At 37.0% G+C, this 72,089-nt stretch overlaps 2 protein-coding genes and 1 long non-coding RNA gene across 8 annotated transcripts in view; all 3 read left to right on the forward strand.

Annotated features, from left to right (window-relative positions):
• The first annotated feature begins 21,389 nt into the window (after positions 1-21,389).
• avpr1aa (arginine vasopressin receptor 1Aa) lies at positions 21,390-29,764 on the forward strand. The gene is given in 2 exon segments (NM_001301114.1): positions 21,390-22,262; positions 29,462-29,764. Coding segments are annotated over 2 exon segments (1,140 nt in total). The 5' UTR covers positions 21,390-21,415; the 3' UTR covers positions 29,755-29,764.
• A 13,927-nt stretch (positions 29,765-43,691) lies between these two features.
• Positions 43,692-45,708, forward strand: LOC147837627 (uncharacterized). The gene is made up of 3 exons (XR_015526876.1): positions 43,692-44,998; positions 45,290-45,488; positions 45,557-45,708. It is a non-coding gene; the product is annotated as an uncharacterized LOC147837627 (long non-coding RNA).
• Positions 45,709-58,183: 12,475 nt separating this feature from the next.
• The window catches only part of ppm1h (protein phosphatase, Mg2+/Mn2+ dependent, 1H), a 36,775-nt gene continuing 22,869 nt past the window's right edge, over positions 58,184-72,089 (forward strand). For 4 of the 6 annotated variants that reach the window (XR_015525848.1, XR_015525849.1, XR_015525852.1 and 1 more), the window contains exon 1: positions 63,578-63,893. Coding sequence is in view for 1 of the 6 variants with exons in the window: in NM_001077455.1 (NP_001070923.1) it covers positions 63,667-63,893 (227 nt within the window). In the remaining 5 variants the exon portion in view is untranslated. 6 annotated transcript variants of the gene reach the window in all.

The raw sequence follows: 72,089 nt of genomic DNA on the forward strand, positions 1-72,089 counted from the left end.
TCCATCATGGCCTCCCAACCATCCCCATATTCCAATTGGCTTCATCTCTGTCTCATCTCCACCAATCAGCTGATGTGTGGTGTGTGGTCTTGCGCAAAAATGGCTGCCGTGGCGTCATCCAGGTGGATGCTGCACACTGGTGGTGGACGAGGAGATCCCCCCCCCCCCCCCCCCCCATTGTGTAAAGCGCTTTGAGTGCCAAGAAAAGCGCTGTATAAATGTAAGGAATTATTATTATTATTATTATTATGATTATTATTAATTAAATAAACTTCACTTATCAAAAATATTCAGCCCCAGAATGCATGCAAAATATATGTAAAAGTTTAAACATGTTTCACTTTTTGATGCTGACAAACGTTTATAGAATATTTTGGAAGTTTTTTACCTAAAGATGCTCCAAAATAGTCCAAAATAACACAAACGGTGTAAAAAATATATTATGAATTATGTGTAGGGTCTTCAACCATTTTGCTACCTTTTTTAAATGATTTTTGTTTTCTTTTGAAACATCATCTATAAAATAACTAAAAACTAACTAAACTGAACTGAACTACATTATTATTTAGTTCATTAATAATAATAATAATGTCATTAGAGTGTATTATTGCTGTTCATCGTTCTGTTGCGATCTTGCTGAATTGGGATCTAGATTTCCATGCAAGTTTCCAAGTTGGACGTCCAATGTCAACTGGCATAGTGTTGAGTGTTTCCAACTAAGACACTGGAAAAATGGAACCTAATGAGTTGAAGGGAATGAAACATGACTTCATGCAACCGCTTAAATCACCTCTACTGAATACAAAATGCATTTACCAGATGCTTTTATCCTTACAAAAACAAAAAACAACAGTATCCATATCAGACAATGCCAGATTTATTCAACATTATATCTGATAAGACGTGTGAGCGTGACTAATTAAACTATAATTTTTTTTTTTTTGGAAATCCACATCTATTCTCTTTTTATCTGTAAAAGATACTGTTAAGAGTTTAGATGTAGTTTAAGATTAAAGCAGACCTATTATGCCATTTTTGACAAGATGTAAAATAAATCTCTGATATCTCTACAGTGTGTAGAGTGAAGTTCCAGCTCAAAATACCACACAGATAATGTTTGAGGCTTTAATTCAAAATGTGCCGTTTAGATGACCGTCGCTTTGAATGCAAATGAGATTTGGGCTTTTTAGAAGAGGGCGGAGCTATGAATGCCTGTGTGTCAGCATAGTGGCGGATTTAAAACAGGACTAATGTTATCTGTGCGAAATACTGAAAAGTGTCTACGAAGAAGGCAGTCTATGGAGACTACATTTATAATCCATGTAAGGTCATACACACTGAATACAACAATTTTCAACCATAATTTTCAAACGTTAAAAAATTGATTTGACCGCACTTTGAGTCTGGTTGGGAAATCAGGGATTTTTTTTTTGTTCTTCGCATTCCAAAAGGCATTTTGATTATATTATATTATTTATTATGCATCAGACTCTGTGTGCATGGTTTGTGAAATAAAAAAATGCATACAAAATTTTTAGATTACAGTGTGCAAAATCCTTCAGTCGCTAACAACGCAATCTCATGGCAATTCGTAACTTTTTGCTTTAGTGGCTAATTCTTATGAATTCGTACAATCTAATTCGTACAATTTAGTATGATTTGTTCATCACCCAATGACGGTTGGGGTTAGGGGTGGGGTTGGGTGCCACGCCTCCTTTTTAAAATCATACTTTTTCGTACAACTGAACTTGAATTTGTACGAATTAGCCACTAAACTGACAAAGTGTAAAATACTTACGTTTCCTTGTGAGATCAGGCTGAACATTACCTTCATCAGGTACGGTGTGAAAACTCTAATGGTGCGTTCACACCAGACGCGGATGAAGCACCAAGCGCAAATTATTTACATGTTAAGTCAATGCAAAAACGCGGATAACAGCGCATGAATAAGGTGGCAAAAATGATGCAGTGCAAATTGAGTGTTTGACCTGCGAATTGCTTGAGTTGGAACATCTGAACTTTAGTCGACATTCGCACCACGTTAGCCAATCAAGAGCTGGCTCTAGTTTAGGTGTGATTATGATGTAGCGCCTGGTGTTGGTGTCCTGAGGGGAAATCCTCTGCCAACACCAGACAACAGTTGCGGATTTAGGCATGGGCAACGTGGGCGATCGCCCAGCGCGGCATCTCGCTAGAGGCAGCATGGAGACACTTCCCCTTCCACCCGCTCTTCTCTTTTGTCCACGAAAGGACGGCACGAACACCATGAATAGGTAAATTGTCGTTTACCTAGAGCTCCAGTTAAGTTTGCGCGGCTACTACTAGACAACAGTTCATCAAACTGGGCTGGGATTAGTCAGAAACACTGCTGAAATCCTCCATCATCCAGGTATAGTTTCTGGAGGAGTTTATGAACTCACAGGGCTGGGTGCACCTCTGACAAGATCTAGTGGATTCAGACACGGCGACAAGTGAAGTTTATTCATAAACAAATTTCGAGAGGATCACGTGCTTATGATTGTTCACAGCTGTTCCAACTTTAGCTAATGACTGATTATCCTATCAGACGATCCTTAACTCACTATAAATAACCAGACCTTTCTCATCTCAATATCTTCGTCTTGAAGAAACCCCCCCACCCAACCCTACTTTCCCTCCTTTCAAATGGGCATCACGGTGGCCAGCGATTAGCGCTGTTGCCTCACAGCAAGAATGCCCCTGGTTTAATTCCCTTCCAAACCAGACGGCATTTCTGTGTGGAGTTTGCTCGTTCTCCCCGTGGTCGCGTGGGTTTTCCCCGGTCCCTCCGGTTTCCTCCCACAGTTCAAAAACAAGCACTCTAAACAATTAATCCAAATACTTTAGCTAAACTCTGAGTACACCTTTCAGCACCCATATCTGACACTTAGCTACAACAAGCAAGAGGGGGAGTCATCGAGATCTACCTGAGCTCAAACTCCCCTCTCGCCTTGCAACAGGAGGGAGCCCAGGGCTCGAGGATCTTATAAGCTCAGGGCTCTCTCCCGGGAAAGCACGCCAAACTAGCTTTATTATCAATCATCAGCTAAGTGTGAACTCTTGAAATGAATATACACTGTTTTCAGCCTTCCTACAGCACATAAAGCACAATGGTCGATGGTAGCATCACGTTTTTGTAGCTATTGCATGTTGAAAAACCCAGTCACTTTTTAGCTAGCCGTCCAATCACAGTGGAGGAGGGGCGGGACAATACGCAACTGTCAAGCTAAAAATCTGACTTTCAGCTTGTAACGGTACAGCAGGGATACTCTGTTATGGAGGACGCCTGCTTCTCACTAAGGGCTGCTGTATATGCTAATGAGGGAGAGATGGTGACTAGTGGGCGGGGCTTTCCTCCTCTGATGACACGTACAAAGGAAGAATGTCAATCAAAGTGTTTCTGCAGACTGTTTTGATCAATTAATTCATTCTTACCATTAGAATCTGGCTGTATTCACACACTTCTCTGTTCAAATCTCTTATGAAAGTGATTTTTGCATAATAGCTCCGCTTTAAAGCAATTCTCTACATAATTTAATGCAGATTTATGCATGATTTTTCAGTAATGGCTCTACCTGCCATCATGCTTGAACCAATCCATCCATCAGCAAAATATGCCTTGAACTTTTCCCCCGTAATATTGTACTTATGCATGCACGTCTGGATTATTTCCACATGTCGTCTGACATATCAGGTGTCAGAGTTACATAAGTGTCCATACGCATACATACACGTACAGTACATGTTATATAAGATCCATATCCGCTAGAGCTCAATAAAGTCAGCGTGTCTTTGTTTGCGTCTGTATATATTTACAAAAGAAGCACACATTTAATAGACATTTAAATCTTATATAACTGACCCGTTTCTCCAAATATCCTTTTATGGGTCAATATGTGAATCTCATAAAAGTGCATATTAGATTTCAGAGTTTAATATGAAACTCATCAAACTCGTGTCTGTGATAAAGTACCACAGATGGAGAAGCTTACTTTAATTTTTACCAGTGGCAAATTAATTATTAGTTAATAAATCTTTCAGCGCATGATAGATTCTTCATTTATTAATCTTCCTTCAGCTTAGTCTCTTTATTCATCAAGGGTCGCCACAGCGGAATGAACCGCCAACTATTCTAGCATATGCTTTACACAGCGAATGGCCTTCCAGCTGCAACCCAGTACTGGGAAACACCCATACACACTCATTCTCACACACACACTCATACACTACAGCCAATTTAGTTAAAAAATGTACCGAATGTATGTGTTTGAACTGTGGGGGAAACCGAAGCACCCGGAGGAAACCCACGCCAACACGGAGAGAACATGCAAACTTCACACAGAAATGCCAACTGACCCAGCCGAGGCTCGACCCAGTGACCTTTTTTCTGTGAGGCGACAGTGCTAACCACTGAGTTCCCCCATGCAATGTTCAGTTAAGTAAAATTGTTATTTATGGACATTTACTCTAAGAAATCGTTCAAAAAGGGTCTGGTCTTTGTGTATTTATTTATTATATTTAAATTAATTATAATATAAAGTAATAATAATTAAATAATTCATACATTTTTTATTAATGCAGTTTGTTTATTTATTCACTTTATTTTAAGGTGTATTTATTTATTCACCAGACCTTGACTCATAAAATGTCAAAGGTAATAAATAATAACTATGTAATAATAATAAAAATTATTGTTGCAGGAATGGATGCAAATAATGGCATAATGTTTGAGGGGAAAAAATCCTTTTAGGCGACAAATAAAAAAAATATCCTCGCAAAATCCTGGAGAGACTTACTTCCTCTTTTCCTTCTTTCCTGTAACTGGGAGTGACAGAGACAACTGTGTTTGGATCCACATGCAGGTTTATTCGGCAGTCAGGCAAGCAATGGTCAACACGGGTGAAAACAGATGTATATAGACAATCCAGAATCGAAGTATCAGGCGAGAGGTCGAAAGGCAGGCGGCAGACAGGGATTACTAGGTAACCAGACAACCACATGGAAAAACAAGACTAAGGAAACGCGTTGAATTGTCAATTACAGTAAACAAGACTCGGCAATGGGAGTGAGTGTGTGTGCTGCTTAAATAGTGTGTGTAATCAGTCTTTGACAATCCTCAGGTGGTGCGAGTGTAATCAGTCTGAATGAAGAAGCAGGTGTGTGTGTGTGTGAGCAGAGTGCATGTAGGAAAATGTAGTCCGTAAATGGTGGATTTGTAGTCCATAGTGTTTGTGAGTGTTTACCAGCCACCTCTGGTGGTTAGATCGTTGATGATCGTGACTCTTCCATCCTTCCTTACTTAATTACTTCCTTCCTTATCTAATTACTTACCTCCTTCTTTCCTTAATTACTTCCTTTCTTCCTTCCTTACTTAATTACTTCTTTCCTTTCTTCCTACCTTCCTTTCTTCCTTAATTACTTCCTTCCTTCTTTCCTTAATTACTTCCTTCCTTCCTTCTTACCTTCCTTTCTTCCTTCCTTACTTCCTTCCTACCTTCCTTACTTCCTTCCTTCCTTCCTTACTTCCTTCCTACCTTCCTTACTTCCTTCCTTCCTTCCTTACTCACTTACTCACTTCTTTACGTCCTTCCTTACTTACTTATTTACTTCCTTTCTTACTTGCGTACTTCCTTCCTTCCTTCCTTCCTTACTTAAGTACTTCACTCTTTCTTTCATTCCTTACTTCCTTCCTTCCTTCCTTACTTATTTATTTACCTACTTACATACTTCCTTCCTTCCTTCCTTACTTACTTACATACTTTACTATTTCCTTCCTAACTTCCTTCCTTTCTTCCTTCTTACTTTCTTTACTTACTTCTGTCCTGACTTACTTACCTAATTATTTCCTTCCTTGCTTCCTTCCTTCCTTCCTTATTTATTCATTCATTCCTTCATTTGTTCGTTTATATATATTACATATATTTAAATTAAACATTTAAAATTTAATCTATAATTTATTATATATAATTAAATCTCACTCTAGCTGGAAATGTTTTTGATTATTTTTTAAAATAATATAAAAATAAATTATATTAGATAAATTAAATTAAATTATTTAGTTTTGTACATTTACTTAATCCTCATTTATGCCAATAATTGTAAAATGAGTCCCATCAGGATGTCTTTAAAAGTTGCATTAAAACTCGCCATTAGTTCTGGCATTACATGTGGACAATATTGAGGCGTTTATAGATCGGCAGTGTTTGTTGTAACCCATCTGAAAACATACCATTATTTTTTATTTATTTTTTATTTTTTGCAGCTTTTGTTCACGAAAATCTACCAGAGGCTGCTGTGTACGCTTTTAAGATCTTAAATTTCCCATTCGCGCTATTCGCACCTGCTGTTGAATCCACCAGAGGCCGCCTTCAACTGACTGACTCACTAACTGACTGACTGATCCCAAACACCCACTCCCTTCCCTAACCCAACCGACAGTGTTTTCAAAAGCAATCCAGAAAAGAAAAAGCCTTCACGGGCGCCTGATTTTTACCACATTTTCACCCTGTTTTTTACTTCTTTATTTTAGTTTTTCAGTGTGGTCAACTCGTCTCTGCGTCTCAAGTCTACCGATGTACGCAGTGAGCCACTGGGCAAACTGGTAAAAGTGGTAAAGCGGTCCCACCGTGCCATAGTATTTATTTCAAAGACGAAAACCAGCCAAAAACAGAAATGTGTGTAGAGCTACACTTTCAGAATGAGCCTGTGTTGTTTTTTTAACTCGCATTCTCACACCTCTTCATTAAAGCAGCGTACACGAGTTAGTTTTCACCGTGACATGATAATTGAGTTCCACACATTTCCTGAACTCGTCCGAGGTAAACATTAGAGCGTCTGGATTTCTGTGATTAATCTTTTATTAGACTGTCTGGATCTTGACAGCAAAAAAACAAGTTTGTTTTTTTCTTGAGCTCATCAGAAACAGAAGTTGTGTTTACCGCGCTTTACTCTTATTACTGCCAAAATATAAATCATCATTAATCTCACATTTCTATAAATTTGCACAAGTCACAAGGGATCAATTATATTCATGCCACAGACATAAGAGTGCATGTAGCACAGCAGCTCTCTCTGATAATGTAAGTGGTTTGTGACAAATCGGCGTGTCGAATTGTGGAACATTGTGTTGCACAAACAATATTTTTCCCTCTGCTTTTCATTGTGCAAGTATAACACCACAGGGAATTCTCTGGAGGATAATTCAACAGGCTTAAATACACGCGTGTCAATGCTGGCACATAAAGGCCAGACAAACACATCACCCTCCACAATCACATTACCAGAGTATATTAAATGCATTTATTTATTTTAGAAATATAGAAAGGCTTGGCATCTGGATGTGCTTTAGTAGTGATTTTGTACAGCACAGTTGGGTTTATTTAGCACTGAAGCCAATTCGAGCGGTTATCATAATAAATCTTGTTGTGTCTAAGGATAATTGAGAAAATTAAGCAAGGGAATAAGACAAATATACAAAAATATACATGATGAAATGTTGTGAAAACAAGCAATTCCAATGTCGGTTTCCCAACTTCTATACAGGAGCACACTGCTGTTATTTCAGAAGCGTATATTGCAACACAATCTCACTGCAATTCGTAACTTTTTGATTTAATGTCTAATTTGTAATAATTTGTACGATCTCATGACAATTCGTATGTTTCTTATTTAATGTCTAATTCGTAGAAAATTGTACGATCTTATAATAATTCATAACTTTTTGATTTAGTGTCTATGTTGTATAATTTGTATTATCTCATTGCTATTCGTAACTTTCTAATTTAGTGTCTAATTTGTATAAATATGTTTGATCTCATGACAATTTGTTACTTTTTGCTTTTAGTGTCTAATTCTATCAATTTGTACAATCTCATAGCAATTCGAACCTTTCTAATTTACTGTCTAATTACTAATTTGTACGATCTCATTGTAATTTGTAACATTCTTGATTTAGTGTCTATTTTGTGTTCATTTGTATGATCTCATTGCAATTCGTAGCTTTCTGATTTAATGTCTAATTCGTAATAATTGTACGAGAACGACAATTGGTAACATTCTTGATTTAGTGTCTAATTTGTATTCATTTGTACGCTCTCATGACAATTTGTAACTTACTGATTTAGAGTCTAATTCGTATAAATATGTTTGATCTCATGACAATTTGTTACTTTTTGCTTTTAGTGTCTAATTCTATCAATTTGTACAATCTCATAGCAATTCGAAACTTTCTAATTTACTGTCTAATTACTAATTTGTACGATCTCATTGTAATTTGTAACTTTTTGATTAGTGTATATTTTCTGTTCATTTGTATGATCTCATTGCAATTCGTAGCTTTCTGATTTAATGTCTAATTCGTAATAATTGTACGAGAACGACAATTGGTAACATTCTTGATTTAGTGTCTAATTCGTATTAATTTGTACGATCATGATAATTCGTAATGTTCTGATTTAATGTCTAATTCGTAATAATTGTACGAGAATGACAATTCATAACTTTATGATTTAGTGTCTAATTCGTATTAATTTGTACGATCTCATGACTATTCGTTACGTTCTGGTTTAGTGTCTAATTCGTATAAATTTGTACGATCTCATGAAAATTCGTAACTTACTGATTTAGAGTCTAATTCTTATAAATTTGTACGATCTTATAGCAATTTGTAACTATCTGGTTTAGCGTTTAATTTGTATTAATTTGTACGATCTCATGATAATTCATAACTTTCTAATTTAGTGTCTAATTTGTATTAATTTGTATGATCTTATAACAATTCGTAACTTTCTTATTTAATGTGTAATTCATATAAATATGTACGATCTTGTGGCAATTCGCAACTTTCTGATTTTTGGTATTAAAATTAGTGTGTCAGAGTGTTTTGTTATTTGATTGGTTGATATAGTTGTCTAAATGTTAACTGGGTCATTGCTATGCTGTTGCTAGGGTGTTGCCAGTTGGTTGCAGGGCTTTTCTGTCTGTTTTGTGGTTTTGCTTAGAAGTGTTTAGATGATTTCTAGGGCACTGCTAGGTCGTTTTCTGCAGCATTGCTATGCTGTTGCTAGGATGTTCTGATAGTTGCTAGGGTGTTACCAGGTGCTTGTTACAATGTTGTAGGTGTTTCCTTGGCTGTTGTCACATAGTTGCAAGATTTTAGATGGTAGCATTTTGCTGTTACTAGGGTGTTCTGGTAGTTGCCAAGTGGTTGCAAGAGCGTTTAAGATGTTTCTTGAGATGTTGCTCTGTGGTCGCCATGACTCCAGGGTGTTTCTATGCAGTTCCTTGGGTATTACAGGTCATTGCTAGAGTGTTACTAGGTGTAAGAAAAGCATGATAAACATGGTATTTGTACAGTAAAACACCCAGCCTGATCTCACGAGAAAACGTAAGTATTTTACGTTTTGGCAGTTTAATAGCTAATTCGTACGAATTCGTACGAGTTCAGTCGTAAGAAATTGTACGATTTTAAAAGGAGGCGTGGCACCTAACCCCACCCCTAAACCCAACCGTCATTGGGGGATGAGCAAATCGTACTAAAATGTACGAGTTAGATCATACGAATTTGTACAAATAAGCCACTAAATGAAAAAGTTACGAATTGCCGTGAGATTGTGTTGAAACACCACACTCTCCTCAACAACACACCTATGATATGAGACATTCATTTCTTCATCATAAATGCTGCAGGACGACACACACACACATACTGTATAGGGATTTGTTCATCGTTAGTCTTCAACATGAGTAATAATAAGTGATTGTCCAATATTAAATCATACCCTGCAATACTTGAACTAATATGAATTTGTCTTGAAGTCAAACATAAGGAACTAATATCTTTGGCTCCATCTTGAGAATAGGCTCACATCTGATTGTCCAGACTGCGACCGCAGGATCTTTCTGGGAATGGAGTGTCTGTGCTTCGTGTCTCTGTTCTGATGGGAAGTTTTGGACTGTTTTCATGGATGTGTGGGCTGTGATTTATCATGCCGGTCACAGAGATCAGCTTAAGTTCTCAGCAGCGCCGCAGGAACCACACAGATAATGAACGCGGTTTAATGTCAGGAGGACAGTCGCGATTCTCCGACATCACAGCTGCGACAAGTGACTGTAATGCAGACCTGTTAATGGGAATACACTGCTGTGATCTATAGGCCGATGGATGTTTATTGGGTCGTGAATCGTGATTTAATAATCGTAATTTTTATTTATTCAATTATTTTCCTTCAGCTTAGTCTCTTTATTCATCAGGGTCTCCACAGCGGAATGAACCGCCAACTTATCCAGCATATGTTTTACACTGCGGATGCCCTTCCAGCTGCAACCCAATACTGGGAAACACCCATACACACTCTCATTCACACACATACACTACTGACAATTTTAACATACCCAATTCCCCTATAGCGCATGTGTTTGGACTGTGGGGGAAACCTGAGCACCTGGAGGAAACCCACGCCAACACGAGGAGAACATGCAAACTCCACACAGAAATTCCAATTGACCCGAACCAGCGACCTTCTTGCTGTGAGGCGATCGTGCTACCCACTATAACACCCTAATCTTAATTTTTAAAATTAAGCCTCCTTGGTTGAGAAACCAAGTCCCATGCAGAAAGTCGCCGGATGGATCCCAGCTCAGAGTGGATTGGATGATGTTGGACCAGCGGGTTTACGTTGGTGCCGTGACCCGGATAGAAGTGAGGTTTAGGGAAGTGAGTGGAACAGAGGCCAGCTAGTGAAGGTAAACCTAATTCCTCTCAGCTCTAAAGGTGCTCTAGAGACAGATGCTAGAGGCCATGGTCTGCCATGCGGAAGATCGCCGCTTCGATCCCAGCTCAGAGCGGGATTGGGTGGTTACACTAGCAACACCTCAAGAATGATTTAAACCCTTGCAACACCCTAAGAAACACCCAGAAGACTCCTAGCAACACCCTAGTAACTATTATAACAGCATAGCAACACCCGAGAAGACTTCTAAACAATACAAATACAGAAACTGTGTATCAATCAACTGTTTGACTTTTGTAGGAAAAAATATACCACAAAAGGGTTACCAGTTTTTAACATTCTTCAAAATATCTTCTTTTGTGTTCAACAGAAAAAAGAAACAGAACACCCTAGCAACAGCAGAATGCCTTAGCAACCATATGGAAAACCTATCAACACCTCAAACAAAGCAATTTCTAATGCAACACCTTAAGAAACATCTAACAGACTCTAGCAAACACCTAGCAACACCGTATTAACTACTACAGCTCCCTAACAACAGTGTAGCAACACCCTAGAAAACTTCTTAACAACACCTCAAGACAAATACAGAAACTGTGTGTCAATCTACTGTGTGTTCACTTTCATAGCAGGAAGAATAAACAATGGAACATCTTCTGTTGTGTTCAACAGAAAAAAAAAAAGAAACGGAACACCCTAGCAACAGCAGAATATCACCTAGCGATGCCTTAGCAACCATTTGGAAAACCTAACAACATCTCAATAAAATATATATTTTACTTTTACACCATAGCAGCTCCCTAAGAAACCTCCAGACGACTCTAGCAAACACCTAGCAACACTCAAGCAACTACAGCTCCTAAGCACCTCAAGACAAATACAGGAACTGTGTGTCAATCAACTGTGTGTTGACTTCCGTAGTATGAAAAATATATACCATGGAAGTCAATGGTTACCGGTTTCCAACATTCTTCAAAATATCTTCTATGTGTTCATCAGAAAAAAAGAAACAGAACTTAGCAACAGAAGAATACCACCTAGAAATGCCTTAGCAACCATTTGGAAAATCTTAACAAAATCTAAAAAAAAATATAACTCTTACAACACCATAGCAACCCCCTAAGAAACATCCAGAAGACTTTGTAGTGGGAAGAAAAAAATAGCATGGAAGTCAATGGTTACTGGTTTCAAACATTGTACAGAATATCTTCTCGAGTGTTCAACAGAAAATAGAAACAAGAAAAGCAACAACTACCAGAATACCACCTAGCATTGCCTTAGAAAACATAAAAAAAAACCTAGCAACAGACCACAGAAGTCAATAGTTACCGGTTTCCAACATTCTTCAAAATATCTTCTTTTTATGTTCAACAATAGAAATAAAGTCATACAGGTTTAGATCAAAGGGAGGGAGAGAAAATGATGACAGGATGTTCATTTTTGGCCAAACTATGCCCTAAACACCTTTTCAAATCTATTTTAGAGAACACAACATTATGTTATTTATACATTGTTTAAACTCTAAATATTTTTAGATGTCAAGTTTTGGATATTTTTTGGGTTTTCCTGTTTTTTTTCTTTGTTTTTTTTTTCTTTTGTTTTTTGTCCTTCGTGATTTAACTGATGCATGCATTACAGAGTTAAACTGAGCTTTAGCTGGCAGAGAGGGAGAGAGAGAGAGAGAGAGAGAGAGAGAGGGAGAGAGAGAGAGAGGGTGGGTTTAATGTCGCCAAACCAAGAGGATAAAACAAAGTGAGGCAAATATTTGAAGAAGAACAGCACACAGGATGGGGCGAATATAAATAGGCTCTAAAAAAAGAGGAGTGAAGAGGTGGACTGGGATTCATGGGTGACTAACCTCGCCGTTATGGAAAAAATGAAAGAACAATGACATTAGAGATCCAAATTCATTAATATTATATTAATAATGGATTTATGAATGAAATATACTTACTTTAACAGCCAGGTGCTCATATTGGAGTAACATAACTGTTTAATGCATGTCTTTAAAGTAGTTAATGCACAGAAGGAAAAGCAATGCAATGATATAATGAAAAGTGCAGTATTATTAATCAAATATAGGGGGAAATGATTTCTACAATCTTATTTTGGGGGGGGGGGGGGTGGGGGTCATGCATGCAGTCATAATGTCATGCACTTTAAAAACCATGAAAAAAGCCGCACAAGGCAAAGAAATATGAACACATTTTGGGGTTTAAAGCGCTTTTTGGAAAAATCCGGTCCTGTGCTGGGTCATTTGTCCAAAGTAAAATCTGTTACGAAGCAAAAGCCCAGATCTGGAGAATTACTACTCATCCAGATGGCTACCAGTTTCCAACATTCTTCAAAATATCTTCTTTTGTGATCGACAGAAAAAAAGAAGCATCCAAAATAGCAACCACAGAACACCTTAGCAAAAGCAGAATACCACCTAGCAATGCCTTAGCAACCATTTGGAAAACCTAGCAACACCTCAAGAAAAAAATGACACCCTAGCAGCACCCTAGCAACAACATAGCATCTTTAAAAGTCTTTAAAAACCATGAAAACACTGAACAAGGCATAGAAACATGAACACAATTTGGGGTTTAAATGATGCAGAACTGCTGCTCATCCAGATGGCTTCCAGTTTCCAACATTCTTCAAAGTATCTTATTTTGTGTTTGACAGAAAAAAGAAACATCCAAAAAAGCAACCACAGAACACCCTAACAACAGCAGAATACCACCTAGCAATGCCTTAGCAACCACTTGGAAAACCTAGCAACACCTCAAGAAAAAAATGCATTCTAGCCACAACATAGCAACGTCCAGAAGACTCTAGCAGTCACCTGGACTAACAAAAGTTTTATTGCTTGTAGTTTAAAGTAGATGGTTACCAGTTTCCAACAATCTTTAAAGTATCTTCTTTTGTGTTTAACAGGGGAAAAAAGCAACCACAGAACACCCTAGCGACAGCAGAATACCACCTAGCAATGCCTTAGCAACCATTTGGAAAACCTAGCAACACCTCAAGAAAAAAATTACACCATAGCAATGCCCTAAAACATCCAGAAGACTCTAGCAGTCACCTAGACGACCAAAAAGGTTTAAATGATGGTAGTTTAGAGTAGATGGTTACCGGTTTCCAACATTCTTCAAAATATCTTCTTTTGTGTTTGACAGAAAAAAGAAACATCCAAAAAAGCAACTACAGAACACCCTAACAACAGCAGAATACCACCTAGCAATGCCTTAGCAACCACTTGGAAAACCTAGCAACACCTCAAGAAAAAAATGCATTCTAGCCACAACATAGCAACGTCCAGAAGACTCTAGCAGTCACCTGGACTAACAAAAGTTTTATTGCTTGTAGTTTGAAGTAGATGGTTACCGGTTTCCAACATTCTTCAAAGTATCTTCTTTTGTGTTTAACAGGGAAAAAAACATCCAAAAAAGCAACCACAGAACACCCTAGCAACAGCAGATTACAACCTAGCAATGCCTTAGCAACCACTTCGAAAACCTAGCAACACCTCAAGAAAAAATTACATCCTAGCAACACCCTAGCAATGCCCTAAGAAACATCCAGAAGACTCTAGCAGTCACCTAGACGACCAAAAAGGTTTAAATGATAGTTTAGAGTAGATGGTTACCGGTTTCCAACATTCTTCAAAGTATCTTCTTTTGTGTTTAACAGAAAAAAGAAACATCCAAAAAAGCAACCACAGAACACCCTAGCGACAGCAGAATACCACCTAGCAATGCCTTAGCAACCACTTGAAAAACATAGCAACTCCTCAAGAAAAAATTACACCCTAGCAACAGCATAGCATCTTTAAAATCTTTTAAAACCTTGAAAAACTGCAAAAGGCAAAGAAATATGAACAGACTCAAGAAACATGCAAAAATCAACTACAGAACACCCTAGCAACAGCCGAGTACTGCCTTAGCAGCCGTCTGGAAATCTAGCAACACCTCAAGAAAAAACTACACCCTAGTAACACCATAGCAACACCCTAAGAAACATCCAGAAGACTCTAGCAAACACCTAGCATAAATTATTTTAGTTTAAAGTAGTTTTGCACCAAAGGAAAAGCAATGCAATGATACTGCTGCTCATCTGATGGTTACCAGTTTCCAACATTCTTCAAAATATCTTCTTTTGTCTTTGACAGAAAAAAAGGAACATCCAAAACTATGCAATGACAATAACGATGTCATAAAACATTTTTAAAAAAAAAAAGCTGCACAAGGCAAATAAATATGAACAAATTTGAAGTTTAAAGCGCTTTTTGGAAAAATGCGGTCCTGTGCTGGGTCATTTGTCCAAAGTAAAATCTGTTACGAAGCAAAAGCCCAGATCTGCAGAACTGCTGCTCATCCAGAGGCATTAGCTGAATACAGTCAGACAGTGAGAGTCGGCAAATGATCCATGAACGAACGCAGCTCACAACAGTCAGATCCGATCAACCACAGATTCACAGAGCACGAATGACTGACTGTTGCTCAGATTTCTTCAGAACAGACATGCTATGATGTTCTCATAGTTGCTAGGGTGTTGCTAGGTGGCTATTCTGGGTGTTTTTTGGATTGTGTCACATTGCATTTGCCATATTATTAGTAAAGTGCTCTGTGTGTTGTTTTTATGGTGCATTCTGGTAGTTAGGGTATTTGCAGTGTTTCCTAAAGTGTTTCTAAGGTGTTCTGAGGTTGCATAGTGCTTTGAATACATTCCAGGGTGTTGTTATTTTGTTGCTAGGGTGTTGCTAGGTGGTCATTCTGGGTGTTTTCAGGCTTTTTTGTTATATTGTTGGCAAAGTGTTCTGTGTCTTTTATTTTATTTATTCTGGCTGCTAGAGTGTTTTGGAGTGCTTTCTAAGGTGTCAATAGGTTGCATAGTACTTTACAAAGATTCCAGGATGTTGTTATGCAGTTGCTAGGGTGTTGCTATGTGGTTATTCTGTGTGCTTTATGGCATTTATCACATTTAATTTGTTGTATTTTTATTAAATTCTAAGGTGTTGCTAAGGTGTTCTGAGGTTGCATAGTACTTTGAATATATTTTAGGATGTTGTTATGTAGTTGCTAGGGTGTTGCTAGGTGGTGTTCTGGGTGTTTTTGTGCATTTGTCACATTGCATTTGTTATATTGTTATTAAAGTGCTCTGTGTGTTGCTTTTATAGTGTTTTCAAGCTCCTAGACATTTCTAAGATGTTTTGAGGTTGCATAGTGTTTTGAATACACTTCAGGGTGTTGTTATACAGTTACTAGGTTGTTGCTAGGTGGCTTATTTTGGGTGTTTTTGAGTTTGTCACGTTGCATCTGTTCTATATTTTGTAAAGTGCTCTGTGTGTTGTTTTTATGGTGTATTCTGGTTTCTAGAATATTTTGGGGTGTTAATTGCTAGTGTTGTTATACAGTTGCTAGGGTGTTGCTAGGTGGTTATTTTGGGTGATTTAAGGCATTTGTCACATTGCATTTGTTATATTGTAAATAAAGTATTCTGTGTGTTGTTTTAAGGTGTTTTCTAGTTGCTAGAGTATTTTTGGGTGTTTTCTAAGGTGTTGCTGAGGTGTTTTGAGGTTGCATAGTATTTCGAATACATTTCTGGGTGTTGTTATGCAGTTGTTAAGGAGTTGCTAGGTGATTATTCTGGGTATTTTTCAGACATTTAACACATTTCATTTGTTTTTTTTAATTAAAATCTACTGTGTTGCTAATATGTTTTGAGGTTACATAGTACTATGATTAAATTTCAGGATGTTGTTATACAGTTGCTGTTGCTAGGTGGCTTATTTTGGGTGTTTTTGAGTTTGTCACGTTGCATCTGTTCTATATTTAGTAAAGTACTCTGTGTGTTGTTTTTATGGTGTATTCTGGTTTCTAGAAAATTTTGGGGTGTTTTCTAAAGTGTTGCTAAGGTTGCATAACATATTGAATACATTTCAGGGTGTTGTTTTGCAGTTGCTAGGGTGTTGCCTGGTCGTTATTTTGGGTGTTTTTAAGAATGTGTCACATTTCATTTTTTATGTTTTTATTAAAAGGTGTTGCTAATTCGTTCTGAGGTTGCATAGTATTTTAAATATATATTTCAGGGTGTTGTTATGCAGTTGCTAGGGTGTTGCTAGGGGATTATTCTGGGTGTTTTTCAGACATTTATCACATTTCCTTTGTTATTTTTTTATAAAATATCTACGGTGTTGCTAATATGTTTTGAGGTTACATAGTACTGTGAATACATTTCAGGGTGTTGTTATACAGTTGCTAAGGTGTTGCTATGTGGTTATTTTGGGTGATTTAAGGCATTTGTCACATTGCATTTGTTATATTGTAAATACAGTATTCTTTGTGTTGTTTTAAAGTGTTTTCTAGTTGCTAGAGTATTTTGGGTTGTTTTATAAGGTGTTGCTAAAATGTTTTGAGGTTGCATAGTATTTTGAATACATTTCTGGGTGTTGTTATGCAGTTGCTAGGGTGTTGCTAGGTGATTATTCTGGGTGTTTTTCAGACATTTATCACATTTCATTTGTTTTTGTTTTTTTATTAAAATTTACGGTGTTGCTAATATGTTTTGAGGTTGCATAGTACTGTGAATACATTTCAGGGTGTTGTTATACAGTTGCTAGGGTGTTGCTAGGTGGTGCATTTTGTGCATTTGTCACATTGCATTTGTTATATTGTTATTAAAGTGCTCTGTGTGTTGCTTTTATGGTGTTTTTTAGCTCCTAGAGTTTTCTAATGTATTTTGAGAATGCATAGTGTTTTGAATACACTTCAGGATGTTGTTGTACAGTTGCTAGGGTGTTGCTAGGTGGTGTTCTGCATGTGTTTTTTTAGAATTTGTCACATTGCATGTGTTACATTGTTAGCAGAGTGCTCTGTGTGTTGTTTTAGGGTGCATTCTGGTTCTTTCTAAGGTGTTGCTAATGTGTTCTGAGGTTGGACAGTATTATGAATACACTTCAGGGTGTTGTTATGCAGTTGCTAGGGTGTTGCTAGGTGTTTTTTTCTGGGCATTGTAAGGCATTTGTCACATTGCATTTGTTATATTGTTAGTAGAGTGCTCTGTGTGTTGCTTTATGGTGTATTACGGTTGCTAGAGTATGTTGGGTGTTTTCAAAGGTGTTGCTATGCTGTTGCTAAGGTGATAATGCATTGCTAGGTAGTTTGTTCTGTCTATTTCTCAGAGTGTTGCTGTATGAAACAGTTATCAGGATGTATATGAGATATTTGAGCAGGCGTACCACTCGATTATGTTTCTCTTTTAGATTTAGAAAATATACAGATCTGATTACTCTGTTTAATGATTTCACATCTCTGCACAACAAATCCAGTCCTGCCCAGCCTCTGATTTCACTTTGTCTTTTAATCAAACCCAAACTTGATCACGTGACCTCAGTAATCCCCACCCACAGGTCGCTGTAGGACAAACTGGAAGGAATGCTGAGTTTCAGGACACACACTAATAACAAATTGGCCTTCGTTTATAAGATCCTCTCCTTGGATCCTTTCGTCAGACGATCTACAATGTGTAACACGTGTGAGTGATTTACTAATCAGAAATCCTGTTTTCACTTTGCTAGAACAGTGTGTTTCGTCTTCGTCCGAGACCCTGACGACTCTGTCCAGCAATATTTAATGCAGGATTCCCACACTGTCAGATATTGAATTGGCTGGATGTTGCTCTTTTGTTCTGTGAAACATCCTCATGTGCTTTGAGTCGGTGCACTCTCTGAGCTGGTTATTTTAAATGATTCACAAATTGGTTCTTAATTAGTTCTTAAAGGCATTTGAAGTCCTAATCAAGTCTTTGCAAATGCCTGAGAGTGTCATAGACATTCAGAGGTGTGAAAACTAGTTTAAAAGCACTGTCAGCAAACAGCTCCAATTCATTCATTCATTTACTTTTCAGCTTAGTCCCTTTATTCACCACAGCAGAATGAACCGCCAACTTATCCAGCATATGTTTTACGCAGCAGATTCCCTTCCAGCTGCAACCCATCACTGGGAAACACCCAAACACTCTCATTCACACACATCTACTATTAACAATGTAGTTAATTCTCCTATAGCGCATGTGTTTGGACTGTGGGGGAAACCGGAGCACCCGGAGGAAACCCACTCGCACACAGGGAGAACATGCAAACACAGAAGCGCCAACTGAGGCTTGAACCAGCGACCTTCTTGCTCTGAGGCAATCGTGCTAACCACTGCGCCACCGTGACGCCACAGCAATATACAATTAAAGACAAAAGCATTCATGAAATGACAAAAATTCTTTTAGTTTAAGTGAGAATCTTGCAAAATATCTAGTAAAATATTATGTACTGTAATTATGGCAAGACAAAATGAATGAGTAATTATAAATGAGTTATTAAAGCTATTATTTTTTAGATGTGCTTAAAACTGCATTTGGGAAGAATTGAAATGTGTGTATTGAAAATTAAAAATATATACCCTCACCGGCCACTTTATTAGGTACACCTGTCCAACTGCTCATTGATGCAAATTTCTAATCAGCCAATCACATGGCAGCAGCTCAGTGCATTTAGGCATGTAGACATGGACAAGGCAATCTGCTGCAGTTCAAAGTGTGCAACAGAATGGGGGAGAAAGGGGATTTCAGTGACTTTGAACGTGGCATGGTTGTTGGTGCCAGACGGGCTGCTCTGAGTATTTCAGAAACTGCGGATCTACTGGTATTTTCACGCACAACCATCTCTAGGGTTTACAGAGAATGCTCCAGAGGAAGTATCCAGTGAGCGGCAGTTCTGTGGGCGCAAATGCCTTGTTGATTTCAGAGGTCAGAGGAGAATGGCCAGACTGGTTCCAGCTGATAGAAAGGCAACAGTGACTCAAATAAGCACTCGTTACAACCGAGCTCTGCAGAAGAGCATCTCTGAACACACAACACGGCCAACCTTGAGGCGGATGGGCTACAGCAGCAGAAGAGCACACCGGGTGCCGCTCCTGTAAGAACAGGAAACTGAGGCTACAACTCACACAGGCTCACCAAAACTGGACAATAGAAGATTGGAGAAACGTTGCTGCTCTGATGAGTCTCCATTTCTGCTGACACATTCAGATGCTGGAATTTGGCCTCAACAACATGAAAGCATGGATCATCCTGCCTTGTATCAGCGGTTCAGGCTGCTGGTGGTGGTGTAATGGTGTGCGACGCCACAGCCTACCTGAGTATTGTTGCTCCACTGAAAGAAATTATTCAAAGATGATTCCTTGAATTTACTCATTTTTTTATGTTAGGTAAAAGTATTTGGGCTGAATTTAAACAAACAAATTAAGTTGAACATTATTAAATTTTATTTGTTTGCTTAAATTCAACACAAATAAATTGTGTGCAACAGTTCTGCATGCAACACATGTCCATCCCTTTATGAGCACAGTGTCTCCATCTTCTGATGGCTACTTCCAGCAGGATAACGCAGCATGTCATAAAGCTCAATCATCTCAGACTCGTTTCGTGAACATGACGATGAGTTCACTGTACTCAAATGGCCTCCACAGTCACCAGAGCTCAATCCAATAGAGCAGCTTTGGGATGTGGTGGAACGGGAGATTGGCATCATGGATGTGCAGACAAATCTGCAGCAGCTGTGTGATGCTCTCATGTCAATATGGAGCAAAATCTCTGAGGAATATTTCCAGTATCTTGTTGAATCTCTGCCACGAAGGATTAAAGCAGTTCTGAAGGCGAAGGAGGGTCCAACCTGTTACTAGTAAGGTGTACCTAATAAAGTGGCCGGTGAGGGTATATATTGCAGCATTTATGGAATTCATATATATTTTAGTTTAACCTTTAGCATTTGTGCACTCTAAAAAGTGCTGGGGTTTCTTATCCCAACACTGGGTCAGAAATGAATGAGATATAGCATCTGAGTTGACTATATTACTTAATTCTCATTTTGATTTAATTAAATGTTTTTGTTGTTTTGTTGCTCAAACTGTGATGAAAAAGTAATAATTTCTTTTTAACCGATCGTGTGCTCTATATCTGACATTTATTCAATTATTCCTTCCTTTTATTTGATGTTATTTACAGCCAAAAGCATGACCCGGGCATGTCCTCCACAAGCAGGCATTAGTGCGCTAATATTTATGTTTCTATATGGGAATGTGTCACAGCTGATCTTCACACAAAGCAGACCGCCAGAGGGGTGCTTTCTCCAGGGTCCGGTGGGCGGAGGGCAGTGGCAGTGGGATTGGCTGAAATCTGAGGCGGGTTTAAAAGCTGTCGCGCTCAGGCACAGACACACACTTGGAGATCAGCGCCGCGCTCCACACGCAAATGCATCATTACTGTTTCTTTGAGGTTTTTAAGATAAAAACCATATCAAATATTCAGGAATAACATGTAGGCCTTCCTGCAAAAAAATGGATTTGATTTATGATTCAACGCTAGTGCGACTTACAGCTGTTTTGCCTTCGTAAACTTCTGAGCCGCGCAACAGGACTGCGGCGTTCCCACAGATTTTACGCACGCGTATTTTCAGTCATAACTGCTTTAACCATGCACGATTGATTTAGGATTCAACACTAGTGCGATTTAAAGCTTTTTTTTTGCTAGTGTATAACCTTTGGAGCCGCGCAACAGGACTCTGGCGTTCCCACCTTTACGCGCGCGTATTTCCATCAATCAAGCTGCTTTAATTCATTGCCAACCTCAAAATGGAGACGCACAGTAACACGTCGCACCCCCCTAACACCTCTGACCCCTTCGGACGCGATGAGGAAGTGGCTAAAATCGAGATCGCGGTGCTCAGCGTGACCTTCGCGGTGGCGGTGATCGGGAACTACAGCGTTCTGGTGGCGATCCACAACACGAAGAAGAAGACCTCGCGCATGCACCTGTTCATCAAACACCTGAGCCTCGCAGACCTGGTGGTGGCTTTCTTCCAGGTGCTCCCGCAGCTCTGCTGGGAGATCACCTTCCGCTTCTACGGGCCGGACTTTCTGTGCAGGATCGTCAAACACCTCCAGGTGATGGGCATGTTCGCGTCCACCTATATGATGGTGATGATGACTCTGGACCGCTACATCGCCATCTGCCACCCGCTGAAGACCCTCCAGCAGTCCACCCGCAGGTCGCAGGTGATGATCGGCGGCACTTGGGTGTGCAGTTTAGTCCTCAGCAGCCCGCAGTACTTCATCTTCTCGCTCAGCGAGATCCAGAACGGCTCGGAGGTGTTCGATTGCTGGGCGCACTTCATCCAGCCGTGGGGCGTGCGTGCGTACATCACCTGGATCACCGCGGGGATCTTCCTCGTGCCCGTGCTGATTCTGATGACCTGCTATGGCTTCATCTGCCACAGCATCAGGATGAGCATCAGGTATAAGAGCAAGCGGACGCAGGTGTTCGGGAAGCAGTCGGTGAGCTCGGTCTCCAGCATCTCCAGGGCGAAGCTGCGCACCGTCAAGATGACCTTCGTGATCGTGCTCGCCTATGTCATCTGCTGGGCGCCCTTCTTCACCGTGCAGATGTGGTCGGTGTGGGACCAGAGCTTCAACTGGGACGGTGAGACCTAAAGCTTTACTTTGCATATCGCTGTGCGGTTTCATAACTAAATGTGCGCGTGGGGATGTCTTGCGCACTTTTTGGTTAAGTTTTAATTAGCTTTACCCTTTCATTATTGTTTTTTAAATTAATTTTAAAGTACATTTAACATTTATTTGTCCCAACAGTTTTTGTATTATTACATAGATTTTACATTATATATATATATATATATATATATATATATATATATATATATATATATATATATATATATATATATATATATATATATGACTGTATATCATTATATATATGACCTAACGTTGTTGTTTTTAATTAATTTTTTTGCATTTTAATATGTGTTTTACCCAGTGTTGTATTTTGTTTTATTTAATTTAAATGACATTTTAAATATATATTTGGCCCAAAATAGTTGTTTTAAATTCAATTTGATTTACATTTAAATATATTTATTTGACCCAACATTGTTTATCAATCAATGTATTCTACATTTTAATATATATTATATATATTTGACTTAACGTTGTTTATTAATCAATGTATTCTACATTTTAATATATAAATTATATATATATTTGACTCAACGTTGTTTATTAATCAATTTATTTTACATTTTAAAATATATTATATATATTTGACTCAACGTTGTTGTTTTTTAATTAAGTTTAATTTAAATTTTAATATATATTTGACCCAACGTTGTTGTTTTTTAATAAATTTAATTTACATTGTATTATATATTTGATCCAGTGTTGTGGTATGTTTTAAAATTAAATTTTAATGACATTGTTTATATGTATTTGACCTAACGTTGCTGTTTCATTTTTTTATAATTTACATTTTAATATATATTTGAACCAGTGCTATGTTATTTTTTAAATCCAATTTTAATGAAATTTTTAATAAATATATTTGACCCAACTTTGTTGTTTTTTAATAAATTTTAATTTACATTTTATTATATATTTGACCCAGTGTTGTGGTATTTTTTAAAATAAAATTTTTATGACATTTGAATATATATTTGACCCAACTTTGTTGTTTAAAAAAAATAATTTACATTTTAATATAGATTTGACCCAACTTTGTTCCGTTAATATTTATTTATTATTGCTTTTTAATAAATTTATTTTACATTTTATCATATATTTGACCCAATGTTGTTTTTTGTAAGTAAATTTAATTTACATTTTAATATTTGACTCAGTGTTGTGTTATTTGTTTTTATTTAATTTTAATTACATTTTTAAAATAAATTTGACCCAATGTTGTTGTTTTTTTAATTCAATTTAATTAACATTTTTGTAGATTTTAACCCTGTACATTGGGTAATTTTTAAAGGAAATTCAAATGACATTTAAACATATATTTGACCAACATTGGGTTATTTTTTATTAAGTATAAATGACAATACAACTCAGCATTTTTGTGTAACATAATTATTTAACCAACATTATTAAATATAATTTAATAATGTAATAATTTAAGTATTCAATATGCATTATGACTCTCTATAATGTTTCATAATATGATCATTGCATAATTAAGAAAAAATAGCACAACTTATTACTTAACGGATATAATAACGTGGTTAATCAATTATTCTTATACTTTATTTATGCATACAGATGTGTTTTATTTGTTTATTCCACATCTATATTTTAAGTGTTAAATATTCACCATCATGACACTTTATTAATATAACTAAGTGTTAAACATGCACAATAAGGCCACTTCATATTTAAAAAAATTTAATTAATTAACAAATAAATATGTTGTTTAATGAGTGTTAAATGTGTTTTGTATTCTATAATAAATGTTTTTGAATAATATAATACATATATGTTTTGTATTGTACAATAAAATGTTTTGTGTTATATAATGCATATGTTTTGTATTATATACATTAACATGTTTTGTATAATACATAATTCTACATATGTTTTGTCTCATATAATGCATATATGTTTTGTATTATTTAATAAAATGGCTGCATATGCAGTAGCAGCGTATTTTAAAGTCACCGTAAATATGTTTCGTTTTAAATCGCTCAGATGGCAGCTAATGGAAAGAAGTGCTAATGTGTTAAATATAGTGTGTCTGATATGATTATGAAGATGATTTGAGGAATGAAGTCATGAGGCCAGAATAGTGTGTCGAAGCAGAACAGCTGCGTAGCGTTTATGATCTGTAAAGCTCACGTTCAGATTCCACATTTACATTCCCTTAAGCGTGTTTGTTTAACCCAATTACACCTCATTTCCAACCTAGAAATGACACAGATTTATTATTAGTTCAGGGTGTTTAGGGTTGTTGTTGTTGTTGTTTTTTCAATCAAACCTGGCAACACAGTAGGCAATTCCATATGCTTTAAAATGTCTAAAGACGAATCGAATAGAATAGAACAGAATAGAACAGAACAGAACAGAACAGAATAGAACTGAACAGAACAGAATAGAACAGAACAGAATAGAACTGAACAGAACAGAATAGAACTGAACAGAACAGAACAGAACAGAATAGAACTGAACAGAACAGAATAGAACAGAACAGAATAGAACTGAACAGAACAGAATAGAACTGAACAGAACAGAACAGAATAGAACTGAACAGAACAGAACAGAATAGAACTGAACAGAACAGAATAGAATAGAACTGAATAGAATAGAACTGAACTGAACTGAACAGAACTGAACTGAACAGAACAGAATAGAACTGAACAGAACAGAATATAATAGAACTGAATAGAATAGAACTGAACTGAACAGAACTGAACTGAACTGAACAGAACAGAACAGAACTGAACTGAACTGAACTGAACAGAACAGAACAGAACAGAACAGAACAGAACTGAACAGAACAGAACAGAACAGAACAGAACAGAACAGAACTGAACTGAACAGAACTGAACTGAACTGAACTGAACTGAACTGAACAGAACAGAATAGAAGATTATTTATTGCAAAAAAATTATTTAGGAATTTTAATGCTATAAATAAATCTAAAGACGTTTTGATCCAGTTGAATTCTTTGTATGCAATATATGGTCCCGGTCCTGGATGCTGATTGGCCAACACAGAGAATGTAGATGAGATTCTGATTGGATGATGCCGGTTCTAACCAACACCATCTTACGGCAATCCGCTTGTTAAGTGGTGACGTGTTGGTGACGTATGTAATACTGTTTCCGGGTCCAAGCCGCCATTCATTTGAGTGGAGAAATCATTCGTTTATGATCACGTTTTATTCCTATCACACATTAAAGTGAATTTTATATAAAGTCATAGTGTACACAACAATCTCTGGGCTTGCTGCATAACAAATACCAAAAATTTAACAATTTATAAAACAAGGAATCACTTTCTGGCCATCGGATATTAGGCATGGACATATATATACTGCGATCGTGACTTTCGAAAGTATTAAACCGCTTTGTAAACGTTTATTATTACCATTTCATGAATCTCCCCATTCAGTTGAATAGAGCGCTTGCACCCGGAAGCCACTTCGTGTGACGTCACACTTAATAAGCGGATTCGTAACTTTTTGCTTTAGCGGCTAATTCGTATGAATTCGTACAAACTAATTAGAACAATTTAGTACGATTTGCTCATCCCCCAATGACGTTTAGGGTTAGGGGTGGGGCTGGGTGCCACGCCTCCTTTTTAAAATCATGACTGAACTCGTTCGAATTCGTACAAGTTAGCCAGTAAACTGGCAAAACGTAAAATACTTACGTTTTCTCATGAGATCAGGCTGGTTCTTACTGATGAGATGACAAGCTGTATGTAACTGATTCTGTAGCAGTTGCCATTGAGATGCTCCTTAGCAAAGAATAAAAATAAATTTAAAGTCGGGTATTGTTTTTTTATTTAATTTTATTTACATATATATATATATATATATATATATATATATATATATATATATATATATATATATATATATATATATATATATATATATATATTTGACCCAATGTTTTTGTTTTCTTAAAAGAAATTCGAATGACATTTGAACATATATTCGACTAACATTGGGTTATTTTTTATTAAATATAAATGACAATACAACTCAGCATATTTGTGTTAACACAATAAAGAATAATATACACATATTAGACAAATAATATAGTAACTTACAGTAAATAATGTAGTGTTTTTGAACCATACTATAGTAAAATATTAAAGTAATTCTTAATATGCAATATATGGTTCCGGTCCTGGATGCTGATTGGCCAACACAGAGAATGTAGACTGAGATTCTGATTGGATGATGCCTTTTCTATCTGATGAGATGACAAGCTGTATGTAACTAATTCTGTATCAGCTGCCATTGAGATGCTCCTTAGCAAAGAATAAAGATAATTGCAAGGTCACGTTTTTTATTTAATTTAATTTAATTACATCTTTTATATATATTTGACCCAATGTTGTTGTTTTTTTTTTAATTGAACTTAAATGACACTTTTAATAGATACTTGACCCTGTACACTGGATAATTTTTAAAGGAAATTCGAATGACATTTAAACATATATTTGACTAACATTGGGCTATTTTTTGTTAAATATATATGACAGTACAACTCAGCATTTTTGTGTAACATAAAAAAGAATAATAGACACATATTAGACAAATAATATAGTAACTTACAGTAAATACTGTAGTGTTTTAACCATATTATAGTCATTCTTTATATGATATATATGATTCCAGTCCTGGATGCTGATTGGCCAGCACAGAGAATGTAGACTGAGATTCTGATTGGATGATGCGTGTTCTAACTGATGAGATGACAAGCTGTATGTAACTAATTCTGTATCAGCTGCCATTGAGATGCTCCTTAGCAAAGAATAAAGATAATTTTAAAGTCAGGTATTTTTATTTTGGCAAAAATAAGTAGGAATAAAAAGCAAAAATGGCTGAAAGCATGATTAAATATCAAAACATTTATTTTAGAGAAAATAAGTCACTAACAAAACTCCCTAAACCAAAAAAAAAAGAGACAGTTGAGTGTGTACATAAATGATAATAGACCACTGTTTCTCATGCATCATAAACAAGCTAATGAAATAAACTCAGATCAATCGTCCATGTTGATTTGACGAGTGATTTTGTGTTGCAGTGGAATAACACATTTATAACATTCAAGCTCATCCAGGCTCATTTTTGTACCTGCAGTTAAAGTGTAGAATAGGAGATCCAATGATAGAACAAAAAAACAAAAATTAAAGTACTAAAGGTGCATTTTAGAAACATTTGGCTTCATGGCTGGAACTGCGTAGGGCCCCAAAATCACTAAATCTGCCCCTGATAATATGCATAGCTGAGGACTTCTTATATTAAAAGTTTAAAATCGCCATTGAAACCAAAAGTCTAATATAATCAACTCTGGATATTTTGATGTTTTTCACAACATGAAAATGTCTGAAGTTGATTTTTTTATTTACCTGTTTCAATTTGGGATTTAACTCTGTTGAACGTGGAAAACTTTAAAGTGTGCAGGACTGACGCTGACAAAACTCAAGCGAAAAATCTACAGCATCTACCATTTACCACTGATGGATATATATATATATATATATATATATACAGTTAAAGTCAGAATTATTAAACCCCCTTTGAATTTTGTTTTCTTTTTTTAAATATTTCCCAAATGATTTTGAACAGATTCAGGAAATTTTCACAGTATGTCTGATAATATTTTTTCTTCTGGAGAAAGTCTTATTTGTTTTATTTCGGCTAGAATAAAAGCAGTTTTACATTTTTTAAACACCATTTTAAGGTCAATATTATTATCCCCTTTAAGCAAATTTGTTTTTCAACAGTGTACAGAACAAACCATCATTATACAATAACTTGCCTAATTACCCTAACCTGCCTAGTTACCCTAATTACCCTAGTGAAGCCTTTAAATGTCTCTTTAAGCTGTATAGAAGTGTCTTGAAGAATATCTAGTCTAATATTATTTACTGTCATCATGACAAAGAGAAAATAAATCAGTTATTAGAGATGAGTTATTAACACTATTATGATTAGAAATGTGTTGAAGAAATCTGCTCTCTGTTAATCAGAAATTGGGGAAAAATAAACAAGCGGTCTAATAATTCTGACTTCCACTGTATATATATATATATATATATATATATATATATATATTTGTGTGTTTGTGTGTGTGTATATATATGACCCAATGTTGTCGTTTTTTAATTAAATTAAATTTTAATATGTTTAACCCAATGTTGTGTTTTATTTTTATTTTAATGACATTTTTAATATATATTTGACCCAACATTGTTGTTTTAAATTCAATGTGATTTACATTTATATATTTATATTTAACCCAACGTTGGTTATTAATTAAATTTATTTAACATTTTAATATATATTATATATATTTGACCCAACGTTGTTATTTTTTATTCAATTTAAGTTACATTTTAATATATATTTAACTTCTGTAAATAAATATTAAATATGTAAATATATATAATATATTCTGTTAGTGAGGCCAGCAGGGGGCGCTCAACCTGTGGTCTGCATGAGTCCTAATGCCCCAGTAAAAGTGAAGGGGACACTATACTGTCAGTGGGCGCCGTCTTTCGGATGAGAGGTTAAACCGAGGTCCTGACTCTCTGTGGTCATTAAAAACCCCATGGCACTTCTCATGAAAGAGTAACCCCGGTGTCCTGGCTCCTACGATCATGGCTTCCTAATCATCCCCATCCACCGAATTGGCTCTATCACTGTCTCTCCACTCCACCAATAGCTGGTGTGTGGTGAGCGCACTGGCGCCGTTGTCCTGTGGCTGCCGTCGCATCATCCAAGTGGATGCTGCACACTGGTGGTGGTGTGGAGAGACCCCCTCATGATTGTGAAGCGCTTTGGGTGTTTGGCCATACACAATAACTGCGCTATATAAATACACATTACACTACATTACATGTACCACCGCTGGCTGATTTTGCTTCTTGGTGGTGTTTTATTTGAGGCACAAAAAGTACATTTCTCATCACTGCCACCACAGGACTGATAGCGCATTGCAGCCAAAATTGTTGGTGCGACCCAAAGCCAAATTCAAAGAGGGTTGAAGCTTGTTGACATGACGCACCAGCCCCTCACACTGAATGATTTAATATAATATAAGACCGTTTGATGGATTCATCATTGATATGATGGTGTGTGTGTGTTTGTAGACTCGAAGAACACGGCCGTCACTCTGTCTGCTCTGCTGGCCAGTCTGAACAGCTGCTGTAACCCGTGGATCTACATGGTGTTCAGCGGACACCTCCTGCAGGACTTCGCCCTCTGCTTCCCCTGCTGCCAGAAGATCCGGAAGAGTTTCCGCAAAGAGGACTCGGACAGCAGCATCCGCAGAACCACACTGCTGACCCGCATGGCCAACCGCAGCCCCACCTGCAGCTCCAGCACCTGGAGAGAGCTCCAGCACTCGCCCAAGACTGACCGCTCCACGCTGGGCAACACGTGACGCTGCGTTCACCAGCTGAAAGCACAGCGATTCACCCTCCTGTCAATGTTTTCAAATATTTCCCGAATGATGTTGAACAGATTCAGGAGTTTTCACAGTGTTTCCTATAATATTTGTTCTTCTGGAGAAAGTCTTATTTGGTTTATTTCGGCTAGAATAAAAGCAGTTTTTAATTGTTTTAAAGCCATTTTAAGCTCAATATTATTAGCCCCCTTACGCAATATTAGTTTTGGATTGTCTCCAGAACAAACCACTGTTATACAATGACTTGCCTAATTACCCTAACTTTACCCTAATTACCCTAGTGAAGCCTTTAAATGCCACTTTAAGCTGAACACTAGTGTCCTGAAGAATTTCTAGCCTAATATTATGTGCTGTTATCATGGCAAAAATAAATCCGTTATTAGAAATAAGTTATTAAACTATTGTTTAGAAATGTGTTGAAAAAAAGTAGTAAACAGTTATTGGGGAAAAAAACATACAGGAGGGCGAATAAATGAGAATTCATCTGTACACCAGGAGGATCACTTCTGCTGATTCAGGCTTCAGTTCTGTGTCAAATGAGGCTCTTACAACTGGAAACTGAGACCGATCAGTCACTTCAGTCACAGTGCAGAGCTGGACAGTAAAGACGGAGAACTGCTTGATAAAATATGCTTGAAGATCATCGTCATTTACGCTATGGAGACATTGGTTCAGAATGTGCTCTCAAAAGGATAATTAAGGCTGCTTTCACACCTGTGAGTCGATTCAGTTGTTCTGAAACAGAGATTACGATTGTTACATTGTTGCTCTTTGCTCTTGGAGCGGTTCGCTTTCACACTGCAAAGTTTCTAATCGGACCAAAAGAGCTAAAACAAGTCACGTGCGAGTAAACTCTCCTCACATTGGTTAGAGTGTCAGGTGGTTTGATGGTGATTGACAGGGTGCGCGCGACGTGTCTGAGGAGAGATGCGGTGGGGAGGGGTGAGAAGGGTGCGCGACGATGTCTATTTGAGGACCGGGAGGGAGACGCGAGATTACCGGGAGATCATCACTCGTTTGCGGGCATCCGGAGACTCGCGAAACTTCCCGCCCTACTCATAATTCTCTCTTCATATAGCCGTATGCCTATTACATATCCATAAAACACTGTGATATAACCGCGCTCGGATCAGATCGCTTTCTCACTGCAATCGAACCGAGACCGCCTCATTCAAGCGATCTCGGAGCGATTACTTTGGCGCGGAACAGAGCGCGATTGCCCTGTTCACATATGCCAATCGAACCGCGCTAACTGGGCAAACGAGACACGTTCCGAAACAAAAGTGTAGGTGTGAAAGCACCCTTAGAATGCTCTCAGAAATGATCTTTATTATAGAATGTTCTCTAAAAATGTACATTAGATTGAATGCTCCCTCAAAAGAATATTTTAGAATGTTCTAGAATGTTGTTTTAGAATGATTTCTAAAATCGAACAATATTGTAGAATGGGTTCTAAAAATGACCCTTATTTTATAATGTGTTCTAAAAGTAATGTTACTTTATTTTTCGAGAATGTTCTCTAAAATGAATGTTATTTTTAAAGGAAGTGTCTTCAGTTCGACAGGGCTGCATTTATCTGATCAAAAATACGGTCAAAATTTTAAATATCTAAACCCAAGGAGGACAGTCCAAATATCTAAACCTTCTGAAATCAAGAAACATTTTCTAGAAAATCTAAACACATTGTCTTGTTTTGAGAAATAATATTCTACAATTAAGTGAGTTTTTAGTTAAAACAAGCTAAATAATCTGCAGATGGGGTAAACTAAACAATCTATAGGTCAAAATTAAAAACATGATTAGTTTGCTTTTCCCATTGCAGATTATTTTGCTTTATTTTTATTTAAAACTCACTTAATTTTGGCATATTATTTCTGAAAACAAGACAGTAGGTTTAGCTTGTCTAGAACATGCCTCTTGATTTGAGAAGTTTTAGATATTTGGACTAGAAACGTGATAATGAATAAGTTATATGATTAATTAGACATGACAGCATATGTTTTTAGTTCATTGTAAGTCAAGTTAATAATGTTCTAACTTAATTTTATAAGTTACAGAGTTAAATTTACTTCTGCAATAAATGCATCTTGATTTAAAGATGTTTTAGATATTTGGACTAGAAGCAAGACTAAATCTAAGTAAGAAAAGCCTTTTTTCCATTGTGGATTAGCATATTTGACCCAATATTGAGTTATGAAGACAAACAAGTATTTCTTTTACAGTATATACACATTAAACCAAAGGCTCTGAAGGTTGTGTTTTATATATATATATATATATATATATATATATATATATATATATATATATATATATATGTATGTATGTATATATTTAGATATTTATATAGTGCTTATATCCATCCTGTCATGTTTCACGGCCTCTTAGAGCGTATCGCTCTTATAGACGGACTCATGGAAACAGTGGGAACATGGAAACGGCAGTAAATCTCTTCAGGGACTGCGGCACAATGAGTCCTGCGAGGAATTTCCTGCGATAAGCGTCTACTTAAGCCGTCACTGCGTTTATTTTGGCCCGGACCTCACTATTCTTGCGCCAATGTAAACCAGACACCTGCTGCCCGGGACAAAGCCGAGCGCCGCGTGTGGATTTCACAGCAAAACCGATCACTTTCAAGAACAACCGATGAATGTTGCACTAAATAAAACTTACGCTTTGTGAAATATCAGCTTGATCGGCATGAGAAGTGTTTGTCTTCTGTCAGGTTTGGAGTTTTTGTATTTTAAAGATGATTTATGTATACAGGCGAAGCCAGAATTATTTCCCTTTTTTTTTAATATTTCCCATTATTGAACAGATTCAGGAAATTTTCACAGTATTTCCTATAATGTTTTTTTCTTCTGGAGAAAGTCTTATTTGGTTTATTTCGGCTAGAATTAAAGCAGTTTTTAATTGTTTTAAAGCCATTTTAAGGTCAATATTATTAGCCCCCTTAAGCAATATTTGTTATTAATATTTATACAATGACTTGCCTAATTACCCTAACTTTACCCTAATTACCGTAGTGAAGCCTTTACATGTCACTTTAAGCTGAACACTAGTGTCCTGAAGAATATAGTCTAATATTATGTGCTCTCATCATGGCAAAGATAAAATAAATCAGTTATGAGACATTAATTATTAAAACTTATGTTCAGAAATGTGCTTAAACTGAATGAAATGAGAAATAATGTAAATAAGCTAATAATCTTGTAAATACTTGTAAAGGTTGTAAATAAGCGCACAGGGATGTCTTTATAAAGTGCGATGTATTTGTTTGTGCGAATGTTGAAATGCTGGAGATTGTTGTGCCAGCTTTGCCTGTGTCTCTGTGCCAAATCCAATAAATCAGAGCTTCGGGAAATATTAGTTCTGGATCTGTGTGGGACGAGTGTGTTTTTAGCAACAGAGCTGTTTCGAGCGCTCTTCATCACTCCTTGGCATGCAAAAGCAACTTAATACACAAGTTCAGCTTGTTTTTATGCGCTTATTAAAGGCTTTTTTTAATATTATGAAGGGAAACTGTAGAAGCAGCATGACTGAAGTGATTTGGGGAAGCAGATAAACGGCGGCCTGAATGACAGATTGTGTTCAGTTTGATGGGAGATCGAGTGTACTGGATTAAAAACAACCACAAACAAGAACCCAAACCAGTACCGCACTGTTGAAAATATCTGTAAATCTACTTTTTATTTATGCTTTTGAATTGCTTTTAAGAAAGTTTGATCTGTCATGCAGCAACTTTTAATGCTGAAAAGCTTTAAAACAGTGACTTTTATGAACATTTGCAATAGTTTGCAGTGCCGTATTGTCTGTGTTGATGTTGTACATTACGCTAAACAGCTTGTATTAAACTGCCAGTATATTTTCTGTTATTTTACACACTTATTACATCATCTCTTACACATTAGATTATCTCAAACTATTAAAATGTCAGTATATTTACATTTACATTAAGTCATTTAGCATCCAAAGCGACTTACAAATGAGGACAAGGAAGCAATTTACACAACTATAAGAGCAACAATGACGTGCTGTAGGCGAGTTTCAGGTGTGTAAAGTGTAAGAAGCAAAACATTAGTCTTTTATTTTTTTGTAATACAGTTAGTGGTGTAGCCAGAGAGGCAATTGCAGATTACGAAGTGAAGTGGAGACTAAATAGTTGAGTTTTTAGTCGTTTCTTGAAAGTAGCGCGTGACTCTGCTGTTCTGATGCAGTTAGGGAGTTCATTCCACCAACTGGGCAGATTGAGCGTGAGAGTTCGCGAAAGTAATTTCTTCCCTCTTTGGGATGGAACCACGAGGCGACGTTCATTCACAGAACGCAAGTTTCTGGAGGGCACATACATCTGCAGAAGTGAGAGCAGATAAGAAGGAGCAAAGCCAGAAGTCGCTTTGTAGGCAAACATCAGAGCTTTGAATTTGATGCGAGCAGCAACTGGCAGCCAGTGCAAACGGATGAGCAGTGGAGTGACATGTGCTCTTTTAGCTTCATTAAAGACCACTCGTGCTGCTGCGTTCTGAAGCAGCTGAAGAGGTTTGATAGAGTTAGCTGAAAGCCCGGCTAGTAGAGATAAAAGTCACTGTTGAACTGTACACTACCTGACAAAAGTTTTGTTGTTGATCCCAGTTGTGAGAGCAACAAACAATTACTTCTAGTGGATTTTTTTTCCTGATGAATCATCACAAACACCGCAGAAGACCTACTGGAACCAGCATGGACCAATAGAAATCACTCTCAGAAATAAGTCAAGTTTGGTGAAGGAGAAATCATGGTTTGGGGTCATTCAGTATGGTTGTGTGCGAGAGATCTGCAACATCAACAGCCTGAGGTATCAAGACATCTGTGCTGCCCATTACATTACAAACCACAGGAGAGGGACAATTCTCCAGCAGGATAGCGCTCCTGCTCATACTTCAGCCTCCACATCAAAGCTCCTGAAAGCAGAGAAGGTCAAGCTGCTCCAGGATTGGCCAGCCCAATCACCAGAGGTGAGCTTTATTGAGCATGTCAGGGGTAAGATGAAGGAGGAGGTGTTAAAGATGAACACAAAGACTCTTGATGAACTCTGGGAGTCCTGCAGGTTTATTAATCAGTGATTTGAGTCTGTCAGAGATGTATGGATGCAGTCCTCCAAGCTCATGATGGAGTCAGACACAATATTCATTCTGTCTCCACTGCAGCAGGACTTTATACTCTATACTGGACATTATTGAAGGTTCAGTGATGAGACTTTAGTCTGAGCAGAGTCAGAGCTTACTGTCCTAATCACATCATTATTAATCAAGACATGATCAGATTTTATTGTGCTCAAATAAGCAAAGTCTAGAGGCCTTTACCTTTCATAGAGACACTTCTGACACCAAATCATCAACTAGAAGTTATTACTTGCTGTTCCTGAAATCTGGAGAGGCAACAAGGCTTTTGTCAGGTAGTGTATGTTTTACTCAGTGCATTCCCTTCCAGCTGCAACCCAGTACAGGAAAACACCCATACACACTCATTCTCACATTCTACCCAATTCCCCTATAGCTCATGTGTTTGGACTGTGGGGGAAACCGGAGCACCCAGAGGAAACCCATGCCTACACAGGGAGAACATGCAAACTCCACACAGAAACACCAACTGGCCCAGCCGGGACTCAAACCAGCGACCTTCTTTCTGTGCGGCCGCAGTGCTAACCACTGTGTCGCCCTCAAACTTCTAATTTCTTTACTGTAAAAGAATTGGGCCCCTACCTAGGGCGCTAATAGTTTTGAGCGTGCCTTTCTGACTGTGTGTTATAGTGATCAGGCTTCTCTGGAGTTCATCTCGGCAAGTGTGTGTGAGAAAAAGCAGTTGCACAATACATGTTGCCTACTAGGATCCTCTCCAAACATCCCATAATAGCCTGAGAGCTTCCTGTTTCTGTCCTGATGCATGTTCTTTATCCTGAAGAACACACACTTCACTAATGGAGACGACACAGCTGTGTGTGTCTGTGTGTGTGTGTGTGTGTGTGAGTGCGTTTCTGTGTGTTTGTGTGTGTATGTGCTCAATTGGAAGTGTATGAGAGTGTCAGTATGTGTCCATGTGTGTGTGTGTTTGTGTGTGTGTGCATGTGTGTGTGTGTGTGTGCGTGTGTGTGTGTGAGTGTGTGTGCGTGCATGAGTAAAAATATATGAGAGTCTGTATGTGTCTGTGTTTGGGTTTTAGTGTGTGTTCATGTGTGTGTGCACAGGTAAGTGTATGAGAGAATCTTTATGCGTCCCTGAGTGTTTATGCGCATGTGTGTGTGTTTGTACACATGCATGTACTATAAATGTGTGTGTGTGTGTGTGTGTTTGTACACATGCATGTACTATAAATGTGTGTGTGTGTATATTTATATAAGTACAGTATGTGTGTGTGCAAGTGTGTGTATGTGTATGTGTTTGTGTCTGAGTAAGTGTATGTGTGTGTTAGTGTGTGTTTATGTGTGTGTGCACAAGATAAAGTGTATGGGAGAATCTTTATGCGTCCCTCTGTATGTACGTGCGTGTGTGTGTGTTTGTACACGTGCATGTACTATATATATATGTGTGTGTGTGTGCGAGTGTGTGTGTGCGAGTGTGTGTATGTGTTTGTGTCTGAGTAAGTGTATGTGTGTGTTAGTGTGTTTATGTGTGTGTGCACAAGATACAGTGTATGAGAGAATCTTTATGCGTCCCTCTGTATGTACGTGTGTGTGTGTGTGTGTTTGTACACGTGCATGTACTATATATATGTGTGTGTGTGTGTGTGTGCGAGTGTGTGTGTGCGAGTGTGTGTATGTGTTTGTGTCTGAGTAAGTGTATGTGTGTGTTAGTGTGTGTTTATGTGTTTGTGCACAAGTTAAAGTGTATGAGAGAGTTTTTATGTGTCTCTGTGTGTGCATGCGCATGTGTGTGTATGTGTAAGTGTCTATGTGTTTGTGAGTGTGTTTGTATATATGTGTGAGCTTGTGAGTGAATGTTTATTTAAATATGTGTGTGTTGTGCATGTTTCTCCTCATCTTTCTCCTCAGTGTGTGTGTGTGTGTGTGTGTGTGTGTGTGTGGGTGTGTGTGTGTGTGTGTGTGTGTGTGTTTAATGTCTTCCAGACGTGTTTGTGGATCAGGAAGTGCAGCTTCATGTATTTCCTGTTAGCTGTTTGTTGTGTGTGAAGGACGATGTTGAGGAGATGTGACGTGAAAACTAAGAGCACATTGTGTTTTTATAATCGCTTTAGTGAATCCGGCCTGCTGGAAAATAAAAGTGGCCGAAAACACGCAGGTTTGGTGCTGTAAACGGCTTCAGATGTGCTGCTCTGCCAGACCAGCAGCAACAACAAGATTTAATTTAATTTAATTTAATTTATTTTTATTTTATCTTATCTTATCTTATTTTATTTGTTTTATTTTATTTTATATTATTTTATTTTATTTGTTTTATTTTATTTTATTTATTTTCTTTTCTTTTCTTTTATTTTCTTTTATTTTATTTTATTTTTTTTATTTTATTTTATTTTATTGTATTTTATTTGTTTTGTTTTATTTGTTTTATTTTATTTTATTTTATTTTATTTTATTTTATTTGTTTTATTTTATTTTATTTTATTTTATTTTATTTGTTTTATTTTATTTTATTTGTTTTATTTTATTTCTTTTCTTTTCTTTTATTTATCTTATTTTCTTTTCTTTTCTTTTCTTTTTTTCTTTTCTTTTATTTATTCATTTTCCTTTGGATTAGTCCCATTTATCTGGGGTTGCCACAGTGGAATGAACTGACAACTATTCCAGCATATGTTTTATACAGCGGATGCCCTTCCCGCTGCAACCCAACATTGGGAAACACCCATACACACTTGTTTACACACACTCTCATACACTACGGCCAATTCGAATTTCCTCAATTCCCCTATAGCAAACCAGCGATTTTCATGCTGTGAGGTGATTATTTAATAGTAATTTAATTTTAATAACATTTTTATTTATTTTATTATTATTTTAGTGTTAATTTTTGTTTTATTTTTAATGTTAATTTTAATGTAATTTTAATTGAATTGAATGGAATTTTTAGCTCTATTTTTATTTCAGTTTTAGGTGATTGGGATTCCTTTTAGGTTAGGAAGTTTTAATATACAGTATTTATTTAAATGTTTTAATGTTTCGTTGGTTTGTTTATTGTTTTTTAGCGTTTGTTTAGATTTTTTTAAACCTGTATTTTGTATTATTATTATCAGTAGTAGTAGTAGCATTATTATTATTAATTTATTATAACTTGTTCATTTATTATTATTGTTATTATTATTATTATTATTATTTTACTTTTTTATTTATATTATTATTATTTGCATTTATTAGTAATATTATTATTATTGTTATTATTATTATTATTATTTACATTTATTATTAATATTAATATTAGTAATAGTTTCATTTATTATTATTGTTATTGAAATGTATTATTATTATTATTATTATTATTATTATTATTATTGATAATAATATTATTTAATTTTTTATTATTATTTATTATTATTATTATTTATTATTGTTATTAGTATTTATTATTATTTATTCATTCGTTCATTTTTTTGGGCTCAGTCCCTTTATTATCCGGGGTTGTTACAGCGGAATGAACCGCCAACTTATCCAGCATATGTTTTACGCAGCGGATGCCCTTCCAGCTGCAACCCATCTCTGGGAAACATCCACACACACTCATTTAGACTTATACACTATGGACAATTTAGCCTTTGCCAGTTCACCTGTACCGCATGTGCTTGGACTGTGGGGGAAACCGGAGCACCCGAAGGAAACCCACGCAAACACTGAGAGAACATGCAAACTCCACTTGACCTTCTTGCTGTGAGGCAACAGCACTACCTACTGCGCCACCGCGTCGCCCCTATAATTTATTAATGTAGTTTATTTATTTCAGCACACTCTAATCTAAAGGAACATTTGTGTTTTTATATTTTTTGTTTCAGCTTTACCTCAACACATTAGTTTTAAAATCCTTCTAAACAAACATCTAAAAAATGTACAATTTTAAAAGTGTAAATGCCATTTTTCAAGCAAATTCTCAGACTGTAAAAACAGACGATGCATCAAGAAAAAACATGACGTGATCTGCAGTTAATGTGATCATATCTGAAAGCAATTCAGCATCTAGTTCTGCTCCTGCTCTGACCCGATTCCGTAAACGTTGGTAAATCCATCAATGAGGTTTCTATTTAAACCTGTTTGTTATATCAGTCTCTGATCATCACAGAACCTGCCAGACGCTGAGCACACAGCCAATCAGATTACAGCTTGCCAGACCTAAAAAGTGTTTCTCAGCTGTGCTCTACTATGACTGAACTATAACAAGTCCCCATAATGCATCTGTGCGCATCAATCAGTGTAAACCAGCAGGGCCCGAGGCCGGTTTAATCAGTCAAACTCTCTCTCTTTCTCTCTCTCTCTCTCTCTCTCTCTCTCTCTCTCTCTCTTCAAAGCAAACTCAATGAATATTTCCTGTGTTTCCTGCAGTTTCTCATGTTCTCTAGTGCTGAATGATGGGATGTCATGAAACCTTTTCTCTCGCCTCTTTCTACTTCATTTATTCATTTTCCTTCAGCTTTGTCTCTATTTTAGAGATTGCTTCAGCGGAATGAACCACTAACCATTCCAGCATATGTTTTACGCAGCTCTTCCAGCTGCAATACAATACTGGGAAACACCCATACACTCTCATTCACACTCACATTCATACACTATGGCCAATTTAGTTAATCAATTCCCCTATAACACATGTGTTTGGACTGTGGTGGAAACCGGAGCACTCGGAGGAAACCCACGCCAACATGAGGAAAACATGCAAACTCCACACAGAAACACCAACTGACCCAGCTGGGACTCGAACCAGTGACCTTTTTGTTGTGAGGCAAAAGTGCTAACCACTTATTTAATTGTGTTGACCTCTGTCCCAAAAATGCCTTTCTTACAGAGAGTTTTTGTCTTGTTTCTTGATCCAATACACAAATTCTGAAATCAAGAAGCATTATAGACAGGGAAAACAATATTAGCTTGTTTTTAAAAAAAAAAAGTCTTACTAAGTTACTAATGAGATTTAAAAAAAAATCTAAATTATGACTTAAAATTAAAAACCTATGACTTATCAAAGTCAACATTTTAGATAAAATGTTAAAATAATGACTTAAAAAGTTACTTAAAACTTAAAAATGTTAAACTTATGACTTACCAAATCAAAATTGTGGTCAAATGGGTCAAAATGATAACTTTGTGATAAATTACGAATTTATGACTTAATGACAAGAAATTATTACTTAAATTTAAAATTTATGACTAAACAAATTGAAATTATGACTCAAAAAGTGTAAATTATGACTTAACTTCAAATTAACTTTTAAATTAAAATTAAAAATTATGAAATAAAAAGTCAAAATTATGACAAAAAAATATAATTATGACTTATGAAGTCAAAGTTACAAGATAAAAAAGTCAAATGTATGACTTAAAATGTTAAAATAATAACTTAAATCATCAAATTATGAGATCAAGTCAAAATTTTGACTTGGCAAAGTCAAAATTACGTCATAAAAAGACAAAATTGTATCTTAAGTAGTCTAAATTATGACTAAATAATTCAAAAATATGAGATAAAATGTCCAAATTATAACTAGAAATTATGACCTAAATCGAAATTACAACTTACAAATGTGAAATTATGATTTACCAAATTCGAAATTGACTTATAACAAAATTTGGGATAAAATGTCAAAATTATGAGATGAAATGTCAAAGTTTGAAATAAAATGTCACAATTTGAGATAAAATGTCAAAATTATGAGATGAAATGTCAAACTCTGAGATAAAATGTCCAAATTTGAACTAAAACGTTAAAACTATGAGATAAAATGTCAAAATTATCAGATAAAATGTCAAAATTATGAGATGAAATGTCAAAATTTTTGCTAAAATGTTACATTTATTAGATAAAATGTCAAAATTATTAGATAAAATGATTACTTAAAAAGTTGAAATTATGACTTTATATGTTAAAATTATGACTCACTAAATCAAAATTAAACAATAAAAAGTTAAAATAATAACTTACTATCAAATACAAAATTGTGGTTTAATAACTAGAAATTATAACTTCTTGTCGAAATTATGACAAAAAAATGTAAATTATAGAGAAAAAAGTCAAACATATAACCTAAAATGTCAAAATTATGAGATAAAAAGTCAAAAGTATTACTTGACAAAGTCAGAACTACATCATAAAAGGTCAAAAGGTCAAAGACCTAAATAGTCTAAATCAGTGGTTCTCAAACTTTTTTCATCAAGTACCACCTCAGAAAAGAATTGTCTCTCCAAGTACCACCAAAATGAGCAGTATTGAAATACAGTAGCGTAGTAGGCCCAGTAAAGCAGCTACAACTCTGCACAGTTAAAAAAAGTGTCAGATTACCTCAGAAATATAGGCTATATGTCATATATGGCATATTATATACATAATTTTTGATAAATTTTGAAATGTGTGTAGCATGTACATGACATATTTCATTTCTCCGCGTACCACTAGAAGGAAGCCTGCGTACCACTAATGGTACACATACCACAGTTTGAGAGCCACTGGTCTAAATTATGATTAAATAACTTGAAATTATGAGATAAATTTCAATAAATGTCGTCAATTTACATCATAAAAAGAATGGCTTCCTAATTCAAAATAATCACTTAAATAGTCCAAACTATGATTTCATAGTTTGAGATTTTAACTTTAAAAGTCTTTATTATGACCTTGCAAAGTCTAACTTAAAAGATAGAAAGTCAAAAGTATGACTTGAATAGTGACCTTACGTTGAATTACTTTAGTGTGCCAGTAGGTGGCGACAAACAACCAACGAAATCTGTGTAACTTCATGAATGTGCCCGTAATAAGTCTAGTGGTTGCGTTTTGGACTACTTACAATTCTCTCTAGATGAAGAAAGCCTGCAGTGCTTTCCTGTTGACCAGCCGTCCTTTATTCCCAAAGCTGAAGCGCTGTGTTGGAGAAATGAGCCTGAAGCAGAAGTTTGAGCAGGAAAGACCCTGATTTGTGGACGTGGAGAGTTTATCTTGTACACCAGTTCTGCTTCAGGTCTGCTTTTACACACAGAACATCAGCAGATTCTGCCACACACATCCTAATCAGCCGTTAATCACGCTGGTTTTATCGCTGGAGTGTTTGTGATTCATTCTCGAAGCATATGTGAGTGTGTAACTGCGTCAGCTCGTGTTTCCTTGATTTCCGTCCTGTTTTTATTCTGTCTTCCATAAATCCCGCTCACCAACAAAAGCCCACTGTTCTGTGTTAATTCATCAAACTGCACTTCATCAAGTTTCTGAATGTCTCCAAAATCACTGAATATCTTCTGGACGTGCAGCATTTATCAAACGCATCATGTCTATTAAAAGTAATGCTGCGTTCACACCAGACGCGGAACGTGCGTCAAACGCGAGTGATTACTGCAAACAGTCTTGCTACAGTCACCGGGCTGACAGAAGCCCTGCCCATCACGCGAATCCGCGTCTGTACTGAAGTGAATTTGACGTGCGAATGAAGCGAGTAAACTCAAATGTTCACGCGGCTATTTACACACGAATATCTCGATTTATCCGCGCGTTCCACGTCTGGTGTGAACACAGCATTACAGCTTAATAGGCATGGAATCTACATAGCAACACCCTAGCAACCATCCAAAACTTTCCATATTAAATCAACCAGATCACCGTAACAAGTACATGTCAACACCATAGCAACATTATTTTTATTGCATAGCAACAGTCTAGCAACCAGATAGAACACTTTATCAAGTACATAGCAACACGTGAGCAAAACTTGAACAATTTCTTAATTCCATAGCAACACCCTAGCAACCAGCTAGAACATTTTATCAAGTACATAGCAACACCTGACCAAAACTACAATAATTTCTTAATTGCATAGCAACGTCCTAGCAACCAGCTAGAACCTTTTATCAAGTACATAGCAACACCTGAGCAATGCTAAATTGTCTTAATTGCATAGCAACGTCCTAGCAACCAGCTAGAACACTTTATCAAGTACATAGCAACACCTGAGCAATGCTTAATTGTCTTAATTGCATAGCAACGTCCTAGCAACCAGCTAGAACACTTTATCAGGTACATAGCAACACCTGAGCAATACTTAATTGTCTTAATTGCATAGCAACGTCCTAGCAACCAGCTAGAACACTTTATCAGGTACATAGCAACACCTGAGCAATACTTAATTGTCTTAATTGCATAGCAACGTCCTAGCAACCAGCTAGAACACTTTATCAGGTACATAGCAACACGTGAGCAATACTTAATTGTCTTAATTGCATAGCAACGTCCTAGCAACCAGCTAGAACACTTTATCAGGTACATAGCAACACCTGAGCAATACTTAATTGTCTTAATTGCATAGCAACGTCCTAGTAACCACTAGAGTATATATTAACACTGTGGCAACCATTTCAACTTTTTTATTTGCATAGCAATGTCCTAGCAACCAAATAGAACACTTTTTTAACTACATGGCAACACCGCAGCACCACTTGACATTTTACTACTTTACTAATCGCATAGCAACGTCAACATGCATAACAACATATTAAGCACATTAAGCACATAGCAACGTCCTAGCAACCACTAGAACAATTTCCTAATTGCTTTGCAACATCCTAGCAACCAGCTACAACACTTATTAAGTACATAGCAACACCTGAGCAATACTTCATTTTCTTAAGTGCATAGCAACACCCTAGCAACCAGCTAGAAGAATTATCAAGTGCATAGCAACACCATAGCAACCATTCAAATTTTATTTTTACCAAAACATGTTTTCTTTCTTTTTTTTTTTTTATTTTTTTTGCCATAATGGCTTTAATGACCAGTTTTCAAAAGTTGGCGTTTTCAGGTCACCAACACACACAAAGACCAAAACTGCACAACATTCTCCTGTTTTTAACATGAAAATCGTGTCTTGTATACAAACCCTAAACCCCACCACACACTTCAGTGGCACGCGTCTCATTTCACGCTGTTTTCCTCTTTCAAGTCAACAATGCACAACAGGACAATCCGCTCCTGATCCGCTGGCTGAGCGCTCGCTGCATTTTTGCTTTGTTGCGTAAAGCTCATTTCTGGACACAAACCTCAAAACAACTCACGCCGACTTAAGACGCTTCCTCTCACAATTACTCTGAATTCAGTTTGACAGGTCTCGGTTTGTTTCTTCTCCGCAGGACATGCTGAACTCTGTAGATTTAATAAATGATCGTGCCTGTGCTTTTTATTTAAGAGCGAGATGTCTATAAAAGGGTATACCAGGCTGCTGCATGCGATCAAAGGCATTTATTGATTCTAACTCAATTATTCATACTCTTCTGGGTTTTGTTGAAAACGAGATTTATGAAGCAAAATAACTGGAAATTGATTTTGAAGATGCATAAACTGGAAAAAAGCAGCAAATGTTACAAAAGAGAACTGAGAAGCACTGAATAGTATTAAAATAGTCCATTAATTGAGATATTTTAATGAAAAGTATTAGTTAAATATGTTTTTAACTTGTTTTATTTAGTTTATAATCATATTTTGCCACTTTATAAGTGCATCATAAAAACTGCTGATTAATTCAATTATGTACTTGAAGAGATCCTCACAATCATCTTTCTAAATTGATAAGACTGGCTAAATCGAATTACATTCATCTTAATGGCACTCTCTTCTGTCAGATATCAGCGGGGGACGACTGTAACTCCATTATCCTGGCTCACCAATGAGAAAGAAGCCCGTTAAATGGCATGCACATCTGGTTTTTGAGCGCTGGCTTTCTGTCTTGTCTTGATGGAGATTAATTGTTTCTTCAGTTCGCTAGAACAGACTTCTTTCCATTTGTTCTCTCCAGATGATTTCGTCTGCTGTGGCTCTGTCAGTATGTATAGATCCCAATCTCTGAATTAACTCAAGCCAGGCAATATTTCTTCATTTCACATTAAAGTCTGCATAAAAGCAATTGCTTTACTTCAATTCTGGTCACATGGAATCCCTTTAGGGCGGGGCTATCAGTCATTTAGGGTGGGGCTATCTGACATTTAGGGGCAGGACGATTAGTGCTTTAAGGCAGGGCTATCAGTCATTTAGGGCGGGGCTATCAGTCATTTTGGGCGGGGCTATCAGTCATTTAGGGGCAGGACGATTAGTGCTTTAAGGCAGGGCTATCAGTCATTTAGGGCGGGGCTATCAGTCATTTTGGGCGGGGCTATCAGTCATTTAGGGGCAGGACGATTAGTGCTTTAAGGCAGGGCTATCAGTCATTTAGGGCGGGGCTATGAGTCATTTAGGGGCAGGACGATTAGTGCTTTAAGGCAGGGCTATCAGTCGTTTAGGGCGGGGCTATCAGTCATTTTGGGCGGGGCTATCAGTCATTTAGTGGCAGGACGATTAGTGCTTTAAGGCAGGGCTATCAGTCATTTTGGGCGGGGCTATCAGTCATTTAGTGGCAGGACGATTAGTGCTTTAAGGCAGGGCTATCAATAATTTAGGGCGGGGCTATCAGTCATTTAGGGCGGGGCTATCAGTCATTTTGGGCGGGGCTATAAGTCATTTAGGGGCAGGACAATTAGTGCTTTAAGGCAGGGCTATCAGTTATTTAGGGCGGGGCTATCAGTCATTTTAGGCGGGGCTATCAGTCATTTAGGGGCAGGACGATTAGTGCTTTAAGGCAGGGCTATCAGTCATTTAGGGCGGGGCTATCAGTCATTTTGGGCGGAGCTATCAGTCATTTAGGGGCAGGACGATTAGTGCTTTAAGGCAGGGCTATCAGTCATTTAGGGCGGGGCTATCAGTCATTTAGAGCGGGGCTATCAGTCATTTTGGGCGGGGCTATCAGTCATTTAGGGGCAGGAATATTAGTGCTTTAAAACAGGGCTATCAGTGCTATAGAACAGGGCTCTCAGTCCTTTAGGGCGGGGCTATCAGTCATTTAGGGGAAGGACTATTAGTGCTTTAAGGCAGGGTTATCAGTACTAGGGTTATCAGTGCTATAGAATAGGGCTATCAGTCCTTTAAGGAGCGGTTATAAGTCCATTCGGGGAAGGGGGATGGCTTTCAGGGAGGGGGGGGGAGGGGGGTGGCTATCAGTCCTTTAGGGTGGGACTATCAGTCTTTTAAGGTGGGGCTATCCAGCCTGATCTCACGAGGAAACCCCAACTGTCATTGGGTAATGAGCAAATCATACTAAATTGTACAAATTAGATTGTACGAATTCATACGAATTAGCCACTAAATCAAAAAGTTACGAATTGCAGTGAGATTGTGTTGGGCTATCAGTCCTTTAGGGGCAGACATTCAGTCCTTTAAGGCAGAGTTATTAGTCCTTTAAGATAGGGCTATCAGACCTTCAGGGCGGGACTATAAATACCTCAGGGAGGGGCTATCAGTCTTTTTAGGGAGGAGCTATGAGTCCTTTAGGGAAGGCTACAAGTCCTTTAAGGCAAAGCTATTAGTCTTTTAGGGAGGAGCTATAAGTTCTTTAGAGAGGAGCTATCAGTTCTTTAGGGAGGAGCTATCAGTTCTTTAGGGAGGGGCTATCAGTTCTTTAGGGAGGGGCTATCAGTTCTTTAGGGAGGAGCTATCAGTTCTTTAGGGAGGGGCTATCAGTTCTTTAGGGAGGAGCTATCAGTTCTTTAGGGAGGGGCTATCAGTTCTTTAGGGAGGGGCTATCAGTTCTTTAGGGAGGGGCTATCAGTTCTTTAGGGTCTGACTATTAGTTTTTTTTAGTGGGGAACTATCAGTCATTTAAAGCAAGATTATCAGTCATTTAGGGTGGGTCTATCATTCTTTTGAGGCAGGGCTGTCATTCAGGGGCGGACTGGGACTAAATATCAGCCCTGGCACTGTAGCCACACCAGCCCACATTACCACACCGACACAGCCCCACCCAAGGACATGCACATTCACTATTTATATTGGTGTACAGATGGTAAAATTATATAAGCAGTACCTTATTTAAGAGATATTTAAACATTTAATGTATGAGACTGGAACAAAACCCATTTATATATGCAATCATGTCATTCATTTTCTTTTCGGCTTAGTCCCTTTATTAATCTAGGAATCAGCAACTTATCCAGCATATGTTTTACACAGCGGATGCCCTCAAAGCTGCAACCCATTATACTGGCTTACCCAATTCACAATTGGCCTACCCAATTCAGAAGGAAACCAAGAAGGAAATCTACGTGAACATGCAAACTCCACACAGAAACACCAACTGATCCGGATGAGGCTCAAACCAGCAACTTTCTTGCTCTGAGGCGACAGCACTACCTACTGCGCCATCAGACTGACCCCTTTCGAGACTAGTTCAGTAAATTTTATGTATTTGGCAATGTATGACTTGACTGCCTTTCACTTTTTTTTTTTGCACTTACTGTTTGTTTGACATTCTTGCCAGATTTTGATTACATCTGAGTAACCTCAGATTGGGTCGGCCCATCTCGAAACCAGCCGGTTGTTACCAATTGGGCCAATGCTTAATATTTACTATTATTCTTACTATTATCACCATCATGATCATAATATTAACATCTCGCACAAGATAAAAGCTGCCTACATTTAAAAAACAATACATATGAAAAAATAAATAAGTAAAATAGGTGACCGGCCCACATTTAAAAAATGGTCCGGCCCTTCTGGCATTTACTGTGGGGCAGTTTGCTTCTCATTTCTGCCCTGTTTTCATGCATTTGTTGATCTTACTCCATTTTGTTTGTAACACTCATCTTCCAATGATCCAATGGTTCCCAAAGGATGACATCATGCACTGCCATACATTTTTTCTCATTTCAGGACCATTTCAATTGGATGTAGGTCACAATATGAGAAAAAAATGAACCATCAATGTCTATTTTGCTGTTCTAACTTGATGTTAAGCATAGATTCTATCAGTGATGTTAACTTTAGATGACAAGGAGCATGAAATCCCAAAATAAGGTCAAACCAGCGTGACTGAATCAAAATCCCACTAGCTGACCCAAACCAAGGACTTTTTTCTTTCCATGATATGAAGTCCAGCTGTGATCATGAAGGTCTCAGGAGACACCTCTGTGGTGTACGGACCAACGTTGCACAAGAGTCACAGCTTTCACAGGCATCAAAGCTTTCGAAACCACTCTTTTCCACTGATTCATGGCGACTGTTGTTTTGGAAAATATCTCTGTTCCTCTTCAGCTCATCTGTAGATGTTATAAGCTCAACGATGCGTTTGGGACACCAGGCTTTCATTTTCACTTGTTTACAGCAAAACTATCCAAGAGAAGGTCTGAGGTTCTGTGTCACTTTTTGTGTAATTTATTAGGATAGGAAGATGTATTCCTTGTTGAATGCCATAGCAACCATCCAGAACACTGTATAAATTATACAGCAAGACTCTAGCAACCACCCAGAACACCTCAAAGCGCATAGCAACAACCACCCAGAATGCCAAAGCAATTAACAGAGCACCTTAGCAACTGCAGAACAATACCCTAGCAATCACCCAGAACACCTAAAAGCACTTAGCAACAACCACTCACACTGTCATAGCAACCATCCAGAACACCTTAGCTACTACAGAACAAAACCCTAGCAACCACTCAGAACACCTCAATGTGGATAGCAACAACCACTTAGAATGCCATAGCAACCATCCTGAACACTGTAAAAACTGCACAGCAAGATCCTAGCAACCACCAGAACACCTCAAAGTACATAGCAACAACCATCCAGAATGTCATGGCAACCAATAGAACACCTTAGTAATTGCAGAGCAAGACCCTAGCAACTACCCAGAACACCTCAAAGTGCATAGCAACAACCAACCAGAATGCCATAGCAATCGTTCAGAACACTGCAGACCCCACACAGCAAGACCCTAGCAACCAACCAGGACATTCCAAAGCGCATAGCAACAACCACCCAGAATGCCATAGCAACCATCCAGAGCACCTAAGCAATTACAAAGCAAGATCTTAGCTACTACCCAGAACACCTAAACGTGCATAGCAACAACCATCCAGAATGTCATGGCAACCAACAGAACACCTTAGTAATTGCAGAGCAAGACCCTAGCAACTACCCAGAACACCTCAAAGGGCATAGCAACAACCAACCAGAATGCCATAGCAACCATTTAGAACAATACAGAAACTCCACAGCAAGACCCTAGTAACCACCAGAACACCTCAAAGGGCATAGCAACAACCACTCAGACTGCCATAGCAACCAGCCAGAACACTGTTGAAACTGCAAAGCAAGACCTTAGCAACCGCGAATAGAAATAACCACCCAGACTGTTATAGCAATCAACCCGAACACCTTAGCAACTGCAGAGCAATACTCTAGCAAACACCTAGAATACCTCAAAGAACATAGCAACAACCACTCAGAATACCATAGCAACCGTTCAGAACACTGCAGAATCCACACAGCAAGACCCTAGCAACCAACCAGGACATTCCAAAGCGCATAGCAACAACCACCCAGAATGCCATAGCAACCATCCAGAGCACCGTAGCAATTACAGAGCAAGATCTTAGCTACTACCCAGAACACCTAAACGTGCATAGCAACAACCATCCAGAATGTCTTGGCAACCAACAGAACACCTTAGTAGTTGCAGAGCAAGACCCTAGCAACTACCCAGAACACCTCAAAGTGCAGAGCAACAACCAACCAGAATGCCATAGCAACCATTCAGAACAATACAGAAACTCCACAGCAAGACCCTAGTAACCACCAGAACACCTCAAAGGGCATAGCAACAACCACTCAGGATGCCAAAGCAACCAGCCAGAACACTGTTGAAACTGCAAAGCAAGACCTTAGCAACCGCAAATAGCAACAACCACTCAAAATGTTATAGCAACCAACCACAACACCAATAGCAACTGCAGAGCAAGACCCTAGCAACCACTCAGAACACCTCAATGTGCATAGCAACAACCACCCGGAATGCCATAGTAACACCATAAGAACTTCACCGGAACACAAAAGCTACACCCTAGCAACCACAAAGAACACATTATCAAATGCAAAGCAACACCCGGTTTGGGGAGCACAATAAAATCTCTAAATCAGAGCTCTCGCCTAGCAACCACAGAGCAGCGTGTCAGAGTGTTTGTAGGCCGCATTGTGTGGAACATGGAAACACCTTCAGCCTTCATCTCGCAGACAGAAACACAAGGATTTCACAGAAACACAGCCGTCCGCTGTCCACTATAAACTCCAATTCATAACAAACAGCCCCTTTGTTATTGTTGTCCCGCTGAGTCCTCGCCGATACGACTGTAGTCCTGGAAAACGCTCATTAACTGGCCTCGTTTTTTTAGGGAATGTTCAGTGGATGATTGATTGAGTGTTGCGTTTCATACGACAGAAGGGAAATCTCCTTCATATATCGTCGCTTTGTATATATTAAACGGATGCCCCACTGAGATGAATGAGCATTTCCCAGAATTCAGCAGACACTACAATAACAATCCCATGCTATAGGAGAAAACAAAGGCATCTGACTTTATTAAATGTGTAAAATCCGGTGTATCACCTTACATGTTTACACAAAACTGCTCAGAGGAGTTGTTTTGTTTCTGGTCCAAATATCTAATGATTTTCTAGACAAACACAAAATATTTTGTTGTTTACAGATATTCAGATCCTTTGTGTAAAATCAGTGAATCACTTACTGGAGAATCACTCTGAAAGAATCATTTGAAAGCATCATTGATCGCTTGGACAAATTAGTTAAATAGGTGAATTGTTTACTGGGAACTCTGAACAGATTATTTTAATCAGTGAATCACTTACTGGAGACTCACTCTGAAAGGATCATCTGAATTAGTGAATCACTTACTGGAGACTCACTCTGAAAGGATCATCTGAATTAGTGAATCACTTACTGGAGACTCACTCTGAAAGGATCATTTGAATCAGTGAATTATTTACTGGGGACTCACTCTGAACATAATATTTTAATCAGTGATTCATTTACTGGACACTTACACTGAAAAATTCATTTGAATCAATGAATCATTTAATGGGGACTCGCTTTGAATTGATCGTTTGAATCAGTGAATCATTCATTGGACACTTACTCTGAAATGATCATTTGGATAAGTGAATCATTTACAGGAGGCTCACTCCGAATGCATCATTTGAACGAGTAAATCAATTATTGCAGACTCAATTTGAATAGATTGTTTGAATCAGTGAATCATTCACTGGACACTCACTCTGAAAGGATCATGTGAATCAGTGAAGGATTTTCTGAAGACTCTGTTTAAACAGATCGCCAGAAAAAGTGAATCATTTACTGGAGAATCATTCTGAATGATCATTTTAATCAATGAATCTTTCCTGGAGACTCACTCTGAACAGATCATTTGAATCAGTGATTTATTTACTGGAGACGCAGTCTGAGCAGATTATTTTAATCACTGAATCGTTTACTGGACACTCACTCTGAAAGGATCATTTGAATCATTGAATCATTTACTGGAGACTCACTCTAAAATAATCGTTTAAAAAAGTGAATCAATTACTGAAGAATCATTCTGAACAGATCATTTGAATCAGTGAATGATATTCTGAAGACTGTTTAAACAGATCACTTGAATAAGTGAATCATTTACTGGAGAATCACTCTGAACAGATAATTTGAATGATATAATTATTTACTGGAGACTCACTCTGAAAGGATCATTTGAATCGGTGAGTCACTTACTGGAGACTCAATGAGAAAACATCATTTGAATAAGTGAATCATTTACTGGGGAATCACTCTAAATTGATCATTTTAAAAAAAGGTAATCATTTACTCAAGAACAACTCTGAATGATCATTTGAACCAGTGAATCATTTACTGGAGACTTACTTAATGCAGGATTTGAGTCAGTGAATCATTTACTGGAGACTCACTCCAAATGCATCATTTGAATCAGTGAATCATTTAGTGGAGACTCACTTCAAATGCATCATTTGAATCAGTGAATCATTTAGTGGATACTCACTTCGAATGCATCATTTGAATTAAATTGAATCAGTGAATCATTTAATGGAGACTCACTCGCAATGCATCATTTGAATCAGTGAATCTCGGAATGCATCATTTGAATCAGTAAATCATTTACTTGAATGATTTTTAAATATTACAAGCTAAATAATCAGCCAATGGGGTAAATAAACACATCTTGATTATTTTGCTTAAGCCATTGGTCCATTGTTTAGCTTGTTTTAAGTCAAAGCTTACTTAATTTTGACTCATTATTGCTTAAAAATAGACAATGTTTTGTCTTGTCTAGAAAAGGCTCCTTGATTTAAGAATGTTTTTGTATTTTAACAGGAAATAAGATGAAAACTCAAAGTCAGAAAAGCTTTTTTGCAGTGCACTATATTAAAATAGCGTCTTTGACATTTGATTATAGTGCTCTACTACAGTATACACTATTCTCAATATACTAACAAGCTGGTTAGTAATACTGATTCTCCAGTGCAGATTGTTACTGACATTAGCCGTTCGGGAATATTATGAGCATGACATGATCTGCATGCACGTCCACACTCATGCAATCATGCACAATAACACATAATCCTCTCCAAAAGGTCAGACAGGAATGAGAAATAAGGAGCTGAATTCTGATAGACGGCGGATGCTTTGATGCTGGCTTGAGTTCTGGCACGTCCTGTGGCTTATTTTCCTCCTTTTGACACTCACTCCATCAGGACGTCCATCACAATTCACTGCTGGAAACATTTCTGCTCCTGTCATTACAAAGTCAATTGCTTTTCGGGTTAAATGGCTGCAAATGGTGTGTGTATAGCCTCATGTTTAAACGACGACATACAATATAAACAGGGTTGCCAGGTTTTTGCAACAAAACTCCCCCAAAAATACTTAAAAACACAAAGTATGCCACCGCTTTTTGTAAAATGCCTGAAAAAATCTATATGGTGTAGCCCCTTATTTTTACATAGTGTAGTACAACATACGCTTGATTATCAGGGTTGCCAGGTTTTTGCAACAAAATGTGCCCTATGGGCAATAATAACCAATAATACCATGCACTAATCAATTATGCTATCATTTGTAGAATACCTTAATAAACATAGCCTTTCACATGGTATACTATGACATAGAATATCAGGGTTGCCAGGTTATGCAACAAAATTAGTCCAATAGCCATACAAAACTATTTCAGTGTGGCCAATAATAACTAGACCAATTACACCAAAACACAAAACATGCTACTTTCTTTTCTTAAATGCCTGAAAAATGTATATGGTGTTGCCTTGTATTTTTACATAGTATACTATGGCATATGTTTGATTAACAGGGTTGCCAGGTCTTTGCAACAAAACTAGCGCAACGACCAATCAAAATTAGCCCAAAATGTGCCCAGTGGCCAATAATAACTAGACCAGTGATACCAAACACAAATTATGGCATTCTCTTTTATCGAATACCTTAATAATGGTCTGTGGTATAACCTTTCACACAGTATATTACGAAAAAGAAAATGAGGGTTGCCAGGTCTTTGCAACAAACCCAGTGCAATGACCAATCAAAACTAGCCAAATGGCCTAAAATAACTAGCCCAATAACAACAAAACACAAAATATGCTTCTCCCTTTTCTAAAACTCCTGAAAAAATGTATATGATTTAGCTTCGTATTTTCACTTTGTATGACATACATTTGAATACCAGGGTTGCCAGGTTTATGCAACAAAACTAGTGCAATGAGCAATCAAAAGTAGCCCTAAAATAACCAAATGACCTATAATAACAAGACCAATAATACCAAAACACACAATATGCTACTCTTTTTCTAAAAATTCTGAAAATTGTTTATGGTGTAGCCTTGTATTTTGACATAGTATACTATGGCATATGTTTGATTAACAGGGTTGCCAGGTCTTTGCAACAAAACTAGTGCATCTACCAATTAATATAGCCCTAAAATAAACGCATTGCCAATAATAACTAGTCCAATAATACCAAACACAAATCACGCCACTCTCTTTTGTAAAATACCTCAATAAAGGTTTGTGGTATAGCCTTTACACAGCATACTACGCCTTAGAATATCAGAGTTGCCAGGTTATTGCAACAAAATTAGTCCATTAGCCAAACAAAACTATCCCAGTGTGGCCAATATTAATTAGACCAATAATACTAAAACACAAATTATGCTACTTTCTTTTCTAAAATGTCTGAAAAATCTGTAGCCTCATATTTTTAGGTATACTACAACATACATTTAAATATGCTAAACATTTACATTTAAATACTAAGCTTTTTACTAAGCTTTTCACTCATCATAGCACCGATAATGTGACAATAAAAGTAATTTTATTTTGATTTGATTTGAATACCAGGGTGCCCAGGTCTTTGCAGCAAAACTAGCACCTATAATTACCCCAAAACTAGCCCAATGGCTAATAAAAACAAGACCAATAATACCAAACACAAATTATGCCACTATTTTTTGTAAAATACCATAATAAATATGGCCTTTCACATAATAGTTCACATTATACAATACTAGTGCAATGGCCAAACAAAAGTAGCCTAGTGGCCAATAATTTCTAGCCCAATAACAATAAAAAAAACACCAAATATGCCACTGCATTTTGTAAAAAGCCTGAAAAATATATATGTGGTATGATGTCATATTTTCACATATACACTACAACTTAGAATACCAGGGTTGCCAGGTTTTTGAAACAAAACTAGTGCTATGGCCAATCCAAACTAACGCAGAACTAGCCCAATAGCTAATAATAGCCATCCCAATAATACTAAAACAGAAAATATGCCACTCCATTTCATAAAATTCATAAAAAAAGCATGTGGTATAGCCTCATATTCTCACATAGCATGACATAGGACACCATGGTTGCCAGGTCTTTGCAACAAAATTAGCACAATGCCCAATGAAAATTAGTACAATGGTCAATCGAAACACAAAACACGCCACTGCCTTTAGTAAAATGCCTGAATTAAAGGTCTGTGGTATAGCCTCATATTTTCACAAAGTATACCATGACATAGGGTTGCCAGGTGTTCACAACAAAACTACAATGAACAACTATCCTAACAATAGTACCAAAACCCAATATATGCCACTCACTTTTATAAAATACATATTTTACATCACTGTAATGAACTGCGGACTGTTTCTTTTTCGAAAACTACTGTAAATTAGTAAGTATGAATTTGCAATTTTTATTAATAAAATCATCTTACGTCAATGTTGACGTATATCGACGAATGCTGTAAACCGGCAGCCATCCATATTACTTTTACACCTACTATGGAGGTCGATGGCTACAACATTCTTCAAAATATCTCCTTGTGTGTTCGACAGAAGAAACTCTTAAATATTTTCAAACCATTTCAGGGTGAACAAATGATAAGGTTCATTTTGGGTGATCTGTCTCTTTAAGAGTGTAAATTCTGACATTCTGGTGTCTGCACCTGATCTACGAAGTGCTGTTCATATTAAAGCAACAAACGGCACCCGTGTCTGACATTTCAAATCCAATTACCTGTAAGAAATGTCACTCTTTGAGATGGTTTGGGTTTGGACTCCTGATTTCTGACCTGCTGTCTTTTGAGTCACGCAGGATCTCACATCAGTCCTGGTGTAACGATGCTGGGATCAGTCTGGTCGAAGTCCATCTGGGAAGTATTAGGGATTTTTTGTTAACCGTGTGAACAGCCAGATGATGGTGACGTCATGTAAATGATGGTGAGATTTTGCAGGATACATTTATTGTCCCTCCAGAACATTCCAGAATCAAAAGTCAGGCCATTCCTGTGTGAGCCAATCAGATTTTCTGCTGTGCTGATCTGAATGTGGATTGTGTGTGCTTTAGGAAATGTACACAGTATTGGTGTCAGATCATAAATTACTTTGATTTAAGATGTTTTTCCCCTTTTAATCATAAATGGCACAAAATATAATCTCATATATTTAAACCAAGGCTACATTTATTTGTCATTTTCTCCAAATATCACTTTTAGGTTAATTGATAATTTAAAAAATATATATACTTGTAATTTTTTATTCATACAAAAAAGGTGAATTTAGACCCTTTTGATAATACTGAAATTAATGAAGTTATTATTCTATAATATAATAGGATAGATGTACATTCTGATATATTTATAGTTGGTTTTACAAATCAACCCAATATTTCGGTTGTCCATATGTTTTAGAAGTGTATTTATTAAAAATACACTGTAAGCACACTATAATGTTGTAATACATTTTCAAGCAAAACGTGTACAATTATATTTCTTTATCTGCATATCATTGTACCTCGTCTTTCATTGATTATTAATTTGTTTTTAAATAATTTGACAAAAAATTAAAACCTTTAATTTTAAGCTTAAATACACACATATTTTGATGTCTTGTGTCTATTGATATGTTGTAGCATCGCACATTTAGCAGCATGCTAACACTCCAAAACTGAAATGATTTTTAAGTTAAAGTCTAATGCGTGGCACCAGGAGTTCATTTAAGCAGCTGTTTTAAACTGTGAGACGAATTTCTAACAGATTACTGTGATTTGTGTCTTTTTAATGAACATAATCCATTCAAAACAGGCTGAAAGAATAATACACATCCCCTCATGAACCGTGAAGCAGCGGGAAAAAAAACACCGTCCAAAACGCCCCCGTGCGAGCAAAAACCGCAACTGCATATTCATAACTAGCACTGTACACTATTATCATCTAAAATGTATATTATTATTTTAAATAATATGTTGCAAGCCTATATATAAAAAACATTTGAAGAAACCACTAAAAAAATTCCCAGAATGTGTGAGCTGCGTACGTGCGCCTGCGCAGAGATGTACTTTTCAACCCTTCCAATCATGCAGAAATGCGGCTCACTGTCTCAGGTGAATAAAGATTTTAAAAATACATTTATAACAGTAGAGATGTATCCATCTAGTGGAAATATGTGTTATGGTATCTGTCCAAAAAACAAAAGTTGTTCTTTTAACCCGTAATGGGTTGTCTTGAATATATCAAATAGCCCATGTTGAATTGTTTAAATTCCACACATAGTCATGTCTCCCTATGCGTTTCTATGTATTTTATTCATCTCCATTTTAAAATAAGTTATTTTATCAATAAATATTTCAGCATAACTTTCTATAACCCTGCAGGCACAGGACATCAACTTGACATAATATCGATGTTGTACCCCAAAGTTGTAGGGACATTGGATTTTGTTTGTAAATGAAAATCGGGTTGACGTCAGTACCCAACGTCAGGTCAATGTCCAACGTCCAACCTAAAATCAGCCAAATATCAACGTCTTATCATGTTACACCTTGACTATGTATTGACATTACCATTATGACATCTATCAGACGTTGGATTCTGGTCACATAACAACACAACCTAAAATCAACCAAATATCAACGTAATGTGACATTTTTATTGACCGTTAAAATGACATTGTCCCTAGACGCTGGCTAGATATTTAATTTTGGTCACTTGATGTCTTGACTTAAATCTAACCCAATATGTGTGCCTGCTGGGTAATGTAGGCTAGTTATGTTATTGTTTTTTCTTTTCCTATAGCCGATAGGTTTGGATGTGATTTTCCTTATGAATGTTTTTCATTCTTTCATTCATTTTCTTTTCGACTTAGTCCCTTTATTAATCCGAGTTCGCCACAGTGGAATGAACCGGCAACTTATCCAGCGCGTTTTTATGCAGCTAGATGCCCTTCCAGCCGCAACCCAACTCTGGGAAACACCCACACACACTCAATCACACTCATACACTACAGATAGCCTACTCAATTCACCTGTACCACATGTCTTTGGACTGTGGAGAAACCGAATCACCCAGAGGAAACCCATGCGAACGCAGGGAGAACATCAAACTCCACACAGAAATGCCAATTGACCCAGCCAAGGCTCGAACCAGCGACCTTCTTGCTGTGAGGCGACAGCACCTACTGCGCCACGACGTCACCATGAATGTTTTGAAAAAAACATTTACAAAGCCTATTTAAAAGTCAATCATATATTTAAGAATTAAGGATAATATGGGCTGTTCTTCAGCCATACTTTATTTAAATATAATATTTATAACACATTGTTAGGGTCTGCTACAACATACTGTACTATTAACTAAGTAACTGAAATAAAACTGCAGTAGACTATACTTCAAATTTTACTACAGTAAACTTTGGTGTATACTCTATAGTTTTAGAGAATATTATTTGTTTATATTACCAAGTTGTATAATAGTTAAAAAAATACCATTATCAACAATAAATAACTATACTATTTTGTTTTCATATGGCGAAGCGCGTCGTCCATTGCACTGCATATAAACCCCATTTTGTTACGCCACTGGCGGGAAGAACACACTTTTCCACATCGGACGTGACAGAGAGAGCCAGAAAGCAATAAAACTAACAAACGAGCCAAACCGAAACCTAAATCTTGCTCTCAGACCATCTATAAGATCACTATTGAGAGGCAGCACAAGCGTTTGGCACCGGGGAGCTCATAAATCTCCCGGAATCCCCGCTGTTTGGCCTGAGGCGCTGCTGAGAGCAGAAAGCGCGGGAATTAACCGTCTGATTCTGCACGGTTTCGGGTGAGTGTTAAATGAAAGCAGCCTGACCCTGTCAAAACTACACTTTCTCGGCGGTAAGTGGGATGCTGTTGTTGAATAGCGATAATCTTAAATAGTTTTTAATAAATGCTGACATCTAGCGGACACTGTGAGACGTGACGTCCAAAATAACATGCTAACATGCTAGGGGTGCCCAAACCTTGAAGGGCCAAAAACCAAACTTGATTGAGGCTAGTGGGCCGAAGATAAATATAGTTGCCATGGGTAATTGCCTATTTATTTAATAATGTTTCAAAATGACTAGAAAACATTGCTTTATATGAACTAACACAGTATTTTGTTTTATAATGTACTTATTATAGTAAAAACAATACAATCTCATTTATTACAGAATTACAGTAGTCTTTGCCTTGATTTGCACGCCGTTGTCTTGTGCATAGTCCTCTATCTGTCGAATGACAATATTTATATTTATAAAAATCAGAATCATTTACATCATTTGATTCATTCATTCATTTTCTTGTCGGCTTAGTCCCTTATTAATTCAGGGTCGCCACAGTGGAATGAACCGCCAACTTATCCAGCAAGTTTTTACGCAGCGGATGCCCTTCCAGCCGCAAACCAATCTCTGAGAAACATCCACACACACATTCACACACTCATACGCTACAGACAATTTAGCCTACCCAATTCACCTGTACCGCATGTCTTTGGACTGTAGGGGAAACCGGAGCACCCGGCGGTAACCCATGCGAACTCAGGGAGAACATGCAAACTCCACACAGAAACGCCAACTGAGCCGAGGATCGAACCAGCGACCTGGCATCTCTGAGCTAGCATTTGTATTCACGTCAGCCAAATATTACAATTTATTCATGATATATAATGCAGTCGCTTCAAGCTTGTACATGTTTCTTTCCTCCAATCATATGGAGCTTAAACGATGACAAAACAATCTGAATTTAAATTGGGTTAATTTGAATTATTAACTATTAATTTAATCAAACTAAACATTACATGTCTTTAAATTATTTTTTTTAATAATCTCCATAAACACAAAATAATATATTTTGAAGAGTCGTGAATGTCCAAAAAATAGGCTACTATTACAGTATTTAATTATATTCTTCTAAATAACTTTACAAAATATTAGCTGTTGGCATAAAATGTTTCATTTACATTTTTACTGAAAAAATTATCCCAATTTTGGGTTTGTCCCTATGATAATAATAATTATAATATTAATAAAGTTAATTGCAATTTATTTTATCATTCAGGCATTTTTCTGCAGAAACATCTTTATTTTATTTAGGCTTTCTTACAATTTTTACTTGATTTCTTCCAATTACTACATGCAATTGTGAGTAAACATTTCAGAACTCTGCCTTTTTAAACTTAATTACAATTAAAATTTGTAAATAATGTTTTTATTTTTAAGTTATACTTTATTTTTTTAAATATTGACATTTTATATTTCGTGTTTTACAATTTTATTGTAAACTTTTAGTTTTATAAAATCCTTTTTTTATATATATATATATCAAAAAAGATAAAATAAAAAAGAGCAGAATTGTCCCAATTGTGAAATAAAAAAATTAAAACAACTTTTTATATCATATTTCTGACCTTTTTCCTAGGATTTTTTCAATTTCTGGTAACTTACACTTTTTTTCGATATAAACTCAAACAACCTTTTTTAAAATAAGCTCTTTTCTTCAATTGCGGTTATTATGTATATATATATATATATATATATATATATATATATATACATATAAATATAAATACATGTATATATATATATATATATATATATATATATATATATATATATATATATATATATATATATATATAAAATAAAAATAAATAAACCACAAAATGCAGAAGCATTAAAACTGTGTTGTATAATACTAAACAAATACCTTAAAATACAAATACAAAATAAAATATAATACAAAAAGCAGCTAAAATACAATAGTAAATAGTAAATAATAATACATAATCAGGGGCGTCACGCTGGTGCAGTGGGTAGCACAATCGCCTCACAGCAAGGTCGCTGGCTCGAGCCTCGGATGGACCAGTTGGCGTTTCTGTGTGAAGTTTGCATGTTCTCCTTGTGTTGGCATGGGTTTCCTCTGGGTGCTCCGGTTTCACAGTCTAAACACATGCTGTATAGCTGAATTGGGTAGTGTATGAGTGTGAATAAGTGTGTATGGATGTTTTCCAGTGTTGGGTTGCAGTTGGAAGGGCATCCGCTGTATAAAACATATGCTGGATAAGTCGGCGGTTCATTCCGCTGTGGTGACCCCAGATTAATAAAGGGACTAAGCCGAAAAGATAATGAATGAATGAATGAATGAGTAATTAATTAAATGGCTAAAATAATTGTAAGGTTATAACTCACCTGAAGTCTCAATATAAGCTGCCATGCCACTTTTACATACCAGAATAATCTCAATATCGTACGATTCTTGTTGACCTTTTTTAAAAGGCATATGGTTTTGACAGCGCTAATCTACATATATTGAAGAGTTCCTTTATCTGTGTTGTCATAGATGGATTACAGGCTGATTGGTGATTCACGTTAGACAGATAGCAGCTTTAACAGATGGCATTTATGTCCAGTGATTCTGCACAAATCTCATAATCCTCCCGGGATTATAGAAACAGTTGTTGAGTGTGATGTTGTTTGAACAGGCCATATTGAAAACACAACATTAAATCTGCTCAAGCTGGACAGATTAGGCCGGAAACACTGGCAGCGTCAGAACAATAACACAAACTTTTACAGGTCTCAGTTTATTACAACAATCTGGGTCATTTCATTGACATTTCATACAATTGTTTGTAGCACTTTATTTTGCAGCCCAGTTCTATACACTCTAAGTAAAAATTATGGGTTGTGTTAACCCAGTGGACAAAATATCATTTCAGTGTAATTTAGAAAATAAAAACCAACATTGAGTTTGTCCATATTTGGTGTACGCTTGTCATATATCCAGCGTTGGGTTAAAATAATCTATCATTATATTTTACAGTGTATGTATATATTCATTCATTTTTCTTCAGCTTAGTCTTTTATTTATCCAGGGTTGCCACAGAGGAATGAACTGCCAACTATTCCAGCATATGTTTTACACAGCGTATACCATTCATATACAGTATGTGTTATTTACAACAATAAACCAGTGCTTTCTTGGTTAAGTAAATTCATAAGTGCAAGAAAGCAAACATAAATGGCATATTTATATAGTATACTGTAAAAATAAAGCCCACCCAAACATTGTTTAAATATTAAATAGTTAGCAAATCAAAAGTAGTTCCAACTTTTTCATACAATATTTATTTACATTTTATTTTAGTGATTTTGTTTACTTATTGATATTACTGATTGGTGAAAGGGGTGGTTCTTTTTTTCTCAAAATATGGACCATTTTGCAATTATAAACTTCATTTACTATTTAATTATGAGATTTAAATACATTTTAGGCACTATTTTTGTCAGATGGTCATCATAACCACACTTTTGTACCAAAAATATTTTCTAAATATTTAGAATAAGAAAATATGAAAAATACTTATTTTTAAAATACAAATTTATTGCGTCATATATCATTAGAAAAAAATTATATATATATATATATATATATATATATATATATATATATATATATATATATATATATATATATATATGAATCCGTTTTAAATTTGACCATTTGAATAAAAATAAGGATAATGAAGTAGATAGAGCGTTACAATTTTACTTGCCTCTCTTGTAAAAAAAAAATGTGCATTTGAAAATAACCACAATAGCCAAATTAATATTCAAATTCATTTTAATAAGGGCTGCCTTTGATGTTTTACACAGTTTTATAGTTTTTTTTTTTTCATTTTAAAAACAATACAGTAGCGAAGGATGACTTTACTTCACATCATATTGTTTTACATCGTATACATCGTATGTTTTTTAGCAGATGTTGGACAATGAAAAATAATTGTATGAATTGGCTAAAACTGATTAGCTGAAGTCATGACTTCCACTTGGTCTTAAAGCCTTTTTAATGGATTACTTCTTTCAAACCCTCCAAACCCATATATATAAGTTGAATTAAGTATATATATAGCTATATATTATAACCAAGTATTATAACTTATTTTTCCCCAATTTCTGTGTAACTGAGAGAAGATTTTTTCAACACATTTCTAATCATAATAGTTTTAATAACTCATCTCTAATCACTGATTTATTTTATCTTTGCCATGATGACAGTAAATAATATTAGACTAGATATTCTTCAAGATACTAGTGTTCAGCTTAAAGTGGCATTTAAAGGCTTAACTAGGTTAATTAGGATAACTAGGCAGGTTAGGGTAATTAAGCAAGTTATTGTGTAAGGATGGTTTGTTATATAGACAGTCAATATATATATATATATATATATATATATATATATATATATATATATATATATATATATATATATATATATATAATGTTGTTATATTTATAATATTTCTACTCATTTTTACAGTATACATATTAATAATTAGCCTGTAACATTATATACTGTATAATGTTAACAATGTATATATATTGTGTAACATTTGCACAATTCATTATTGCACTCTTTAAAAAAAATGCTGGGTTGTTGTGACAGACTTTGGGTAAAATATAGACAAATGCAACCATTGGGTTAGAAAAAAGCGTTGTTTAAATAGAATTGTGTGTCTATATATATATATTTATAATGTTTTAATAATCAGATATGTCCTTATTTGGCCTACAACAACCCATTTTAGCAGTGTATATGTATAACTATAACAAGTGTAACAGACTCACTCAATTTGTATCGTTTTATTACATTTATTTACATTTTATTTGAAGGAAAAATGCAGCGCTAAAAATAAATTAGCCTACGACTGAGATTGATCTGGTAAAATTGCGCTTCCAGTAAACAGGAGTTCAGGAATGTGCAGGAACCACACGTTTAACACGTAAATAATGCGATAAGCGAACGAGGAATGTAAACAGCTTGAGAGGGTCAGAGTCGCCGGAGTGACCCAGTGACCCGCGCAGGACTGTCACGTGATGACGTCACACGGCGTGCAGTTCCGCTTGAAGTGCAGTGAAGGTGCGCTGCGGGTCTGAGCACCATCACACCTTCATCTTCATCATCTTCTTCATCATGATGACACGCGTGCGGTCCGCGGTCTCCAGCATCATCGGCGGCATCATGGCCTCCGGTACCGGCGCGCACGACAGCCACCCGGACCTGCCGCTCCGCTTCCCGTACAGCAGGCCGGATTTCCTCGCGCTGTCGCCGGATGAGGTGGAGTGCTCGGCGGACCACATCTCCAGACCCATCCTCATCCTCAAGGAGATGAAGCTGCCCTGGGCCACCGGTTACGCGGAGTGAGTAGCCCGTGAACGCGCGCCGGTGTTTCCCCATTAGCACTTGTGTTTCTCATGATGATCATATGAGTAGTAGAAAATGAAAGATCCATGACAGGCATCCATGCTTTCGCTTCCATGCAGATTTAGCAGGGCGCATGCGCGTATTTTGCGCATTAAATCATAACCGCGCTGTAATTGTTGATCGATAGAGGACGAACGCATAGCAGAGATTCTGAAGTGATTTCTGAGTGAGTGAGTGAGTTTATGTTTGACATCGAAAAACTGGAGCTCATGGTGTGTGTGTGTGTGTGTGTGTGAGACGTGATTTTAGCCAGTGTGTGTTGTATTGATATGTAGCTTTACTTTCAATCTCAGAATCTGTACTCAGAATGTAAATATAATGGTATAAAGTGCAGCTTATGTCAATGTGACAGACAGAGATGACCAATAATAAAACACTGACCTAATTCACATTGCTGAACACGAGTTTAAGTATGATATACTTATTATTTAATGCTTATTTGAATTTTGTATTGATTTATAGTAGATTTTACAGCAGTTTTAGTATAATTATGGTGTAGAACTTTGAGTTATTGTGGTAAATATTTGCTTTGTTTTGTGGTTGAAGAATTAGTTGTTTTAAATGAAGCTATTTTTCAGTTAGTAGGGAGACATCATTTTAATATTTATGTTTTAGATATACAACTATAATTTTATTTACATTTATTATTATAATTTATCAGTAACAGCAATGCAAATTACTTTACTTTAAAACTTTACTATAAACTCAAATGAGTTCCAGCCATTGACTATAGAACATATTCTTTGTTCCTACTTATTAGATAAAAGATTCTTCAAATTATTCAGAATATCTTGTTTTGTGTTCAACTCATAAACGTTTAAAATCACTTAAATGTCAGTAAACGCTGAGGAAATTTTTGGGTGAACTGTCCCTTTTAATTAAGAAATATAATTACATATATTGTAGTCAACATGAAATATTCTGGATCATCCCCAATTATTTATGCACTTCTTACTGACTACTTCTCATATATTTACTGCAGTGCTCAAATGATAACCTGATAAATGCACCGAGGCTGTTGGTTTGCTCAGTTCCCGTCCTGCTGTAGGTGTAGAGAAGTGCGATTCAGGGAAGCGGCTCTCAGATGATGATCACATGACCAGGCTGAGCTCTAATAAATGCATTATTCTCTGGTCATGCTCCTCATGTTGATGTTTAACTGGAGTCTATCATTAACCAGAGCAAATGACCTCAGACAAACAGGAGCCAATGTATATGCATTTTACATTTGCTCTGTCAATCTCTCTGTGTTTAGATCTATCTATCTATCTATCTATCTATCTATCTATCTATCTATCTATCTATCTATCTATCTATCTATCTATCTATCTATCTATCTATCTATCTATCTATCTATCTATCTGTGTCTGTCTGTCTGTCTGTCTGTCTGTCTGTCTATCTGTCTGTCTATCTATCTATCTATCTATCTATCTATCTATCTATCTATCTATCTATCTATCTATCTATCTATCTATCTATCTATCTGTCTATCTATCTATCTATCTGTCTGTCTGTCTGTCTGTCTGTCAAAATATCTGTCTGTCTGTCTGTCGGTCGGTCAAAATATCTGTCTGTCTGTCTGTCGGTCGGTCAGTCTATCAGTCTGTCTGTTTGTCTCCGTCTACATTGGTGTGGAAGTGTAGTATTAATTAAAAGTCTAATTTAAATATTAGTAAAAGATAACACAAGCAGACGTTAAGTGAAGCATAGCAACAACCAAAGCTGTATGAGAATGATTAGAAAAATAAAACAAAATACAAAACTACAAAAAACTTAATTACCCTGTGTGAAAAAGTGTTTGCCCCCTAAACCCTATAACTGTTTGGGCCACCCTTAGCAGCAGCAACTGCAATAAAGTGTTTTCGATAACTTGCAATGAGGCTCCTACAGTGCTGTGGAGGAGTTTTTTCCCACTCATCATTGCAGAATTATTGTAATGCGAGCAAACTGGAGAGTTTTTCCAAGCATGAACTGCCTTTTTGCCACAGCATCTCAATTGGATTCAGGTCAGGACTTTGACTAGGCCACTCCAAAATCCTCATTTTGTTTTTTCAGCTATTCAAATATTTCTGGTGTGCTTTGAGTCATTGTCCTGCTGTAAATCCCAAGTTGGCTTCAGCTTGAGGTCACTAACCGATGCCCGGATATTTTCCTTCAGGATATTTTAGTACAGAGCAGAATTCATGGTTCCGTTTATCACAGCAAAACAGCCCCAGACTATCACACTACCAACAACCACATTTTACTGTTGTATGATGTTCTTTTTCTGAAATGCTGTGTTACTTTTACACCACACATAACGCGACACACTCCTACCAAAAAGTTCAACTTTTGTCTCGTCAGTAGGGTTGGGTATCAAAACCCAGTGCCATTATCGCTCGTCACTTCAGGAGGAGGCGTGAATTAATTTAGCTAAACTGCGACATGGTCATCTTGCTGAAATATTACCAACGATCCATCAGGTAATGTTTTCCCCCCCTCTCTCTCTCTCTCTCTGTTGGTAAAGCGCTGTCAACAAATATTTTTCCTCCATATGCCATAATGCACAGCGCATCGGCCTATGGCAGCTGAATTAGTTCAAAACGTGCAGTACTTTCTGCGGTTGGACCTGTTTTAGTACGGATCATATTCTTACCACAAACGAACCGCTCCAGGGTTCGTTTGAAAGCGTACCGAGACCACCTCTTCAAGCAGGTCTCGGTACACTTATTTTTGGTGCGCAATCAAGTACGATTGCTGCATTCTCACCTGCCCAAACGAACCGTACCAAAAGGGGAAACGAACTCTAGTGCGATTCAACCGAACTAAATAAGGCAGGTGTGAAAGCACCCTAAGAGTCTAGACTACTATGTCAACAGTGATTTTTGATTACCTTAAAGGACCACAGACACCTGCATTGCAAAATAGTTTTTTCCTTCCATTTAACGTGCGGTATCAAATTCCATTAAAAGAGCACTCTTCCACCAGTCCTTACTTAATGCTCGCATCAAATACATGTTTGTCATGGGAGCATGAATTGAAATGTTCCTGAATGAAAGTGAAACTGCCGCTAAAGTGAAAACATTAAAAATGAAATACCTGAAATGACATAAAACTCTTGAGGAAACATGGATCGCATGATGATGCAATGACAGTAATCGCTCTATGTACTATAACATGTAAGACAGGATCATAAAAGGAACATTTAAAAAGCAACTCATGTAAACATCTTGATCATATTACTGTCTTATTCAGATTCTGGCAAATCATTAGATTACTGATAACCATGTAAACATAGTCACAACCCAAGAAAAAAATGAGTTCAGTATTCTGATGACAGCCTTTCCACAGGTTAGTAGTAAGCTAATGTAATTCCATAATGCAAATCGTAAATTGATGCTAACCAACAAATGATCAAAGGCAATATATTATTGTAATTTAAATGTATAAAATATGATTTGATGTTTACTTTAAACTTTAATTATATTGTTCTATTAAAAAGATTTTTTTTTAAAGATTTTGTCAAATAAAAGGTTTTTCTAGAGTCATCCACCATTATTTTGTGGCTAAAAAGTATCTGTTCAGGCACCGTTTTGGCACCGGTATCGAAATAACCCCAAATGATACCCAACTCTACTCATCAGTGCACAGATTATTTTCCCAAAACTAAGGGTTTTCTGGCAAAACTAAGGGTGCTTTCACACCTGTGAATCAATTCAGTTGTTCCGAAACAGAGATTTCAATTGTTGCATTGTTGCTCTTTGCTCTTGGAGCGGTTCGCTTTCACACTGCAAAGTTTCTAATCGGACCAAAAGAGCTAAAACAAGTCACGTGCGAGTAAACTCTCCTCACATTGGTCAGCTGTCAGGGTTTATTTTGCAGAGTCCCGCTCAGCTGTCAGGTGGTGGTTTGGTGGTGTTTGACAGGGTGCGCGCGCACGACGTGTCTGAAGAGAGAAGCGGTGGGGAGGGGTGAGAAGGGTGCGCGACGATGCCTATTTGAGGACCGGGAGGGAGACACGAGATTACCGGGAGATCATCACTCGTTTGCGGGCATCCGGAGACTCGCGAAACTTCCCGCCCTACTCATAATTCTCTCTTTATATAGCCGTAAGCCTATTACATATCCATAAAACACTGTGATATAACTGCGCTCAGATCGTTTTCTCACTGCAATCGAACCGCTCCAGGGTTCGTTTCAATCGAGCCGAGACCGCCTCATTCAAGCGATCTCGGAGCGATTACTTTGGCGCGGAACAGAGCGCGATTGCCCTGTTCACATATGCCAAACGAACCGCGCTAACTGGGCAAACGAGACACGTTCTGAAACAAAAGTGTAGGTGTGAAAGCACCCTGAGATTAGCTTTTATGTTCTGCCACGCAAACCATTTTCGCTCCGTCTCTATCTTACGGAGGAGTCATGAACACTGAACTTAACTGAGGAAAGTGAGGCCTGCATTTATTTGGATGTTGTTGTGGGGCCTTTTGTAACTTTTGGATAAATTGACGCTGTGCTTTTGGGGTAATTTTGCTTCTCTACTTCTCTGTGCTTTTGTCATTTGTAGGTAATGGCTCTCACTGTTGTTAGCTGCCTTCCCAAAGCTTTAGAAGTTACTTTAAAAACCTTTTCTAGACAGGCAGATCTCAGTTATATTCGTTCTCATTTGTTTTTGAATTTCTTTAGACCTCAGCTTGATGTCTTGCTTTTGAGGATCTTTTGGTCTACTTCACTTTGTCAGGCAGGTCCAATTTAAGTGATTTTTGATTGCATATCAGGCCTTGGTGTGGCTAGAGAAACTCAGGTCTGATAAAGCAAAGTTAAGTTATGTTTTGGGGTGACACGGTGGAGCCGTGGGTAGTGCTGTCGCCTCACAGAAGGAAGGTCGCTGGTTTGAGTCCCGGCTGAGTCAGTTGGTATTTCTGTGTGGAGTTTGCATGTTCTCCCCATGTTCGCATGGGTTTCCTGTGGGTGCACCCGTTTCCCCCACAGCTAAATTCATGCACTGTAGGTAAATTGGGTAAGCTAAATTGTCTAGCAATGTTTCTTAACTGGTGGGGGAACATGTTCAGTGGGTCGTGGAGTGTGTGGTCAAAAAAAATAAACAAAAGTTAAATTTTTTACTTATTTTGCTTATACTGGACTTTAATTTTGAAATGCGTGCTTGACAACCCTACCGTTTGACATGTGAAATTTAATTTAATTATTGCAACAAATATGTCGAAGCTCAAGTACGACCCCGAATATGTAAAGTATGGATAAATACAGTGGCGTAGCGCAAAATGCGGAGGCCCCCCTGCAGGGATCGCTGATGGGGCCCCCTGATGAAGAGGGGGGGGGATACGTCATACGCCAATTTGCATATCCCTGACGTCATCACGTTTTACCGTTTCTGTTTGTTTAACAGCCTATGGTTAATAAAGGGGTATTTATAATTGCACTTTATATAAGCATGTTTATTTAACTAAATTTATTGCTGTTTGAATACAGTATGTCATTATAGATGTGTAGTGAATGTGCAGTAATCTCTCATATGTAATAAACTCAGACAAATTCAGAAACTGTCACTAAAATATCTGTGATTGTGAACAAGAATAAACGGTCCAATTAAATTGTTAAAATAAAGTAGAAGTAGATCGGTTTGACTGTACAAGGGAAATACCTTCACACTGCCTGTGCTAAATCATTTGTCGTCGGTACGCAGAGGGGTGATCTGCTCTCGGGCTGCAGGTGGAAGAGGCTGCTGTAGAGGACTGACTGGGCCGCCTGTCAGTGCTGTGAGGCGGGGGAGGGGCCGGCGGCATCACACGCAGCTCGTTGAGAAGAGTAGGGACGGTACAGTATGGACAAATGACAGTCTAAAAAAATCTCCAATAACACACAAAAAAGTCGCTAGATTTGTCGTTAGGGGGGTCTGAAAAGTCGCTAAATCTAGTAACAAAGTCGCTAAGTTGGCAACATTGGCGGCAAGCAATCAGAATGAAGTAGTCCACCGCTTGAGAGGTGTTCAGAGAACACAGACGTGTGAACTTTGGTTCCGACCACAGTTGTTCCCAAGAGTTTGATTATTGCGGTTGCCGGTGGATTTTCAATCATTGAAAATCGCGACGACGCGGGGCCCCCTAATCACGCGGGCCCTCCCCGCGGTGCGTGCCCTGCGGGCCCGTCCGCTACGCCACTGGATAAATATATTGACGACAAAAAAGACTTAAAGCCTCAGTGTAATATGTAGTGAGGTGCTTTCACAAGAGAGCATAAAACCTTCTAAATTAAAACAACATTTAAGAACCAGAAAACATGTTTTATTAACAGTTTGTTATTAACAGTATTTGTCGTTTTTACTTTGTAATATTTCTATAATTTGATCCATTTTGTTAAATGACAGCAATAAAGTAGTGTTTATTTGTACGTCTTGGTGATTTTCTTATGATGTATCTGTCACTACTTGTTTATGTTAACAAATAAGTGCAAATTAAGTATAACTCCTAAAATTGTATTATAGTTCCTAAAAATTTGGCTCGCGGCTCAATGACCATGTAAAAATGTGGGTCCCATGGCCAAACCAGTTGAGATCCCCTGGTCTGTAATATATGTGTGTATGTCCTGGTCCTCCAGGTTGGGGATTGAGCGTTGGGCTAACAACTCACCTCATAAAAATCAGATGTTACGAATCACCAATATGGTGCGGCTAAAAATCAACTTTGATATAAATGGCCCTGGGAGGAAGTAAATTAAGTTTTAACAGGAGGGCAAACACTTTTTGACACAGGGCTATGTGTTGATCCATTAGTCTGTCTATAGTATGTTTCCATCCACCTGTTTTATGCACGTTTTGGAATATCACATAACAAAATTCTCATTGTAAATGCCAAGACGCACATCAAGTTTGGAAATGCGCATTGAAAATTATGGTGACAACTGGGTAAGTAGGGTTGTAACAATATACCGGTATGACGGTTTACCACGATTTGAACGTGCACGATTATCATACCATGAACAATTGCATATTAACGGTTTTAACCCTTAAAGACCGAGACAGCCGCCCGCGGCTAAAAATAAGTATTGCTCTAAAATGTTTAATAACTTTTGATCCGCTGATCCGATTCATACAATTCAAAGATTGGCATAAAGAAGAGAGTCTCAGCTTTCCAGTGCTGTATCACATAACATTAGCGGACTTTCAGAGGCTCCGGAATCAGTGCGGTTACGTCATCAAAATTTGACAACGCTGATTTGACAAAGAAACGCTCGTCACTGTGTCTCCGGACAAACCAGACACGATACATTGATGCATTGTCCCTCCTCCATGCCCAGATTGGTTCAAACTCGTTATATCACAACCAATAAGCATAGGTTTCACTTTTGTTTGTGGACCAACACTAAGCTTTTTGAACAACACGGAATGAGAGATAGGCATACATTTATACGCGGCTAAATAAAACGCAAAAAAAAAAGTTTTGCATGAAATAATTCTCATACTAAGTACTTTTGCATGCACATCAGCACAGAAACATGACAAAACAGTGACACAGCAAAGACGAACTGCAGCTCTTGCTGTTTTCAAAAGACACAAATGAAGGTGCAGCTGTTTGTCTGCATTGCAGACAACCATATCCAAATCCATATCCACAGACAACCATATCCATGCTGGCACATAAAACCTAAGGATGTTCCATATTGAATCTAGTTTCGTTATGTAACTATTTATAGTATAGTAAATATTTATATCTATTTTTTACTGAGGATTTGCACCATGTTTATTTGGACTTTGACACATTATTTATTATTTTCTTATTTTTTTATTTGTTCATTGTACAAGTGGACACATTCTCTCACCTCAGCGGTCAAGATTAAGTCCTGAAAATCTCAACATGCTTACATTTCTTCATCACAACCTAGACTGAAAAAAACAACGCTTTAAATACATGTTTACAGCCATAAACTTGGTATTGCACTTTTGGTCTCCCATTTATCGTGCTTATAAGGAAGGACAGTTTAAGTTTATTTTTGTCTAATCTTAAAAGACCCTGCTTGTTTATTCCTTCTAATTTAATTTATTAAAATGGGAGATTTTTCAGTTTATTTTTATAAAAGACTTCTATAGTTCTATTAAAATGGTTCTTTCAAAAGTTTGTTGAAATAAAACCTTTGTTTAG

This window comes from Danio rerio, chromosome 25 (assembly GCF_052040795.2).
Source record: "Danio rerio strain M-AB ecotype USA chromosome 25, GRCz13ab, whole genome shotgun sequence".
In the NCBI taxonomy this organism is placed as follows: Eukaryota; Metazoa; Chordata; class Actinopteri; order Cypriniformes; family Danionidae; genus Danio; species Danio rerio.